Raw genomic sequence first — 72,089 nt, 5'->3', positions numbered from 1 at the left:
TTATTCATTTTATAAATGGGAACTCTCACTAAAATTTTTATAGATTGGTTTGCGAGGCACAAATGGAAAATATGTCAATCAATAAAAAAGTGGCAGACGAGTTCACGTATGATTCACAATATTTTCATGTCCAACAGAAACAGAAAAGGAGAATAATATAAAAAGATTACTAAGAGAGTAAGAATATTTTATATTATTATTATACCCTTCTTCTCAAGAGAAATAACTCGTCACTAATACTTCAATTCTTCCAATTCTTCATCCATTCCCGTCTTTTGCCATAAGCTTTTCTCGAGTTTTCTTACTTGTTCGTACATTTACCTGCGTTTTCTAAGAATTAACCACCACTTCTACGCACAAAATACTTGAATGAATAATAACCATGCAAATGATGCAAATTTTCACTCAAGCATGAATTGATTAATCATGTTGCAAACAATTTCAAAAACAGGAAAAGATAGTGAGGCTAGGGTGCTACATATATTATAAATACTAAACTATTATCGTTTTTAATGACAGTTACATTTCAAAGGACATTCCACTACACGTATTTTGGCAATTATAAATATTGTGGCCAGTTAAATTTAAAGTCTCACAATGGCTCTTCAAATTGTTATCAGTCTGTGTGAAACAAGATGCTGACGTTGCTATATAGTCGTCAACAAAGTTATCGGCACCAATGAGAAGCGTGCTCTGTTAGACGGTGGCGAGGAATTTGAGATCGCTTGGACAGTTGACTTTCAAAACCCATTTCATGTATCAAGGGGTTTTAAGTTAAACGGACCCTTCTAAACAACACAAATATTTTCAACCAGCTCAAATCTTGGAGGACCCCTGGGATAAAATATTTTAAGCCATAATGTTGGGCTTCTAAAGTTAACCCAACTGGTTGCCCCTTGCCCCTCTATCGTAATAATATTACTTCCTTCATTACAAAGGAGCCCTTAACGTATTTCCATTCCAAAGTGTGCCATGCTACCCTCGGATCCTTTACTCTCCTCATCATTTTCCACCCGTTATCTCCGCTTTGCCCAGTCCCTACTCTCTACTCCCACTCCTTTATCCTCTTCCCCATTCTTCTCTCTTTATCTTTCTCTTCCTCTCTCTCATTCCGTTCCTTCTTCCCAGGACTCATTACATTTCGTCCTTCCTGCGTTCTGTCTTTGGCCACTTTGTTACCCTCGTTTTTCCTTGCCAGCATATCCCTCCTCGTCGCCAAGCTCCCCGTCGGGGTCTCTCCCACCCAATATTCTCACAAATGTTATGCGCAAAACCCTGAGCAGCCTCAAAAAAACACAGCGAAAAAGCACTTGCGATCAATGCCTCAGTAATATATGATTTCTTATTACTTTGATCTCACCCTTTTGATTTACCTCTTTTGATATAAATATCATTCGCTCATGAAAAAGAAATCACTGCGGTCCTGAGAAAGCTAATACCTAACACGTTTACTTTATTTACAACACATTGGTTGCCTTTATTGGTTATTTCATGAATGAAAGAAGAATATTGAGAGTAAAACGAATCCTTTCAAGTTTTACGGACCAGTGAAAAATTGTAATAGGAGATAAATGCTGCATTTTTCTTGGACCCTCAGATTCCTGTCGGTCTTCAAAAAAATTCTAGATTTTACTTTAATTAACCCTATCGTTTAATTATCAACATGCACATGTGCCTACATGTATTAATAGTTAGACAATTTAGACTAAGAACAAAGAAATAACCCATTGTTATATTTTTATGCATCAATAAACTGAGCATATCGTTCAGGAAGAATGGCTCAGTTAATTCAACAGTTTTAGGATCTGAAGGGAAATAAATTAAATGACAAAATTGTTATGCTTTAATGTATAATAACTGCATTTACAATTTATCTAAGTACTGAATTACATTCTGAGAGCGTGTGGAAAAGGGTGTTTAGGCGAGATTACTTGAACAACTTCATCGGATGCTGTTCAAACACAAGTGACATGTTCCAAATGCAAATCGAATGAAATAATAACTTCATTTATTTATTCTCATAGCAAGATAACTATATAAGAGAGATAAGAATTGTCATCAGTCTGTTTTGTTAGCAGCAGGAAAATTAAAGATTTTATGTAAACAACTGACTCGAAAAATTAAGTAAACAATGTTTTCATAGACAAGAACAATTGGAACAAGACTTGGTTTTGTCTACTATTAAATCATATTAAAACACAACATATGAAAATTATTGCTCTTACTTCTTGGCAAAATATTGCGAAAAGTTAATGAACTGATTAATTAATTATATGTATTAAATAAAATATCTCCTGGATAGTATTTACATCATCAAAATCATCACGTTTAAGTCTAGAAGGCGTAAATTATATACAAGGATCTCATTTAGTATTAGGTTCTTTTGAATCATGAACATCAGTCCAAGACAATTTGATGATTTAAACTCTCTAGCATTCTCCTTTCACTCTTCCTCACTCCTTCCCTTCTATTCTTAGCCCTCGCACCAAACCCTCCTCGTCCTCATTCCTCACCGCTTACTCATTCTTTCCTACCCTTTTTCTGCCTCTCGTCACAATATCTACAATCCTATCCCTGACGAACTCCCTTGCCCGCAAAACCCCCTCCTCTTTTCTGCTTATTGCCTCGGGCAACTCCACAGCACCTCATCCATCCTCCCAACCCAAACTTCCACCCCCAACACCATCATTTCTCCCTCTTGCTTCTTGCTCAACCTTCCTGCCCCCCCACCTCTGTCTTTCTCGCCTTTCCAGGCCGTCGCCCCGGGCAATGCCGTCCCCATGGATACAACGTCCCACGGTTAGCGCGGGATGGGTTCCCTCGCATTGATAAATTCCCGCCCATCTCTTACTTTCTCTCAACCCTCCTCCCTCATTCCCTCAACCTCCCTCCCCTCACTCCCAACCCCGGTATTTCCTCCCTCTACTCACACTATAACTCTTTCTCTCTGTCGCTGTCACACTCCTCTCCCTCCACAGACAACCCTTGAACGTTCCGTCCGCCTCTAGGGCCCGACCTTCTTCTCCCTGCATCCACACACTGCCTTCGCCTCTCTTTCTCTTCTCCTTCAGCCTTCTTTCAATTTTCTTTCCTGTATTTATCGCCTGCCCTCTGATTTCCCCTTTTTCTCTGCTCACTGGATAAGATTCGTTATATTTATCTAGAGCGTGTAAATTTAACCCGCTTCTCTCCTTTTCAATCAAATATCCGAGTTACAAATACATGTACGTGCATGTAATATTATCATTCGATTTTGCCCTTTTTAGGCAGGCGGATATCCCTTCAGCGTGTCCGTTAAAATATTTTTATGGCTTTTTATTACTTTGGTGGGACGATATGTTTTACGTGCATATTTTTTTTTACTTCACCGTCTTTGCTTGTTGTCACGTTCATTGATGTCCCATCTTAGATCAAAAAGCTCAAGCCAGCAGCGCAAAAATCCAAGGAGTGAAATAGCATTGTCCTAATTTCATTTTAGTACCACCGCTGGAGAGTCTTCTTCCATCAAACTCTGTCCCTCTTTACCCTTCCATTATCCTATATCCCGTCACTCCAATCCCCTTATCGTTGCGAGCCCGACCCAGAGCGCTTGTGGGACGGCGACGATGACATGGGAGATCGCTGGTACTAACGGAGTTTCTCGCGAAGAAACCACGCAGATTCCGAGGCGAGGATACTCGGGGTAGGCAGAAAAAGAAGCCGGGTGAAAAGAGACGGATGTAGAGTCGGAAATGAAGGAGGACTGACGTGGATCCAATCGAATTTACCCCATTCGCCCGCCAAGACGTTGTTCTTATTCTACTCCGTTAGTCAAATCGGGACCTTGCTGAATTTTTCTCCTCCAACGAAATGACGTTTTGTCCTCAAACTTTATTTTCTTTCAAATTGCGCCTCCTTTATAACCCTGGGCGCTTTAGTATTGGGCGCATGTGTCTTCCTATTCCTCACTATCTCTAGTGTGCTCAGAACATATCCCTCGATTACTTTTACTTTCGATTTACCGACCAAGTGAAGAGTCGAATACGAGATATAAGCCACCTATTGGTGGAATATAGGTATCATAACTTCAAGGAAGTACTTAAATATTCATAGAAAATGGATACCGCCACAGGAAATCATAGCGTTGGACAGCATTTGCGGAAAATGAGTATTCCACTTAACTCAAAAGACTTGAATTCCTTAAAACTTAAAAAGGTAAAGTTTTCCTGTGATCCGGATTGCACTGACCACATACAATTACCGAAAAAGGTATCAAACGTAAAGAAATATTGATGGAAAAATGGTGCGTGGTTAAATTGGAAACAGCAAGACTTCAAATTTGTCAAGACTATACTCATTTAGGCATTGCTTAAATTTTTTAATGAACACATGATTTAGGATTCCGAGCCGTTAATTTACCCTCTACGTTCCCAACCTACCCGTCACGTTCTTAACTTCAGTGCCCTCCAGTCCGTTGCCTTTGTCATTACTTACGCTTTCCGTGTTCCCTGTCAGTTACCAACTCTCCGCCGAAGGTGTTCGTTCCATCTCCGCGCGCACCAACGGACGCACATACCCCACTCGCTGGTGCATGGCCAAAACAAACGACAACCGGCGAAGTCCCTATAGGATAGGTTGAGCAAATGCCGAGGCCATTTGCTTAACGGCAGCCACTCGATAATAAAATATCTATCTCTCTCACTCTCCCATCCCGTTCCCTTCTCTTATTCACGCAGTGCCGCGCCCCCCAACCCGACCCCAAAGCTCACTCTCCCCCATCATAGGTGATCATCCCCGACGCCTCTTTTCGTCACGCCACCCCCACCCCTCCCTCTCCCTCCCAGTTGACGTGCCCTCTCGGCCTCGTCCCCTCTCATCCGGGTAGTAATCTTCTTTGAGGCTCACGTTTTCACACTCCGACGAGCAAACAACGGGAAGCGCACAAACACACGCGCCGCACATCCGCGACCCAACCTGGTTGCATGCACAAACAAACATAAAACGCACGGCAAAGTCCCCGTTGGACAGAGGCGCAAATACCTAGGGGTCATTTGCTTAGCGGCGGCCGGTTATCTGGTAATATAAGATCTCTTTGCCACCGCTCTGCTTGATCAAGTTCCGCACCCTCTGTCCCTGCATCAGTATTTTCCTCCCGGGCCTGTAATATCTCCATCACTGATATATTATGCAGTCGCGCACAGCCATACTTTTCGAGCCCTCTACGCCTTTAAGAGTCCCCGGAATTATCTCTCAGTAGGAATTTTTAAAGCTATGCTGATGCAACTTCTTTGTCAAGATTTATTGAGTTTTCTCCTCCAGCCATCGATACAGGTTCCACTTCATACTCCATTTCCTAACATTGTCCGTTGGTCTGAAAGTCGCCGGAATACCCTAAGCCACTTCTTTGCCTACGTGAGCGTAACTCCTCTTGAGAGTAATCGTAAAACTATGCCGGTACTTGTTGTTCCCTTTCACTTCTCCCTTAACGCTATCTCTACTCTTTAAGGCAGCGAGGAAGTTTTACGTTCAAACTTCTCCAAGGAATATGCGATACCGCATTTTGAGTTGCTACTTAAAATATCAAGTGCGGGACTACGATAAAAGAGAAAAACCGCTCACGTTCATGAGAAACTTTCATATGGTTTCAGGCCCTCTAATGGGATTGCCAAGAGGTAAAATTAACCGTTTTACAGTACTAGAACTAAAGACATAAAGGAATGGTGATACAAATAAAATGAATACATATGAAAGTTTAATGAAAGACGGTTTATGAGATTATTCAAAGAAATTATATAAGAACCAAATTAAGCAAATTATCTTCACTCTTAGGCAATTATAATTAAATTGACTAGAAATAACTTGAAAAACGTTTTTCAAGCTGCATGAAAAAGAAGTCCATGAATGGATCATCAGTCCAAAAAAGAAATTTATTTACTTGGGTATAGATACTACTTTGGGTAATTTATATTAATGGTGCCTAAGGAAATGATATTTCTGTTCTCTTTGTTGAAGAACTGAAAATTGTAATAGGAATATCTTCAGGTACCATATTAACGATTTCTGAAGCATTAGTTACAACTTGTACAAAATAAGTGATTATTTTAAATACTGATAACCAAAGTCGGCAGTCTGATAAGGGGCTGTTGTCGATCCCATTTACGTCATAAAGCTCTCAAATAATCACAGTCATATGGAAAGACTAGAATGAGAGCTATCATTTGAATTATGAAAAGAAAACTAAACATGCTTACAAAACAAATAACGCAAATGTAGCGAGAGAATTTGTAACCTTAATATATATTAGAAAGGTACGAAAGCAATGGAAAATTAAGTTAAATATACTAATTATCTAAACTAATTTGCAATCCTTTTACTAAAGCATATTTCCGTTATAAAGATAAGAATAGGGATACGATGAATGAAAATGTCACCAATTTTTCATAATAGCTGATGTTCCACTTTACTATAGGTTACGCCCTTGCATCGACTTCTCACATGACAGGGAGATGCAAATCGATAGTATGGACATGAAATATAAGTTTTATACTTATTACCTTAAATATATACCGAGATACATTAGAGTAAAAGTAATTTCAATGAGTAAGTAAAATCGGCCGATTATCTCTCGATGTACTAGGTATTTATGATTTTCGTGGCTCATTTACGTATGTAAATATGAAAATTCATGTCATATTATTGACTTATCCTGTAACTTTACTCAATTATTGCGACTCGGCCTGAGATCACTCGGAGGAATACACGGAAGTGTTTTTTTTTCGACTGCCCGTCGCCTCGGTTTAAGCGACAATATGGTTTCGAGAACGACAAGCGATGATGGGGATACCGTTTGGGACCTCGATATTCTTTCGATCGATCTGGACACACCGCGCAAATGTAAATATTTGGAAAGCGCATTGCATGACGGGAGGCCAGGAAGGCGTCACTCCTCACATCGTCAGCAGTAAAATATCAACACTATAACCTTGGACCAATATTTGGCCATTTTTCCAACCTCGCAAATATACATTATGTTATTCAGTTTGGAGGCCAATTCGTTAAAGATTTCGTATGTAAGGTGGTAACTCCAAAAACCAATTTATTGACAAAATTGGTAAATTTGAATTGACAATTTCTCTGGAAACGTCCACAAATGATGTAAAAGAAGCAATTTATTTGACTTATGGGGTCTTATGAATCTGCTGGCGCTTGCTCGAAGTAAATAACATTAGGCATCGACCACTTTCAGGAGAATATCCAATTTTTGTTTAACAGGTCTAAGGGACTATGTGCATTTAAGTAGTTTTAATAGAAAGAATCCATAAAAATATTGAAATAGAGCTGGCTCATCAGGTGTAATTTATGATATTTTCTTAATTTCAAAGGTTAAAACACTACTTCTCAAAGTTTAATACTTGAGGCAACTGTCTTTATTGGAAGATTTGGTAATTTTCCATCGACTGTATCTGAGGTACAACGTATTTCACCGACTTGCGGCATCATCAGGTACGAGTAAATCAGATGCCTAATGATGACGAAAGTCGGGGTAGCTCATTTTAGCTTTAATAAAGTCTTTGAAAAAGTACAAAATCTTTTGAAATGGAAACTGACTACTCACTCAGGAAAGAAAATTCACTTTTTGGCCCTAATTGTTTTTTATTTATTTAGCGATCGTATTAATTTAAGAATATGTAGACAAAAGAGTACTTGCTTAAATATTTGGCTTAATTAATTACACAATCAATTTTACGCTCGAGATCTATATTTTATATTTTATTTCATGCTCTTATTGCACGTGATGGATGAGTGTGCACAAAACACTTAAGGCCTGAAGGCTGTTATCTCGTACTATTTTATCTATCTCAGACTGATTGGAAAAATATAAACATGCATTCTGGCTGGCTATTGGATTTAAGCGTGAGAAATAAATTATTTTTTCTATCGCAGTGGACTGGCTAATTGTAACTCCTTGGAGGTATGCGATGAGCACATCAAAAGAGACAAGATTTAGTATACACTTAGGGATACCATAGAGGTTAATCTGTTGAGCTCGATCACCAAGAAGATCTAAAATCTTCTTGCCTCTCATTGATTCACATAGGAATACTATATATCCTGGTAGTGAGAATTGCTGCCAAAGAATTATGCAGTAATTTGACATTAAACACAAAGAGAATGCATGCGTCGTCATCAGATATTACAACAGAACTAAAAACAGGTCTTTCGGAACCGGGATTGGCCTTGCAAACATTTTGTTGTTCGATTTGCAGAAATGGCAAGTGGGGGGGGTTGAATTGGAAACTCTCTACAAAGCCGCAACTCGCAAACAAAAAAGATTAAAAGCACTGGAATAGCCGCGGACAACAAAGCCGTCCACACTATTGTTTCCTTTGAATCGGGAACGTTTTCACTCCCATAGAGCGCTTAACGGATGTATGTATGTATTTCAAACTTTTATTTCTACAAATGCAAGCCCGCTGGGCGAGGAGGACGAGGAGGTGGCAAAGCGGTTGACAGCTGAGTAGGCCGACAAGGAACCGAGCGAGAGGAGAGTGGGTTTAGAGAGCTTAACCGCGCGGTAAAGACTTTTATTTGACTGCAAGAGAGAGGAAGGTTAGGGAGAGGATTTTGTCAACGGCAACGGGGAGGAGAAGAAATATGAATGACGCACTGGGTCTGGGATTCACGTTTGGGAGTGGTGTAAGTGGATCAGTTCAGAGAGGTCACATTAGGTTGGGAATGAAAAGTGGGAGGTCATAATGGATTTAACAGTCAGTGGGAGGGGAGTTTGATATTGGGTCAGTGAAGCGGGATGGTCGTGGGAAGGGGAGGAAAAATGGTGACGGCTTGAAACAGTGTCAAATCGAAGACTGCAGTATGTGTGAACACGGTGAAAAAAGTACGACCCAGGGGATTCTGGGGTCAGATGGAGGGCGGAGCTATTTTTTTGGAGGGGAAGAGGGTACTTGGTGGTGAGGGGGTCTGGACCGAGGAGAAAAGAACGGTGACATTGTTTGTGAAAGAGGTTTTTGTGAGACATAGGGACATAGGTGAACTGCTGAATTTTTTATCCGTCAAGCCCATGTAAAACAGTGTAACGAGATTACTACTTCTGTTAATGGCGGAAAAGGGGTCAACCTTTCAACCATCCGACATGAGGTTTATATTTTTCAGTCTCTCCTAAATACTATCGGAGTGCTCGTTAGTTGTTTGAAATGCCGCCGATAGAAGCAACTAGCATGAATAAACGATAGTGTTCGATTGAACTACTTTGATGAAGTATTTTGGAAGTGGTCTGAGTGGTTTCAAGCCGTCCAAATAGGACGTTCCACGGTAAAATATTTCTTTTTAAAGGAAGCCGCCAGATATCTAACCTTGATGTAAAAGCATTTAAAATACCTCAGACGGAAAAAATTTTAACTGTATAAATTTTGTACCTATACCAACTCTAACAACGTATCCTGAAAGGTGAATTGATTATAAAAATTTTTCTACACAGTAAGTATCGTTCGTAATGAAGGTGTCGAAAAAACCACATTCATGATGGATTGAATCTGAAAAATACAAAACGCACATTAACACTTTCATGAATTATGTATGAAACTACGCATACGTTTGTGGAATTATAATAAATTGATTGAGTGGAAATATATTAATTGTATGAATTTCACGCCGGTTACATGGCTCACACGACTTAACAAGGGAAGAACTCTTCCTGGGAATATTATTTTAAGTAAGTATCAACCGTAACGGCGTGCAGAAATAGTGTATCTGCCAATTTAAAATGTATTAAACGAAATTAAACTAATATTAAAACTGGTAAAGAGATCAAGAGTCAAGCAGTACAACTCCAAATTTATACTACTTTCGCCTAAAATTTAGATCACGCTCAAAATGACTTACATAGAACATTTCTTCTTAATGCATGGCTAGAAGTGTCCATGCAGCAAAAAACGGAGGTAATGCATCATTCTTGCTCAATATTCACAAAATGCAACCCTAGTTTTACTCGCACCCTTGCAAAACTTCTGGCGCTTGAATGCCTATACTCGCCAGCTCTTCGCTTCCGCTCCCTCCAAACCCTCATCCCGACCGACACCCAACCGGGAAGAGGAAGGAGTTTGAGGGGGGGAAAATCAACATGTTCATCCTCTGCTTGTTGCACAAATCACCCTTCCAAGGAGTACTCTTAGGGAAGGATGAATCGGTGGAGAGAAGGGGTGTATGCCCTCCCGAAAGTAAGGAAGAGAAGAACTCCGCAAACTCTCTCGTGGCGTGCCCGGTGAAGTAGATAGAGTTTGGCACGGAGTGGAAAATTTAAAAGACGGGAGGAGGGAGTTCACGGTAGGAGAAGGGAGGGAAGGAGGAGATTAGGGAACCGAGGGATGGTGCTGCGGGTATCCATCGAGGGAGGATCGTTTCCGGAAGAGTATGTACGTATTCGAGGATTCGCCTTGAGGCCTCGACTTGCAGAGTGGAAAGGGCTGTTTCGAAGGGAAAATTCTGGCCGTGAGAGGCAAAGGAAGGGAGGCAAAAGTGTGTATGAGTTAGATATAGAGAGGGGTGGACCTTGGTGGTTCTGAAGGAGGGAGAAATGCGGGATCAAAGATGGATACGATTAAGGGGAATAGATGTAAAGCTCAGTGAAGTAAGGAGGTTGATCGGGTAAAACAAATGAGAGCAGAGGAAATGGGAGGCAGGACGTTGGGAGAGGAGAGCGATTGGCAATGTAAGTTATAAGCTCAAGTTTGAAGTGCGCTGTGAGACTGAGGGACGGGATTACAACCTAAGAGGTCAATGAGCTAAATGGTCTGTGGAATTTTCAATTTTCTGATCATCGACTCCTCGCTTTGATGGTGACGCTATTTTGTTATTGTACAGCCTTAATTCGCAGTAACGCGGCATGCAAAATGTAACATCATTTAAATGAGGTCACTACTTTACATTATGTAAATATCTGTAGACAACCGTATAAAAGAGTAATTGCATTTTATATTCTGATCAATTATATAATACATAAATGACTTACCTAGGTGAATAAGATCATTAAATTGGCAGCTAATTGCGATTTCAGAAATTTTATGTTGAAATGTGACCAAAAATTAAAAAAACCTTTTTAATCCTTAAGCTGGCCCAGTATTTTTTATCATTAATTTAGTTTTCATTATTATTCACATTATTTTTTATGATCCGTTGATAATCGTGTTTAGATAGGTTATCACGTATATAGTTCCAATTCCAAATGTACTACCAAATATGCTAACCATTCTTCTTTCTGGGATATCCAATTGTGTAGTCCGATTCAAAGCGTTTATTTGACTTCCTCGGTATTTGAGTTCACAAAACTCTTCCTCATTTCGTGGGTCCATATAATTTAGCAAATCCATTCGCTTGGCTTCTCACGATCGAAATATAACCGATCCGCGAGCATCCAGACTTTCACATTTGCGCCCAACTAAATACCGCCTTGGCCGGTTCATCGGCCTCACTACTCTTCCCACAGCTGGATTATTGGTTTCCGCGCCACCAAGTTCTCGCGTTTACGGTGTGGCCCTTGCGTTTATCCCATAATACGCAGGGTGGAGAATGGCGAGGAAGAAACGATGGTAAGAAGGAAGAGGAGAAAGAGGCGAGTAAGCACAGGGTGGAGGATTTCGTAGTTTAGGTGGAACGAAGGAGGTGAAAGGTGTAGCCCGAGACCGGGTTTACACATTGGGGTGAGAAGGGAGAGGGAGAGAGAGATTTTGTGTGTGTGTGTGTATGTGTGTGTGAGCGTGTGTTGCTCGGTGAGAGGCGAGAGCCGCAGGGACGGCCGGTAAGGTTCGAGAGGGATGGTTAGAAGAACGGAGAGAAGACTCCCCCATGGTTAAAAGGGAAGAAGAAGAGAGGCGGTTTGCTTTCTTGGCCCCTCTGAGTGTGTTTGGGTATTTGCATGATTACAGCCTCCATCCCATTGCCCGCCGAAGAGAGGTTTGGAAGGGAAAGAGAAAGATAGAGCGAGACGATGGGATGGAAGGGAGCGTGGAAGAAATGAAATTGAGTTTGTGGTTTTCGGAACGAGTGGGAAGAAAGGGGGGTTCGGTTGGGGATGAGGAAAGGGGAGAAACGGAGGTAGTGTGAGAGAGAGAGAGAGAGAGTGAGAGGGAGAATAAAAGAGTATGTTACTGAAAAGAAGTGTTCTATCGAGTTCGGCGTTTTGGCGATGGGTTCCCACTATCCAGATTTTTGTTTGTGTTTCTCCTCTCTTTTATATTTATCTCATCTCCCCCCTCTTTCTCCCTGCACTTCAAAATAAACCCCCTTCATCTCGCCCGTTTCAATTTCCCCATCTTCCTGATCCGTCTAAACTCCGAGCTGGAGCGAGAAGGAAGTACCTGATTAGCAAACATTTTAATTGAGTCTTCAGTTTGCAGAAACTTTGGCTATACGGGTTCCTCAGGCGTCAAACAAGACACCTTATAACGTTAAAAAATAACTACCAAACTAAATTCAAGACTAAATGTAATTTATTTACACCATTAAGAAACAGCATAAAACCCTTTCTGAGGACAAAAAGTATGAAATAAGTTAGAAATAAATGTTTCATTCATAACAATATTTTTTTTACTATCATATTTTCGCAAGCAAAAAGAAATAGTTTAAATATGATTTAAGCTTGCCAGAAAAAATCTTAAGAGCGTTATTATGCATAAAATATTTTATAACAATAAACCGAAATTATAAGTACACATTATTATATCCACCGTATGAATGGTAAAATAGTCAATGAAATTCATTTGAATGAAGAATTAAAACTTTCATTTCAGAATTTAAAGTTTAGTTCAAAGTTAAAGAGGTTAAAACAAAAATCAAATTCTAAATGACGATTTTACTTTGGCTCATTAAACGGCTAGGTTAGCATGTTTACACAATCAAGATGGTGCAAGTCTGAAACAAGATTTCCCCAAATCAAGGAGATTTTCACGATTTAATGGGTGAAACGACTAGGAATATCAAGAAACGTCTTTTTAGCCCAATTTAACATTAATTTTAAAACAGTTACCTGGAAAAGACAGTCTCATTTCCCATTTGAAGTTGAAGAAGGCTATAGAAACACTCGGCCTGGACTGAAAATAACGAAGTCACTGAGAATTAAATTATAACGGCTCTCAAGAAATCTCTACTGAAAACGGAGACACCAGAAACTAAACTTCTTTATTCCTCACGGAAAATCAAAACACCAGGTGACTGGAAGCGTAAACTAAAACGTTGGGAGGACTTATTCACTCAAGAGAAAGGCATTAGAGTGACTAGGGCAAAGGAGTTCAATTATGCGCTGAAGGAAGGAAAAGAATGCTGGTACGGCAGATTCTCGACGGACCCATGCTGCTATACCAAAGTATTGCAACATTTTAAAGATGAAACCAAAAAATCTTTCTGAGGAGGTAGAGGAAGAATCGGAAAAGGAACCATGGTATTCTTATGAGGAAATTAAACCCTAGGAATATATATTACGCATAAAAAGAAAATTGATTAAATCTGTGAAATAAGTTAATGCTTCAGATTGAACCATTCACACATTCATGTTCAATGACTACTGAATAACTAAACTTAAATTTTGTGAAAATGAAATAAAGCATGTTTCAATCTCTTGAGTTTTTATTTATTAAATTGTATAGCATCAATACTTTTCATTTTATTAGACCGCCCTGTCAAAATACACACATCCCAGCGGAATCGCGAAAGAACTATCAATTTCCGCCCAAATTCACTTGGAGACCAGTAATAATATCGGTTTGAAATGACGCCATAATTAAATTTTAGGGCACGCCGCGAGCCGCTTCCTGAAGACAGACGAGCGGAAGATGCGCCTGGATACACTCCTGTAGTGGAGTACAAACTGGGGAGGACCAGGGGAGTAGATTATTGGAGGTTGCCCGTCGTAATGAAAGGGCGTGGGGGAAATGGGATGAGGAGATGAGACGACGTGCGAAGATTCGCCGTGGCTAACAGGCGGGTGGGCCTGTTGCTCGGGTCGAGGAAGTCCCTGTGGGGTGCGGAGATGCCCCGGGGTATCATCGAACGCGACTTCACGTTGTGGAACCAAGCCTGTGTGTAATGTGCAGGAGTCATACCTCCTTTTGCTACCCCGAAACTTATATATCCTTTCATCTCGTGTCCCATATAATACTACGAGGGTTGGAATGAAAATGGAGGCCTTTGTTTTGAGCATACTGAACAGTCCTGCGCCACACCCCTTTCAATTCACTCCCACCAAGATTGCCCCTAGTCGACTCCCCTCCACCCTTCCCTTACCAAGCCATACTCCCGTCATTCTCGCAACCCCGATGAGTACGACTGAAATAACTCGTGTACATTACGATGCTCGTTGTAGGAGTAAAATTTGCGGGAATATTTTTCGACGCGCTAAGCTCATCACCGTTCCAACCTCAAGCTCGAAACCGGTGCGTTTCCCAGCTTTCCGTCACCGACCACTCCCATTTCCTGCACCGACGTTTTCCTGTGGCGAGTCTTTTGCGAAGGATTTTCCCCAAAAAACCTCCCTCGTTTCTCCCCCACAGCTGCGTCCCAGGTCCATTCCCTTTTCGGTCCTTCCACTACTTCCGCTCTTTTCCTCCCGCATTCTCACCCTGAATCGCTCCTTTGTGTGACTCGTCTGTGCCCTTTTAGATTCCCACCTCGTTCCATCCGTCATCATTCTTACCCCGTCCATCCTTTTCTACTGCTATTTCTACATTACATTCCCATTCAATTTTCTTTCTTAGTTCCGTCTCTTTTCTACCTGTTTTCCTTTCCCTCCATGCGACCATTCATTCTTATCTCAAAGCCTCTTTGCCACTACCTTCTTTACTGGTCTTTCCCTCGCTAACGTTCCTCTCCACTGACAAAAACTTTACTCTCCGACCCATGCACGTGAATCTCAGTTGTACGACCCTTTACTCTTTCCCAATTTCATGCTAAATCCTGTCTCATTCTTACTTTGCCTAAGTATCTTACTCTAGCTTGCAAATTGTGATCAAACTCTCAGCGCATACAGAGAAATACAGAATAAAGACATTCTCACGCTCTCTATCGAAGGTTAACCTTGCAAAAGATAATGTACATATGCATGCAGCTTATGGTATCTCCTTTGTAAACCATTTATTCTACTACAGCCGTCCCCACATCCCATTACTCTTCTACTTTAATATTGCTCCCCATTCCGATATTACCCTTTTTATAATAGAAATTTTGCAACAACGAGGATAATTTTTGCAACGAAAACAGTGAATTTCATGCCAAAAAATAAAAACAACCATTTTTTTCTCAAAATACAGTGTAATAAAATTATAATAATTCTGACTTAAATGGCAAAACCATAAGAATAGAACGCTCCCGGTCCTTTTTCCAAAAAGAAAACTAGTAAAATGCACTCAAATATATTTTCCTCTAACCCATAAAACGACTAAAATTTTGAACTAACTCATTGTAATACCTATTCCTTTAAATTTAAGTGTGTATTTAATGATCAGAGACTTCAAACATTCTTCTGTCAAGAAATTATTTCCAAACAGTTTTCCTACCATTTTTGCCTCATTGATGATTGACATCAAACCACAAAACGTCCGTCGACGGTTAACTCTCTATCTTGTGATTCCTTTTAAGTTTTCTTTTGAATTACAATTATTCAAATCTGCTCCTTTATTTCCTCGCTAAATTAGGCAAAACTTCTTCTATGTAGCTAAAATAAACATAAATGCGAAAGGTCTGGCATCCCATAAAACCGGGAGGACATCAACTAAAACTAATATGCATTTTAAATGATTTCTTTCCTCTCGTCCAGTGTTCATAGGGGGTGCCGAAACACCACCTGCGACACTCCCGTGAGAAGGATTGCGGGATATTGCGCATAGGGATGCAGATGAATGCCTGCCGTCCCCTTCACCGCCCATTTCTACTTCGACGGTCTTCTGAGTCTCACCCCCGTCCTTCCACTTCCAAGCTCTCCAGTACACAGAGCCCTCCCTTCACCCGTCGCTACCTCTCTTAAGGCTACTCTCCCACTACCCTAACATCCCTCACCCTTCCTACCTGTTCTTGAATTTCCTCCTTGAATCTCTCTACACACCGGTCCCCCTCCTTCTCGTCTCATCCATTCCCCTCGGCCCTTTTCGTCTCACACTCTCCCCTCTCTATATAGGTAAGTCCATCCCCGCACGACCAGGCCCTTAGCAGCCTTACTCGGGAAACAACTCATCACGTAAACTTGATAGTGAGCCCAAACTTCCGAAACAACGTCCATCCACTTGATACTGAATTCTTGTGTTTATATATGTGTATTTTTTTCCGTTTTTCTTCGCATGGATGTAGGCTTAACGTCGACTTCTCCCAAAATACTTCTTGTCCCGACAACCTCAACATGAATCTGAGACAATAGGCTCAACTCCTCAGAGGAACGCATACAAACCGCCACTAATTACGGTCGGGTTCCCTTCGGCCGAGGGAGTGAAGGGACCTTTAGGGATCTATTTCTATTCGTGGTGCAAAATCTGAAACGAAAGTCAAGAACTAGTGACACGGTCTGGAATTGCAAAGAATTTTATCCAAAACGAGATGCTTGCTACGCCTCAGTTACCCAGTAGAAATTCATATCTAGTTTCGCGCCCAAGTAAAAGTTGGCCGTTTCAAATATTTCAACCACATTTTTTTCATAATAGATCATAGAGCACGATGCAGCTATGGATACCATAGGGTACCTTGGAAAATATTTAGCTTATTAAAAATATAGCAATTTTAATGATCTATCGTACAGACAAAAACAGCCAATTTCTCAAAAATGTTTGTATTCATAATAACAACTATTTCTTAATAAAAGTCGAGGCAAAATCAAGTCTTATCAACCCTCATTTTTGACGTGGACGGTGAATGTTCACAAATGTGAGAGTAGGGAGTCAGTCACTCATCATACCCGCTTACCATTTCTTAACTAAAGCAATGAACTGTTAGATTGTAGTACTTCTTGGTAAGTACACCAGCTGGTGATCGAATTAAGTTAACCATTGTACCTGAAGTTTAAATTTTTATATCCTCTCCTTATAGAAATCAGAAAATTATATTACATGAAACATTCCCGTTGTTATTCATGCATTTATTTATTTAACGACTTAATTTGGACGAGATTGAGACTGCATAATTCCTTCCTCCACCTTACCCATGTGCATTACATTAAATACATTCACATTATTATGATGATTAAAATATACTCTTAATCCAGTTCCACTGGAAATAACAGAGGACCAATTTACATAAGACTGGATAGATCTACTGAATTTTTTAGACCTTGCTCTAAAATATTACATCTGTTCTACCAAGTATTTCAGAAAGTTTAACTGTCGATGGTGCTGTAGTAATATGCTAAACTAAAGTAACCTAAGTCAGTTGTATATAAATTATTCCAGAAAAGAACTTAAACTATGCTGGTAAATTATTTTTAGAATATTTTGAAAGTAACGGCGTTGATTAATCGTATACCACACCTATAAAAGATATTTAAATGTAGCATTAACAGAGCCCTATACCTATTTTATAATGCTTGGTTTTTACAACGCCATCTACTTGAGACGTGTACACTAAATATGCTATACATTTTGATCATTCCAAACGGTGACGCAGTAACTGTTTTTATAATCAAGGAGAATGGGCATTTTGTAATGGCCATATATATTTCACTTTGTACGTCCTAAGATTATTTAAAAAGAATTGACATTTTTCAAATAGAATTTATAATACTCAGAAATCAAGAATAAAACTGTACGACGACACAAAAAACAATTTTAGTTGTGTATAAATGAATTTGATCTTAATATGTTTTCATATATACAGGAAGACATCCTTAACAACCACCTCTTCACCTAGGGGCTATATTACGCCAATAATTCCTTAGGTGCACAAATTCTTTTCATATGGCCTTAGTAGCAAATGAGCGTTCCGGTCATGACCTTGAGATTCATCGGCGGTTTCTCCATGTTCATCCACGGGAGGTACCAATATACCTACGTTTGTCTGGTTGTTACCGAAATATTAATCGCTACATTTAAATGTGAATGTTGGGTGCTCTAGGAAGGAAATAAGAGCTTACTTAAGTGCATGACACAGGAAGAAGAATGGATGACAAGAAAATAGAATGGATGATAAGAGAATTTATGATAGGTCTCCTATGTAGTAGTAGACACTCTTGAGCCGTAACACGTGAAACAGTTTTAATATCAAAGTAATAAACAAAAAACATTGTGAAATAAACTTGATTTAAAATTTTCCATTGAACCACAACATTAATCCATAGTTAATTTTCTCGTATATCTTATCTCATACATCAAAGAGAAAAAATATGATTAAACTTTGAACGCAATGCATGCAAACTGATGAGAAGTAATACATATGACTAGGAAATAAGCCTTATGGTGTTGTGCATCGTGCAACCATGCAAAATTATTATTCTCTAAGTAACTCATCTCCTTTTAATTCAGAAGTTTAGACAGAACTGGATATGGGATAATATACCTTTATAATCCATTAAGAGAGAGGCATATAGGAAAGGAGGACGTAGTTATCAAAATAAAAACGTTTTGGTAGATCACTAAAAGAAATTTTTCAATATTGCGGCTGGTAGGAGAATGAGATGAAATTTTATTGGTTTCTTTGCCTAATTACCAAAGGAATTTTTATTCTTAGATTTTACTCAACCCTTTCTGTTATTGCTGTCTCTGCTAACCCTTATGATAGAGCATTTTTTCCTTAACCTCGTTTATGTCTGAATGCTTCTGAATGACCTCGTCATAAATACATACGACTGTCTTTCTATCTTTCATACTCCTCCTGGCGGAAGGATCTTTTCACACTAACATCAATTTGAACCCCTTTCGCCAAAGCATGAGATATTTAATTTTTATAAAGATCATATCATAAATCATTTATTATTTAAAATGATAAGATAACACCAAGTATAATGCTTAACACGGAGTGACACAGAAAAAGTAAACCATTCAATATTCTAACCTGTAATATGAAAATAGAAGCTGAAAATTTTCAAAACTACCAACAAAAATGCCCTGGTTTAATTTTAACAAATATATCAATAATAATGAGGCCATTTAAAAGTCAGAATGCATTTAATAAAAATGATAAAAAATAACTGGTACTTAAAAACATCGAACGAAATGATATTTATAAGTGGGGTAAATGTGTTTGTCCTGCATACTCCTTTTTTCGACTAAAAAAGAGTGAGCTAGGCTATTTACGAGTATAGTCTTAAAAGCACAGAGGTAAGTAGCATAGGAATATTTTTTATTTCGATTATTACAAATATCAAACCAAAATGTCAAATATTTTGCTATTAACATGAGAGCAAACTCTCATTAGATGCGAAAATAAAACTCAAATAACCCTCTGGTTTGTTGCATATAAAATAATATAATATTCTGTCTTGACAGATCCAAACATACTGCCGGCAGCGATATTGAATAAAACTTAATATAAGCACTTCCTTCATGCTGAGAGAGTGCTTGATAATCATATCATTAATTATTTTATTTTAGAAAAACGATTATAAAAATATCCATACCATTGTTTTTTTACACTTTTAGACTGAATGGGGGGCTACTAAAAAGTTTTATAATTGTTTAAATAATATTTTGGTCATTTTTAAATTAATTTTTTAACTGTCTCTAGTAATTAAAAAAAGAAACCAATATTACAATATTGATATTTCTCAAATCGAGATTATATGATAGGCATATATTCTTTTGTGGACTCGATTACATAACTAATATATCTTTAACATAATGGTTTTATATTTTTAAGCCAAACTGAGAACTGAGGAACAGTTTGTCGTTATATCAATCTCGTTGTCTCAATAATCATCAAAAGAAAAATATTTAATTCCATAACAAATATATTTAATGTGTAGGCACACATGTTGTGTTCCGACAGAGGTTTGGGCTGTTTAAGAACCGTAACAAGAAAGAGATGCGAATGGAGGGGGAGAAGGAAAGAGCATTAGGTGCGGAGAGCGCAAAGTTCTCCTGTCCGCATTGACAAGCATTACGCTCTCACGGACTCCGTCTCGGGTAACCCGTGCATGAAATGCAATATTAGGAGTTTCGAGGCGGGTGAATCCGCAGGGCTTCCCAGGAATAATGGCGTAGAAACTAGTTTAAAATGTCGCATTCGCTTCCTTCTTTTTTTCCCAAAGAATGAACGTATTTGTATGGGAAAGATACCACGAATCACTTTTCTGATAAACTAATAGAGTTGCTAAATAGTCCCGAAAAGGTAAACTACTCCGTGTTGGTATTAAAAATGAGGGAAAACTTTTATTTTCCCTGAGAGCAAGGTCACCTCCGTCTAGTGGCGCAACCCTCTCTTTGCGACGACCTACAAGAATGCACAAGCGAAAAAATCTTAGGGTAAAATATGGAGATGTCAGTAAGCTATAAGCAACTTTCATCTCTAGAATTAGAATGATTGAAAGATTTTATTTTACAGTTAAACATTTTGGCAACTTTTTTGAAAAGGAACTTATTCATTTGAAGGTATTCATAGAGAAATAAAGTTTCAGTAAATCAGGAGAGAAGGTGAATAATTAAAACAAAATCGCAACTACGAGTGATGCTCTGATATTGAATTGTCAAAAAATAATAGAATTTCATGATCATAATATCTAATATTTTTATATTTGAAATATCTTTCCACATATGCTAAGCTATTACGTATATAGTATTATACAATTTTCATCACGGAAAATGAAAAGATTATTTTCCGTTTCCCTCCTTTTTTCAGTAAAAGTCGCGTATCAATAATCAACGGAGCTTAAACTATAAGCCATATTCAGGCTGTCCTGGCATAAAACAGGACGCGTTATAATAAAATTGATTTTTCTAAAACGATTTTCATACAACTTTAGAATTTAAGTTTTCCAATGAGGGATCTTACCTGAAATGTGTACTCATTATAAAACAGCAAACTAGAGAGTAGTATATGTGATAATAAAATTAAAATTGGAAAAAGTGCGCATGCTGATAAAACATACTGTGAAATAATATTTTAATTCTCGAAATATTCTTGTTGAAAAAAAATACTCCGTTCCAAAGGCCACCGCATTATGTAATTGCAACTTCACTTTATCAGTTTAAGATACATCAATTGAGTTTACGTCAAAAATAAATTGTAATAAGGGGTTTGCCTTGTGTTCTTAATTCTTGACATTGAATTATATGATTGGCTTGAAAAGGATTTATAAAATTTTAATGAAATTCTTCACAAAGATAAGAATCAAAATATTATGGACATCTCTAGCTATACAAGAGGCCTTGAATGCCTCCGCTAATAGATTCATATTTAAAACTAAGTACATAGTGATGAAAAACATTAAAATATAATCCTTTTAAATAAAAGCAGAAGTATATTGCTCATTTTGGTTATAAAATGAAAAATCATCAAATTTTACCGAGACAAATTATTTCTAGAAGCTATACTACAGTTGCCTAGTGGCTTTTATAAGGATTTATGAAAACGTCGACTGAAAAGTCTGCTGAAAATATTACATTCTATTACACTATAAAATATTTTCACTATCCAAGATTACGGTTTTTTGTCACCGGCCAAAATATTTGCTCATTTGATCCATAATACTTTTGGAGACATTTACTCTATTACTGACTTAATCTAATTTTCAAATCGTCTCACACTAAAGATTAGCATGCATTAGAGGCGGTTATTGACAGCAGTTCTCACTGAAGCCTTGATTAGTACGACGAACATGAGCACCGTACTTCCCATTATCCATGCTACGTTAGAGAAAGATAGAAGCTGTCTACCAGCCATTTTTGCCTGTCTTCGATGCAAGGTTTACATCAAATCTCCTTGTTTCTATGGCCTTTGGGTTACTGTACACGAACCCTTGAGTTTCGGTTGGCGCACCGACCTAACAAAGTTCATTACACGGTGGTACAGACAGAACGTTCGTTGTTAAAATCTGGCAACATTTTACTCATTTTATTTCAGCAAAAGACCAAACAAGAAATAAATAAATAACTCTATTAATCGGGGCTCATAATTTATTTCATTTGAGGAAAACATAAATATAGCCGACAAATTGGATATGTAAAAAGGTGACGATGTAGGCTGAAAAGGTCAACTTGTAAAACCTGAAATGTTATAAGCTTTGAGAAAAACTGCAAAAGTATATATCAGTGGTGTAGTATGGCTAACATTCATCAACTCATTTCTTTTCCATTCAATCTTTTTACCTCGTGTACCATTGAGCCTTAAAGTTGGTTGGTTCCATTTCTGCTCAACAAAACTCGAACCTATACTTAAAGTTGCGTGAAAATGAATAAAAATAAATTTTTGAAAACTGAGCAGTATGGGAAAGACTGGAAAGACGTGTGTTGACACGTGCGTTTACACCATTTTTCATTTACCATAAAAAGGTAACCGTCCACGAAACGATAAATGCCTGTATTCTCTCAAAAGTGTGCATCTCCTCAAACTTATTTTCATCTACGCTCATTAATGAAATATGCATGACAAAAAAATGTAATGCTGTATTTGAGTGACAAACTACGATTCATTATTTCCAAAGGATTTTTGGATATAGACCAATGCCAACTTGAAGCTCATTGATAAGATACGTTGCACGAATACAGATTGGAAATGGTCATATTCAGTATTGTCCTAGGACACCAAATGACCTATGAAATTACGAACCACTATTTAATATGTAAACATATATGTTGTAAACACACACACACACATATACATATATATATATATATATATATATATATATACATATATACATATATACATTAATATATATATATATATATATATATATATATATATACATATATATACATATATATATAATATAAAGGGACATACATATACTTATATATATATATATATATATGTCGTCTTATTAGGGCGATATGTACAACAATTATGTTTACATATTACACAGTGGTACGTAATTTCATAGGTCATTTGGTGTCCGTTTTAACTTATGATGATAATATCCTACGTCAACCTTTTCTACCTTCTTCAGATTCCTCTAAATAATCTTCCCTACTCCTCCACCATGCGTAATACGTCTTTGTTGGTTTCCTTTTCAGCTTATTTTACCTTTTCCACATCAACATTTGAAAACTTTCCAATTTTCGTCCATCGTCGTGGTTAAATGACCATTTTCCCAGTCGTAAAAAACCACGCTCAACATAAAAATTTCGCTAATCTAAAAAAATATAAGGTATGGCGAAAATTTATTCGTAATGCATTACATGAGCCATTAAAAATAAAAAAGGGGCTTATTTTTTCTAAACTATTACCTTGAAAATAATACTTTGTAAATAATTATTGAATATAACCCAGGTAATTGAAAAGTCTTAAAACGCTGAATTACCTGGAAACTTTAATGTCTGATGAAAAAGAAAAAGGTTCTCATGATGTATTTACCTGACATCAAACCGAATAGCTATGATCGTCTGAATCATTAAATCCAAGCCTGACTGTCAATGGCCGCGGGCTCATTGAGAAGATACTTTCTCAAATGTTCGGTGGTGTGAATTGGCTGGGATCGAACACGGCGAGCGAGTGGGTAGAGGAAAATTATTTGCCAAACATTGTGTTTACGATTTCGTAGAATATGAAAACACCCAGAACCTTGGTATCAACGCCGTTGGTGGTGGGAATAGGGAGGCAAAAGGTGAGTTCAATGCCTAAGGGAGTACGAAGAATGAAAATCAAGACCGATGGGTGTTATTTACTATCGGCAGGGAAGAGAAATCGTCGCCTTTTGTCAGGGCAAACCGTGAGATCACTGAGATTGGGAGGAGGTCTCTGCGAATGGATGGCAGCGTGAGCTAACGACTAATGAGACCATGAAGGGTGGGAAATAGTAGGAAGGGGCACGAGGAAATGTTATGGAGGTGCGGGAGAAGAAAGGAAAGGAGTGACGCCGCGGAGGACAAGGGGTGAGTGGACCGCCGCCACTGATATGCTTCCTCCCTTACGCTTGCAGCTGCATCAGCTTTCAAGCACAGAAACAAAGATGATCAAAAGCATCCCTTTGCAATCACACCAACAGACGATAGCTTACGCACTCGGGTATCCACTCAGAACAGGAGAAGAGGTTCGGGGGAAGAACAAAGGCATTTGAAATTGCCCATGATGCGTGTTACCAGTTCATAAACTGATCCTCCAGGCTCTTAAATCAGTGCTCTCGGTGACGGAAAAAAAGTTTATAACTGACCGGATTTTTTCTGGTTGGAAGAGAATATGCAGCGTAAGCCACATTGAGTGAATGGAGTGGGAACGGGATAGGAAAATAACTAGAAAAAATGAGAAAAATATAAAAATGAGACTAAAAGATGGCATAACCTCAATTTAAATGCTACCATCCTAAGAATCAAGTAGAATAATTCATGCAGGTAAGATTCCAGTGAGATTAAAGCCGAACTGCTTATCTTACATAGACGGTGCTCCGTAGCGCCGGGCGTAAGCACTCCCTAACTAGCTAAATACCGCATATATATATAATTATATATATATATATATATATATATATATATATATATATATATATATATATATATATATATATATATATATATGTATGCATAATATATATGTATATATACATATATATATGTATGCATAATATATATGTATATATGCATATATATATGTATGCATAATAAGAAAGATAGCTCATACATATAGATTATGTATATGATACTGTTTGGCTGAAAATTGTTCAATGACTTCTGGCCATAATTTTAAGCAAAGAAAATTTTTCATCTGAGTATATCGTGAATATTAAAGAGAAAACTTTTATCTTTATCTACGGAGACATTGCCTCTGCCAACATTGACGTTAAATATGATATATATATATATATATATATATATATATATATATATATATATATATATATATATATATATATAATGTATAACACTTAGCACTAGTGGACACAGACAAAAACACAGAAACACACAAAAAAAGAGACTCACTATTTTTCGAATTTTCGGTGGTCGTTGCCACCTTTATCAAGGAAGAGAGGGACAGAACTGAACAGTACTGTACGTTTCCGCGCCGTACATAGCTACGCTCCATATCAAAGTTTTTACGAGTATTTTCTTAACATCCTTACTCAACGTCCCCATCATCAACTCCCTCCTCCTTGTGAAAGCCTCTTTGCCTAGCACAATTCTTCTCCTTACGACCCTACTACTTTGACCGTGTTGGTCCAAAACACTACCGAGATACGTAAACTGTTCTACCTGCTCTAGTTTTTGCCCTCCTATTTTAATGTTAAGCTTGGCCTTTTTCTTTCTAGAAAATCGCATAACCTTTGTTTTGTTAATATTGATTCTCATCCCATACCTGTCGCACTGAATTTCCAATTCATTCAGCAATGCTTGCAGCCCCTTGGCTGACTGACAAACTAAAGCTTGGTCATCAGCAAACCTAACTGATTTTACGAATTCCCCGCCCACTTTCATTCCTACCTCGAGTTCTTCCCATGCCTCTTTGATCATTTCCTCTGCATACAGGTTGAACAGCAACGGTGATAATGGGCAACCCTGCCTTACACCCCTTCCTTACACTGTCCATCCTGACTCTCCGTTTCCCACCCGCACCTGAGCAGTCTGAGACATGTAGAAGTTGCGGATTAGCCTCCTTTCCCTCCAATCTATACCTATTTTCTGCAAAATACTCATTAGTTTTTCCCAATTCACTCTATCAAACGCTTTTTCGAAATCTACGGAACAGGCAAATACCTCCTGGTTGTGTTCTATATTCCTCTCGATTAATAATCTCATTACTGCAATGGCATCACGCGTACCTCTCCCCTTCCTAAACCCAAACTGATCATCCCCTAAGTAATCATTTGCCCTACTCTCTATCCTTTTGTTAATGATCATAAGAACAACTTTAGCTGCGTGGGATATCAAACTAATTGTCCTATAGTCCTAACATGATGTAGCCTTTACCTTTTTCGGAATAGGAACTAAAACTGATCTCACAAAGTCTTCCGGCCAGATTCCCTCCTCATAAATACTACGGATCAGCCCATATAGCCTCTTCCTCCCACATTTTCCTAAGCATTTTAAAAGTTCCACGGGAATGTTATCTACCCCCTCGGCCTTATTTAGTTTCATCTCCCTTAATGCCCTTTCTATCTCATTGTCTAGTATGCCTGGACCTAAGCTGTCTTCCTCTACGTCATTTTCTTTTTCAATGTCTAACTTTGTTGGTCTGAGTTCCTTACCATACAGTTCTTCTATATACTCCTTCCATCTCTCTTGGATCTTCCCTACGTCAACTATTACCTTACCCGCCTTATCTCTAACTGTTAGCATATCTCTTCCTTTCTTACTTCCCGATAACGATTTAACTTTGCTGTACAGCGCACCGATTTCACCCTTCCTCTGCAGACTTTCCATATCCTCGCACTGCGTGTTCCACCATGCTTCCTTTGCTTTATTTGAAGCATGGTGGAAGACGCAGTGCGAGGATATGGAAAGTCTGCAGAGGTAAAAAATCAAATCCATCAAAAAAATATGATGGACATTATTATATAATAACTAATAAATATTCTCGTCTTTTTTACGGGACGGGTAGCGGTAATTGTTTTGGTATGAGTAGAGCAACATAGACAATTGAGTATTTTGTAATAGCATAATTAGGAAAACATTTTGGTAGAAATTTAATGGTTACTATCCAATTTGCCGTGAAGATTGAGTATCATTTATGAGATTGCATCCAATTGTACTCCATCCGTTCGCATGAAACCAGAAATCTGATTAACTACATTCGGCCCTGATTATATGAATGAGCTCATCGAAAGCTGAACAGCAGCAGCTTTTATCAAAGGGAAATATCATGAGTTCATCACTCTTTGAGCCAGGGACTAATATGAATGATTAGAGTTAACTTTTAGGGAATCTACCACTCTCCTTACGATTTATATTATAAATACTCATATTCTTCGTATTTTTATTTAATTGAACTTGACTAGACTTGACTTATTTGTCGCACTACGCCGTTGAACCATACATTTATTTTTAATTTGGGAACCAGCCATCATGGCACACTGGTCTGGAATAAGGATTACACTTCCAATTCAAGCAATCTGGGAGCAAATTCAAACCTTTAACAAATTTTAATTGCCAATTTTGAACTAGCATCTTAAAAGAGACTGATATTGTCTCATTGGATTTAAGAGTTAGTTTGTTAACAGCCCCAAACACCTCTCTTTCAAATGCTTATACATTACCAACAGAAGAGCTGAAAAAATCATAATCTAACCGTCGCAAAACTTATCCACCGTTGATAACAGAGAGTAACAAGCCCTCATGATGCCGTCACGTAACATCCTATACAATTCCCTCGGCTGACGGACGTGGTGTAGACAAGGACGGAAATTCGTTTCATGTGTACTGAGGTGAATCTTTGTTAGGGAAGGGAAGGTCCAAGAGGCGAGGAAATACGTATCTACAGGGGAGCACACAGCGGTTCGTGTAATAACAGGAGACTTGTATGCTTTAAGGCGGCTAGAGCAAATGGGGGATGAATATTGCTGGAGGAGATTTCCACAGTGATGATACAGTTGAGAAATTGGAGGGGTTGGTGTACGTGAACCGGAGGTGATGAGGGATGTAACGGTTGAGTGTGACGTGGCCGACTGCGTGGGGGGTGGACGCTCGTGAGGTTTTGAAAGGTCACCAACGCTGCTGTGCGCACACCCTAAATGTGGAAAGATGATGATTCATAAATATTATCCAGCCACGATAAAGCAGTAGCCATCTCGATTTTCCATATCTTCCAAATATAAAAAAAAATGATATTCATAATATACCCACACAATACGGGCGTATTCAACAGGGGAAAGCAATAAATAGGTGATAATTACATTTTGTTTGCCTACAAATATTACAATTGAAATTTCCAACTGGTATTTAAGATTAATTCTCTCATGGGTAACCTCTTTTGATTTTAATATGCGTTCATTCATGTTTTATTAAAATAGGACATGCTATTAAACACTTGGTTTGTTCTGAAAGTAATTTATTTGAATTTCCCGCGCCATTCCTATTGGTCAGAGTGGGATTGAATCATTTGGAGTTGGTGGGGAGGACGCTAAATTTGGCCAAAAAACCTGTTTCAGTGCTCTGTGGAAGCGGCAGGACGTTCGTTATTTTAAATATCTGCGCGCCGACCGTGTCACGCAAAAATTTAATCAACAATCGAACAGCGTTACGCGATTAAGTTTCGTGCTAAACTGAAAAAAACCTTCAGGAGACTAACAAACTGATTTGTGAGGATTAAGGGACTCTTCTCTGTCCTACTTACAAGTTTCCAGGTGTTTAATGACCTTTAAGGAGGGCCGGGAAGAGGTTCTCGACGAGCAACACTCTGGGTGGCCGTCAACCAGCAAAATCGGCAGCAATGTGGCTTTTGTTCAATAATTGTTGGACTCCGATCTTCAAGTATCAAGGTAGTTGCCAATGAACTTCACTTGTCTTCTACTTTTGTGTTTCACATTTTTACTAAATATTTAGCGATAAGGAAAGTGCCCAAGCTCATGTCCAAGGTGTCGTCAGACGACCAAAAGACCAACCGAGAAGAAATTTCAAGTGAACTTTAGCAATGTATTGATAATTTACCTGATTATTTGGACAACGTCATCACTGGTGATGAAACCTGGGTTTTTTAATTCGGGTCAGAAACAAAAGGCCAAAGCTCTGAGCGGCACACTGACCAGCCCCCTAACCCAAAAAGACAAGAATGAGTTAATGAAAAGTGGAAAAAAACAATGTTAATCGTCTTTTTCGACAGTAAAGGAGTGGTCCATAAGCCGTTTGTCCCTCAAGGAAAGACATTTAACGCAGCCTACTTAGTGAATGTGCTGGAAAGACCCCGAAAAAGGGTCATAAGGACGAGAAAAGACATCTCCGCTGGCTGGAAACTCTATTACGACAACGCGCCTTGACACAACGGACTACGAGTCCGCGAGCTCCTGTCTGTAGTCCTGCCGTCACCAGATTTTTTTTTCGTTCACTCGGACTTGAGCAGCTCTGAAAGGATCCCATTTTACGTCCATAGACTGATCAATTCAGCTGTGACGATCACCTTGCCGCATCAGGCGTCTCCGAAGACGCCTTCCTGGCGCGTACCGGTCATGGCAGAGTCGCTGGACAAAATGCGTAGAGGCCCAAAGATGGTGCTTTGAAAAATTTTAAGTGTTTGTGCAAATCTGTTAAATATAATACTTTTAAAAAATAACCGCATTACTTTCAGAGCGCAGCCTGTACAATATTTATTAGAAGAATAATTTCAGTTAAAGCGTTCGAACGAAAAATCCTAGGTTCGCGGGTCTCTTTTGCATCGTTGTTAAGTTATAGTAAAATTAGTTGTTTGAAATTGAGCTCTCTGCCTCCAATGAAGTTGGATTTTATCCAACTATTTCACAGTTTATGAATCAAATCATAATTTAATACAGAAAAAAATTCTCTAATTCACGCCTGAAAAGGCGTGAATTTAAAATATAAAGCGCTATCATTTGGATTTAAGCATTAAAATGTCGGCTTTGGGTTTCTCCCCGTTCCCCAAGAGAAACTGCAGACGAATGAATGAATTTGTTTACAGATGTCAAAATATTTAAGTCTAAAATGATGCATTTGGTTTTACACGAGTGTATGAGTGTTCATGTCTAAACATATGGCATACTGCATATCGCAAACCTAATATTATACACAACCAACATCCTCTAGATGAATAATCTAGATGAATAATGGCGCGTTAACTATCGCGTCAACCACTTCTTAATTACACCATATTCAAGTACTTTGGTTTTCCGAGCGTTTTATCGTTCAGTCTCAATAATTGTAAATCTCTCTGGAATCAAAAGTAGCATCAAAGCATAATCGAAGGTAGCATCAAATTGTGATCTCGGTAAATGACGAATATCTGGATCGACTGTTTCGAATTCTTCTTTATGGAAGTTCATCTTCATCAAATGGAGAAGACAATGTATTTTTCCACTATTCTTAAAGAACTGTGGAAAAATACATTGTGTTCTTCATTAATTGATTATCTGGCTTCTGAAGACTTTTGCTTCACCTTGGCTCGACGTCATCTACGGAAGAATAACTACCAATATTACTCTCTTCTACTGCCACTAAAAATCTTAGTAAACCCTCCTTCCTTTCTACTATCTCCGAGGACTTCCATCTTCGCTTTCACCTTGAAAATTATAATTTAATTCTCTAATTGCTCTTTTTGAACAATTGGAGGTTTGCACGAGTACTTTAAAAACCAAAAACGTTTTATATCCATAATTTATCGGCTTTAATATCTTTATGATATCATTTTCAGCAAAAGAAAGTTTTGCTAGATCCTTAATTTCACTAGGTAAAACATAGTTTACAAGAGTAGTTAAGAAATGAATATTGAGATCGTTGAAAATTTTAGTCAGTGTAGTCGTATAAACAGTGACATAAATATTCCCTCGGTATTTTGAACCTGTTCATTCCTCGTTAAATTTTATGTATTTTCTCATATTTCTTGGGCTTAGGAGCATGTTTCTATTCTGGGTACCGGGCGGAAGTCATTACCTTGAATCCTTCATACTTTTCCATTTTGTAAATTTTCTGCGTCAACAACTTACTTGGGACAATCTTAATTTTAAATTTCATTAGTGTTAGTAATGGAGAAAGGATATATTCCCACGCAGAATTTTTCAAGAGGTTTACTCCCCCAGTTGGCGTAAACATTTTGAGCATTGTGCTTAACATGCACAATGCGACACAGTAGTTGACTCATCAAATTAAAATTTAGGAAAATGTGGACCTATTGAATGCCGCTTTATTTCTTTTATGTAATTCCACTTCTCTGTATGAACTGATTGAAATCTTCAAATATCAGAACGTCTTTTTCTAGAATAAATAAAGTTACAAACTCCCCAAAACATTCGAATATAAAAAAATTGTCCATAAAGCTATTAAAAATAAGTGGGACCAAGAAGATCTCCATGGGAGGATCAAAGAAAATACTCTCGGAAAGCCGAGAAAAATGAAATTTTTATATAAATGGGATGAAAAACTTTCAGAAATATTTTACAGAAAAAGTAATATCGGACGTTGAGCACACTGATAATATGTTTTGTGAAGAAAGTTAAATAAAAAGTTATGGAGGATTTACCTTTTTTACGGGCCGATATAATATCAAAGGCTCAAAGAGACAAGTATTTATTCAACAAGTCTTCAACATGTAATCCTGCTCCATTCAGATTATTATTTCCACATTAAATCTCATTTTATAGGGTATTATATCTCTTTTCTTCGATATTCTCTCTTATTCATCATGGGAATTCCCTAGATACGTGAAATTTTAACGTGGGTGACTTAGAAGGAAAATAATGGTGGAAAGTAAACGTATGTGATATATATATATATATATATATATATATATATATATATATATATATATATATGAATGTAGAAGAATTAAATGGTTTGAAAAAGGAAGGAATAAAAACAGGCGGTAGAGGAAATCATGGAGGATGGTAAAGAGCTAAGTACTATCGAAGAAAAATGGGAATGTATCAAGAAAGAGTTGTCTAAAGCCGCAAAAGACACTATTGGAATTGTTAACGCTAAAAGGACTAGGAAGCCATGGATCATAGATGAGATGATTACAAAGATGGATGAGCGGCGAAAATGGAAGAATGTAAATACAGAATTAGGCAAAATGAAGTACAAAGAATTAAACAATAAATTGAGGCGGGCAACTAATAAAGCAAAAGAAGAATGGTGGAAGACGCAGTGCGAGGATATGGAAAGTCTGCAGAGGAAGGGAGAAATAGGTGCGCTGTACAGCAAAGTTAAAACTTTATCGGGAAGTAAGAATAGCAGATCAACGATAGCAGTTAGAGATAAGGCGGGTAAGGTAATAGTTGACGCAGGGAAGATCCAAGAGAGATGGATGGAATATATAGATGAACTTTAAAGTAAAGAGCTTAGACCAACAAAGTTAGACAGGGAAAAGGAACGTGACGTAGAGGAAGATAGCTTAGGTCCAGGCATACTAGACAATGAGATAGAAAGGGCATTAAGGGAGATGAAACTAAATAAGGCCGTGGGGGTGGATAACATTCCCGTGGAACTGTTAAATAGCTTAGGAAAATGTGGGAGGAAGAGGCTATTTGGGCTGATCCGCAGTATTTACGAGGAAGGAATCTGGCCGGAAGACTTTGTGAGATCAGTTTTAGTTCCTATTCCGAAAAAGGTAAAGGCTACATCATGTTAGGACTACAGGACGATAAGTTTGATATCCCACGTAGCTAAAGTTGTTCTTATGATCATTAACAAAAGGATAGAGAGTAGGGCAAATGATTACTTAGGGGATGATCAGTTTGGGTTTAGGAAGGGGAGAGGTACGCGTGATGCAATTGCAGTAATGAGATTATTAATCGAGAGGAATATAGAACACAACCAGGAGGTATTTGCCTGTTCCGTAGATTTCGAAAAAGCGTTTGATAGAGTGAATTGGGAAAAACTAATGAGTATTTTGCAGAAAATAGGAATAGATTGGAGGGAAAGGAGGCTAATCCGCAACTTCTACATGTCTCAGACTGCTCAGGTGTGGCTTGGAAACGGGGAATCCGGATGGGCAGTATTAGGAAGAGGTGTAAGGCAGGGTTGCCCATTATCACCGTTGCTGTTCAACCTGTATGCAGAGGAAATGATTAAAGAGGCATGGGAAGAACTGGAGGTGGGAATGAAGGTGGGCGGGGAATTCGTAAAATTAGTTAGGTTCGCTGATGACCAAGCTTTAGTTAGTCAGTCAGCCAAGGGGCTGCAAACATTGCTTAGTGAATTGGAAATTCAGTTTGACAGGTATGGGATGAGAATCAATATTAATAAAATAAAGGTTATGCGATTTTCTAGAAAGAAAAGGGCTAAGCTATACATTAAAATAGAGGGCAAAAACTAGAGCAGGTAGACCAGTTTACGTATCTCGGAAGTATTTTGGACCAACACGGTCAAAGTAGTGGGGACATGGGGAGAAGAATTGTGCTAGGCAAAGAGGCTTTCACAAGGAGGAGGGAGTTGATGACGGGGACGTTGAGTAAGGATGTTAAGAAAATACTCGTAAAAACTTTGATATGGAGCGTAGCTATGTACGGCGCGGAAACGTGGTCTTTGAAGCAAGAGGATAGACGTAGATTGGAGGCTTTTGAAATGTGGTTATGGAGAAGAATAAATAAGAAGGTGAAATGGACAGAGAAGAAAACAAACGAGGAAGTACTTGGTATGGTGGGCGAAGAGAGGGGTTTGTTGGGAGAAATCCTTTGGAGGCAGGAAAAGTGGCTGAAGTGGGTATTGACCGGCAGTGGGATGTTGAAGACTGTAATTGAGGGGAGAATGTTAGGCAAGCGAGGAAAGGGAAGGAAATGGATAGGGATGTTGGACGGGATGAAGGGAGGAAGAAAGTACTCGGAGCTGAAGAGGGACCTGCTGTAATGTAGGATGTTGTGTTTTAATAGCGGTCAAAAATTATTTAATTAGTAATTATGTCCATCTAAAAACCTACCTTAACTGGTAGATTACTTAATAATTATATATATATATATATATATGTGTATATATATATATATATATATATGTATATATATATATATATATAATATATATATATATATATATATATATATATATATATATATATATATATATATATATATATATATATATATATATATATATATATATATATATATATATATATATATATACATATAAATTTCTTCGAAATGGTACGCTCTTATGCGACGCGCAAATATATAAAAACACATGTTGATTTTTTTAAATGTTTATGTTTAAAAAATCTACATCTGTGTCTATATATATATATGTATATATATATATATATATAATTTATGTATATATACATGTATATATATATATATATATTTATATTTATAACATAAGTAAAAGCATACCTATAGCATTCATAAAGATGAAGACTTACTACAAGAATGAGCATAATAGGGAGCCTGTTTATATTAATTCATTAATAAAACTATTACATCTAATACTTTTTCCATAGGTAGTAGAGTAATTATAGCTGCGAAGATATGTTTTAATTATGTACGAGGGTCATCCGGAAAGTAGTACCCGTTCGTGCCGCATGAAGTGCTGACGACGCGAGTAGCCGCTGGACGAGGTCAGATAGCTTCAGTGGCTTGTCTGCCTTCTCTGAGCCAAGTTGCGTGACGCTAGCATTGCCTGTGTTGTTTCTGTGATTGTTTACAATGTTTAAAAAAATTGAGAACGCCGCCAGTTGTGAAGTGAGGGCAGTGATTAAATTCCTCAATGCAAGAAACGTTCGCCCATGTGATATTCATCGCCAATTAAAGGAGGTGTATGGAGACAATGTAATGGACGAGTCGTCTGTTCGGCGGTGGTGTCGCAACTTCAACATGGGGAGGGGGAACACACACGACGATGAGCGTTCGGAGAGACCGTCTGTCATTACAGACCAACTGGTGAGCTCAGTTGACGAATTCATGAGGAACGATCGGCGCGTCACAATTGATGACATCTGTGAGCATTTTCCCAATGTTTCTCGAACAATTGTTCATGAAATTGTTAAACACCATCTGCATTATGCAAAAATTTGTGCAAGATGGGTCCCTCGCGTATCTCAATGAGCTGGCGGCGAAGGACTATGCAGCAGGAATACAGAAACTTGTCACACGTTATGACAAATGCCTTAATTTGCTTGGAGATTATGTTGAGAAGTAGTTTAAAGTATCCTCTTTCAAATAAAATTTTTTATGTTTGTTAATATTTACTTTTGTGTCTTTATTTCACGAACGGGTACTACTTTCCGGATGCCCCTCGTATTAATGGATGTAAGGTTAAGAAAAAAATTATATGACTTCTCAATGACTCTATTAACCCTCTACAATATACAAACCAACTCGGATGCTGGGAAAACCAGTATGTGTACTATTTGGAATGGGGACTCCTACATGCTCCGGTACTTGAAGCTTGACACACTGCCAACCCTACTTTCTGATTTCTCTCCGAGGATTATTTAACCCATACTTCCTTCATCCCAGGCCTATATGAATTACAGATAAAATAATATAAAGGTCATAGGTATTACCTATAGCCAAGAAATTATCGTCTACAGAAATATTTGCTATTTATCTGAAAGAAAAGTATTAGGGCTATTTAAAATGGAAAGTAAGTGTTCGGATAGTTTTATATCGCTGAATATATAATCTTGGTTTGAATACATAGTCTTAGTTTTACACAAAATGTTTTTAAAATTCCAAGTTTATTCATTCATTGGCCATATTTTTCACAAAGTAGTGCCTCAAACCGTCATATTCAATTTTATATCAGTGTTAATTAGATTGAAATTTACTCGTGAAATATTTTCATGCTGAAATAAATGAAAAAATATTGCATTGAATCCACAAAGACGTAGTTTGGAACTTAGGTGATCATAAGAAAAGATAATTGCAGGTAAATGCTTGTCTAATTATCGACTGAAGACCATGCGTATTTTCACACACGTTGAAATAATAAGTATTTATTTTATCATGTCATCTGTCTTCTGAAATTTTAAAAACATTTTAAAAATATCCATGGCCCTTTGAGCACTTGCCTGTAATGAAACTTATCATTTCATCATGCTTATCACTCAAATCTGGGTTAATTTTCAGTGGACGTAGTGAATTCACACCAAACATCAACCCTTTCCGTGAATAACAGAAGGTTTTGCGGAACGGACTCATGAAAAGGATCAGCATGGGTGAAACCAGGATTGCACCCGAGAGGTTAGGGACAGGGAGATTGTCGGGGAGGGCAAGTGGAAACAGCGGGAAATGAACATGAAGAATCGGAGAATTGGATTACGTGGGAAAGGAAACTCAACGAATTAAAGAGCCGTGGAAGGAGGGATGAAAGGGAAATGAAGACGGGAGACGAAATGGCATCGTTCACAGGGTGTGGACCGCTCTCTCGCGGGAAGACTTCTGAGAGACCCCGCAGGGAAGACGGACGGGGGGTGAGAGAAACGGAGAGGAGGGCAATGGGTTGTTTTGGGGAGAATTTGGCACGGGGTGGAAAAGGTCAGAGAAAGAGAGAGAGAAGGTAGCAGGGGGTATGTGAGACGGGGAGAGGGGACGAGAGTGTGCGCAAGGCGTGAAGAGAGGAAAAGGCAGTGACGAGTATGGAACAAAACAGTGCTGCGGTGGCTCGGAGTAAATTAGTGCGTGCCAGTGTGAAGCTGAAAGGCGCGAACGGCGGGCGGGAATGGAAAGGTGCCCAGGGAGGCAAGTCGGGATTGCGCGGTGGAAGGAGAAGGTAAGCGGGGATTGAGGGGGAAAAGTCGGGGCGCGGTGGGGGCAAAGGGAGAGGGGTGAATGCGAAACCCTCGGGCAATACACGGTGGGACGCAAAGGGAGTTGCGTGCGGGAAAAGGGAAGAGGATCGGGAGGGGGGAGGGGGGTAGGGAAAAAATAAAAAAAACGAGACGAGCGCAAAAGGAAACGTGGGAAGCGTAGCGGGGATTTCGACGGCGTCGAGTGCGTGAATAATTTAATCACTCCCGCTCTTTCTCTTTCTACACCCATTCCACTACTCCACCCATCGCTCTCGCCTTCTCCTCTCATCCCCTTCGCTACCCACATACCAGCAGGAATCCACACCTCTTTTCTTCACTTTTCTGTCCTCTACACCCCGAACCAACCCCGCGAAGTCCTATCAACGTTGCGGATGGAGTTCTCGGCGATCTCCAGCAATTTTACCCCTCCATCCTCTCAGGTTTATGTCTCCCCCTGTACCCTGTCTATTTTCTGAACTCTCTGGAGATCTCTGCCTTGATTAATGCACGTCTGTTACACCCTCACTCGTTGACTCATGGAAAATCCAGGCTCCATTTACGCTCCTATCCTAACCAAGTATCATACCTGAAGAAGCCTTACCTATCGTGAAATAAGATTCGTGAGCCTTAAAGTTGTTCTTATCACATTTCCAGATAACTTATCCTCGAATAATATTTTACTTGGGATTTTAATCTATTTATTTAGCTATTCACAGGTCATACCTCCTATTCAATGCCGGCCGGCCCGAATCCTTCGAATTTCTTTTGAGGATTCTATTTAACTACTGCCCTACTTTGCACTGGTCGTAGCCTGATCTTATTTGGCTTAATTAAGAGAGATAGGAAGTATATGCTCTCTTCGTATATTCGGGGAGATATGAAATATTTATAACTATTTTGCAAAGACGACTGCAAGCGCAGCGGAAGTATACGCAATGGAATGCCCTTATACTGATTTACAGGATCAGGGATGCAAGAAAAGGTCACAGTAAAACGATAGAAACTAGTGGAATTGTGAAGGAAGTTATATTTAGAGCAGGACGTATTCAAATATGATCATGCATGCAAATAATATGTGATATGTTTCGGCTATACTCATGAAGGCGGTTAATTATGCGGAATTTATTCAGCGTGGTAGGTTTTCATTCTAATCGATAATAATTCCAAGTCAGGAATTATGAGAGGGTAGGACAGCATTAAATCACCAATAACAAAGAATTTCTTAATACTTCCCCCATATAAATTTCGTTTCATATTTTCAGATAAAATCATGATTTAGATTAAAGTCTTCGTTCTTCAACATGCATACTAGCGAAATAGCTAGCTTTTTTTTGGCTCTATTTTTTCAAGCAAATTCTCCTGCAACCTGAAATTCCTCTTTCTTATATACTCACGAAATGTGCTTGTCTCTCTTTCCAGTAGCATTTTCCGTTGATATTTTCATTTTTTTGCTATCATAAAAAATTCATTACGTAGCAAATATGTCTAGTTCGTAGTTCAACTGTTCATTCTCTCTCTGATGTGAGTAATATATTCAACTTCTACCGCTCTATTTAATTTCTCGTTTATCCTCTTTAGCATTCACATTCAGCACCAAGGATTGATGTGTCCCATTCTTTCACTACATTCTTATCCATTAGACCATGTCTTTGTTCTACACTTTTTATTTCCAATCGTAGGTGCTTTCTAGTGCATGGCTTCCGTCGAGCATTTTCCATTTCAGCTTATGTCTTCCAAGGTTAGGGAGATATTTCACCTGGTCTCATTCTTCCCTGGAAGCAAGTCTTTTGTCTTCCCCCGGTTTCTCTCTTACCAGTTCTATACACTTAATTTTCTGTCCAAGGTATACCCTTCAAGTATTGCATCCATTCGGAGTAAGCTATTTGTTTTCTCGATATTTTACTACAACTGCTATGGCTTTTGTGAAACAGAGCGTATTAATGTCGTCCCCATCATAATCAATTTCTATAAAAAAATTCCTCTTGCTTCATGACTCCTTCTTTCAAGATAATGGTGAGCATTTGGTTACATATTATATTCCAGCACAATGATTGAGTACATACTGTGGCTATTACACATAAACTTCTTTTGTGAAATCTGTTCACACCTCATCGACATTTTCGGGTGCCCCTTCCTTTTTTAAAGTACGTTTTAGTAAAGGAGTAAAAATTTAATAATGAGAGCCTTATGCTCTTCTGAGAGGATTATGCTGACTGGTTAGTTACTTCTTGCTGAACTTATTTCAGCTACTACTTCATCCACTTTCTCATCGGCTCAGAACGAAGGCTACCATTCGCTCCATGCGGGTCTCATCAAGACAATGGCACGTTGCCCATTCGCTGAACACTAGTTTAATAAACACAAAAAAATTCTTGCAGAGTATATTCGTGGATCAGAATAAGAAAAAAAGATATTATATCCTGCCGCACTATTGAAATGACTGCTATACCTGTTCAATAGAAAGAAATTCAGGGTTAATGGCAGCAGGCGAGACGGGATTGCTCCGATGATTTATTACTCTAAGCCCGCAGATGGTTTATATTACCATATAAAAACATAAGCCGTGGAATAAGTAATAGCAAAACCTCAGACCAACCCCCCAGGTCGCGGAACCTAAGACTTAAATAAGAGCCTGCTTGTTGGTTAACTTAATTTATGAATGTTGCCCAGAGAAATCTATTCACTGATCATTCATTCGTGTTTAGGAAGCACATACAAACAAAGTATTTCAAAACGATCTTCATGATTCCTTGGTTGTAACATTGTGCACTTTGAAATTAAAACTATGAGTATTAAAATGATATCATAAATACGTATATGTATTCATTAGTCACATGCATTTCCATCATTGAGCAAGAGCCAATGGACTATGGACTACGAGGGTCATCCGGAAAGTAGTACCCGTTCGTGCCGCATGAAGTGCTGACGACGCGAGTAGCCGCTGGACGAGGTCAGATAGCTTCAGTGGCTTGTCTGCCTTCTCTGAGCCAAGTTGCGTGACGCTAGCATTGCCTGTGTTGTTTCTGTGATTGTTTACAATGTTTAAAAAAATTGAGAACGCCGCCAGTTGTGAAGTGAGGGCAGTGATTAAATTCCTCAATGCAAGAAACGTTCGCCCATGTGATATTCATCGCCAATTAAAGGAGGTGTATGGAGACAATGTAATGGACGAGTCGTCTGTTCGGCGGTGGTGTCGCAACTTCAACATGGGGAGGGGGAACACACACGACGATGAGCGTTCGGGGAGACCGTCTGTCATTACAGACCAACTGGTGAGCTCAGTTGACGAATTCATGAGGAACGATCGGCGCGTCACAATTGATGACATCTGTGAGCATTTTCCCAATGTTTCTCGAACAATTGTTCATGAAATTGTTAAACACCATCTGCATTATGCAAAAATTTGTGCAAGATGGGTCCCTCGCGTATCTCAATGAGCTGGCGGCGAAGGACTATGCAGCAGGAATACAGAAACTTGTCACACGTTATGACAAATGCCTTAATTTGCTTGGAGATTATGTTGAGAAGTAGTTTAAAGTATCCTCTTTCAAATAAAATTTTTTATGTTTGTTAATATTTACTTTTGTGTCTTTATTTCACGAACGGGTACTACTTTCCGGATGACCCTCGTATTTTTTCTTGATGAAAAGGATCAGGCTCAACACCATTATGAGGAGCGCACCAGGATTCTATATCTCTTGCGTCCATATATAATATGCATGATTAGTCTAGGTCTATAAAAGACCTTCAGACGATCTCTTTCCGGCATTAAACTAACAGGGTAAAAAAAACACCTTTAAATTAGGAGAATTGCGTTAGTTTTGTGATTACAAGAGGAAACAAAAAGTGGTATGGCTTTATTAAAAGACCGTAATAAAGATGACTAACAAACTCATTTTCTTGTGACTACGTTGCTAAGATAACTAAATCATCTTATCTTAACTTTCCTCCTTTAAAACGCATGGGTTCTCTAAGAATTGTTTTCCTTATTTAAACGTAAACATGCGCGTTTTCGGTCTGCAATGTGGGGTTAAAAATAAGATTTGGAATGAAAAAAGCGCTTTTTTCAGAATTGACTAACCAATCATTTTAGACAGTATACTTGGTATTTTCCAGTGCCAGTTGTCAATTTAAATTAAACAACACTTCCTTTAGACATGACGGCGAACGTACGGGACGACAAATATTTTATTAGCTACAATACAGGCCTGTATGACGTTTCAGGCTTAAATTTTTTAAATAATTCCATTATGAATAACGACAATGTAAAACTTTGTAATTCCACAGAGGAAATAATACCCACACAGGATATAACAATAAGAAATAAATTTAATGTGACCTAGGTTTCACTGCTACATTATCAAACTTGATGATGCTGCATCGCCCTGAAACCTAGGTCATATTAAAGTGTATATTCTGAGTGGTCTTACAAAGTTTAATTCAGACGTTATTCAGTTATATTTTCCTTTTTGTATAATTTTTCATAAAGAGGGTCATCTTATAAGTTTCAATACTTTCCGCAACGGTAACTTAAACGGCGTTTTGAAATCATGTGTCCTTTGATCCACATTTCGGACTAAAATCCCTTTTCCCTTCGTTTCTTTATCCCTCTTCATTCCATTACGATATCCAATCTCCGGCACCATCTTCCTCTCCCTATTTTTCCTCTCACTTTTTTCTCTTTTCATCTCTCGAAAGCTCCTCCTCTAATAATTTTCCTCTCTACTCGCCTTCCCAACCCAATCCTATTTCACTTGATTCCGTTACCCTCTAAAAACAGGTCCCCACCTGCTTTTCAACTTCCTCCTTCGAACCCGTATTTGTGTCTCATGTCTCCCTCCATTTGCCTAAATCTCACCGCCGTAACTGATGCTTCAGTAACATTCTTCTTTTACATAGCCTCGGGAGGAATTATTTTCAATGTCACAATTATATGATGTGATGAAAAAGAAGACAGAAAAAGTTGTAATGCATGCTTCGCATTCTTTGATTCCAAACTTAAAAGTAATTTAGGCCATTTCAAAAATGCTCTCTTGCATCTCACTATTATTACCACATCTTATCAGCTTCGGACTATTAAAAAACTTCAATTAGGATTTTAATCAAATCTAACATTGGTTTGGAATTGTGAGTGAATGATGCTGCAAGGTTATAAATTATGATTGTAGGTAGGTGCATTATTGTATTAAGCATCTAAAAAGGCTAAGGTTACATCTACATCTACTGAATACCCCGCAAGCCGCCGCAAGGGCGTGTGGCGGGGGGTAATTTTATGCTTAAAATTATCTTTTTGTTGAAAATCAAATGATCGTAAAACTTACCAAAATCCTCCTTTCCTACTGTTGAAATAATTTTTTAAGCAGACTACTTCGACTCACTCCCCCTTTACTAAATTTTCTCCCCATTCGAAATGAATTTCGAATCAATCACGGCGTGAACGAACGCGAAAAATCAATATTGAAGTTACTAAGCTTCCAAACAACCGCATTATTATCTCAAATGTTATAATTGTATGCTAGCCAAGTTATACTCTCTCTAAAACGAATCTATGGAACCATTAAACCATTTCCTAAACTCTTTAATAATATCTACAAGGACAATTATTCCAGAGGTATCCATTGTATTTTTTTCATAGGAGGGTTACTATTTCAAGCCATACTTGCAAAACAATTTTTAACTATCAATTTTAGCCTAAATATTTTGGATCTGTAGATAGCTTTCCAACTATGTGGCTGCTTCAGATAAATGGCTTTAGTTTATTTTGCAACATAAATCATTAATGAATTAAGTAATGAATCACAAATTTATTTTTGAGCCGAACATCAGCGAGAGACTGCAAACTACGAAAGCAAACACTGTTTGCTATTAATTAAATTGCAGGTGACACTGCTCCGTTCTGCTTTACGATAGCCCACAATTTGTCCCACACAAAAAGCATGCCACAAAATGTGTAATAATTTGGACTCAACACTGGACAAAATTGTACGGTTTTGTGTGTCATAAAGCGTTAGGGTCATCACATACCCCCACCCTTATGAATGACCACCGGTGTCTGCCTAATTCACCATTGTTTTATCCGGCTGTCTTGATAACGTCGTCCGAGTCAAAATTAGGTCACACATGGATTCCATGCGAGAGAGTTCCGAAGCATAGCCAGGCGGCTTATCTGGGTCGGTCGGCTTGCACGTAATCACCCTGGGGCCACTTCCCTTCCTTAATTGCCCCAAAATAAATTTGATTTGCGCAAGACAATTTTATCTCCGCCCATATAATGTCTAGAGCCCGACCCACCCCCTCATTGCCCCCTCCTCACCACACCCCCCGGGAAGTTCTATCCCTCCCCACCTACCGACTTCCAAACCCCGACTCCCCAGCCCTCCCTCCCCATCCCGCCTCCCTAGCTCGAGTCACTCCGAGGGCACGGCGTAACAGCACCGCGCAACTTCACCTCAAAGGGGAGCCCCGGCGAAAGAAAACAAAAGAGTGGCGCCATAAATGCTCTCGCAGATTTCTTTATGGGGACCGGCATAGGCGGCAGGAACGAGTTTCCTTTTGCCTTCTCCCCAGGGTGAGAAATGACGGGGTGCGAATACCACGCAACGCGCGGGAGAGCCAAGGCGGGGGTGGAAGGAAGGAGCGGGTCCTCTCCTCCTCTCCCTCCCTCTGAAGGGACGGATAAATCAAGGAACACTGAAAGGTCTCCTGACCTCATCGGCTGAGTGTTTTCCATTCCCATTGTTACCCCCAAAACAAGTTCATTTGCATCCAAGGCCTCGGAAAATGCCTTCGGCATGGAATCCAACGCCATTATGGAGATACCCTACACTATAATGCCTAAACACCCCCTCACCACGTCGCCACCTCCTCTTCGCCAATTCAACCAGGTGAATCCGTCCGTTTGCCCCCCCAATGACGCTACCGCACAACACGCACGCGTCTTCACAAGCACCCTTCCTCCCCTTACCACCTTCCCTCCACCTCTCGATTCCTCTCTCCACCATTCACTTTCCATCGTCATACGCTTTCGTGTGGCAGGAATTCAAACACTTGTCATCAATGTCACGTCTGTCATTCGTTGTCAAAATATATATGCATCCCTATCATTTCCTGGCTGCCCTGTCAAATGACAAGATTTACATTTTTTATTTTAGATATAATGATTTTGCATGCATGGACGGTACCAAAACCGTCCCCCACCCGCCACGCATTCTTACGGTGGCTTGCAGGGTATCATGTAGACGTAGATTTACAGTAGGTTGTGCCGCGATTTATTATTGACGTCGCACTGATTACCAAATAAAGGAGTAACCACTTGAAAATGAATGCAAAGAGAATATCTAATGCATCTCTGCAATCTAGTTTCAGGGAAAGTCCTGTTGATCTGTTTCTTTATGAACTAAATTTTAGTATTTACCCAATAATATTTCTGAAGTAACAAAGATTCAACTAATGAAATAAGGAAGGTAAAATATTATAAAATAATGCAATTTCTAGCCTAGTTGCCACACTAAAGAAGTTTATTTAAAAAAAAACGTGTGACACACTGAATACGCGCTCAACAGTAGGACCATTACTGAGACGTTGCATACAAAAGTTAGGGGTGGGGGGAATGAAATGAAGATAAAACGCGAATTCACCTTTAATCCAATCCTTTAGTTTCTTTAGATCCTTCTTCAACCGTTTACAGGAGTTTACCAGATTTTCGAAGATTTTTAACTCCAAATCTCCAGTAAAAAGTCACTAATGAATGGGAAGCAACTCTCGCTTGACCATTTTATGAAGATGGCCACTTCGTGCCTTCCCCCCTTAGTGAGTGCCTAAAAGGTACGTTATAGGACTAAGCCATACATCCCCTTATTAATTAGTCCGGATATATATGTGGTATTTTAAAATCCGTAACACGAGCATTCCACACTCAACCGTTTCCGTCCCTCCCCTCCCTCGACTCCATCCCTCGACCCGGAACACTAACATCCTTACCCTCCCCCGCGTCCCATCCTCACCCCACCCAACGACATGACCTCACCCTTCCCGGGCCGAACCCTCAGGCGGTGGGTGCTCTACCTCCTTTCACGACCTCCTCCTCCACCCACGCCCCTTCGTTTCCTCCTCCAACCCGCAACTCTTCCGTTCTGTCGTACTAATGGCGAGAGAGCACGGAAGAGCAAGAGGGAGAGACTTCACTAAGCCCTCATTAGCTTCCAAAACAAGGCCTCCCCTGAACGCACTACTCTCCTTTCTTGCCTCGTGTGCGACTCATGATTTACCGCCGCGGGGGGTGTGGGCGCACTGAGAGAGAGAGAGAGAAAGAGAGAGAGATAAGGTGCTGAGGTGAGACGTAGGAATACGGGGAAGAGAGAGAAGTAAGCAGGGGGTAGGGTAACCTTCCATGACTTGGGAGGAACAGGTCAAAGGCGACGGTGCGTCTCTCATCTGTCGAAAAATGAGGATTTAAGGACATCAGACATAGGAAGCGAGCGGGTTCGGGAAACGGTTATATTTCGGGACAAACTACCAGTTGTTTTTCTTTTATCTATCTCTCTCTCAACAGTGATAAGCAAATAAACAAAATTTGAATTCTTAAGAAAAAGAATTTCGATGACAAAAATCTCTCAAAATTACCCGGGGACGGATCTAAAAATCAAGAAAGCCTAAACAAACTAATTAGCATTTTGTTAACTATAAAATCCGTATTGGAAGTGGTCAACTGACCGATATATCTATAGATTTTTGTTGAATGCAGGACAAACCATTGTTACGCTATACTCCCTGCGTGCTGCATCAGTAAACGCACTTTAATTAAGCATTTTGTACTTTCTACTTCATACAAATTGTTGAGTTAAGATGTGCAAGTCCGAAGGAGGAAAAAAACCACCTCGATTACCAAACATTCTTTTCAACTAAGTTTGCATCCTTTAAACGGCTATCAGAACCTCTTCGATCTATTATTTTTTCTTTCTTTGAATTCTTTTTAACGGTTTTATCTATTCTCCAACTATTTCTAACATTTATTTTACTTGAATAATTACAAAACCTAAAATTGGCAGTTTTATTAGGGTAGTTGGCTTTGGACTAGCATAAAAATAAATGTTATCTGTTTATTTGTTACTATTTATGTAATACAATTCCTTGCGTCATAAATAGTCTGCACTTTGGGACGTATAGAGATCTTAGTGAATTCCAAGGGAAGCGGCCAAGGTTCAAAAATGTGTTATTTTGAAAATTTTCTAAAAAACCCACCCCCATAGATATTAATGAAGTTTATAAAACCTTTCTCTCTCTCAGAAAAATAAATACTTGGTTGTTCCACATTTATTTTTATTAAAACACGACCCGGGTTTCGACTTACAAAATCATCATCAGGTGACTTGGTAAGTCAAACACCGGGTCGTGTTTTAATAAAAATATATGTGGGATAACCAAGTATGTATTTTTCTGAAATGAATCGCTTCCACAAAGTGACGCCTGAAACCATTCTATTTCTCTCTATTTCCTATAAATACCTAAGACCTCCCTTCCTTGTTTTTAAACTATTCTAATTCTCAATTACTAAATTTTGATTTACTTCAATTGTGCTTAGGAGTTAGGTGGAAGAAAAGACAATGTAGTATCAATCTCGCCTCGAAAAAGACGTTAAATGGAATATCCCTCAATAGTTTCCCAACCATATTTACACCTAAAGCTCAAAAAGCTTCCTAGCCATAAGTCATCTCAGGTCAAATTCCTCTTCCATCCAAAACGCTTCTCTATATTGAAGTACTCCGCATTATTTTATTTTGGGTTAATTTCAATTGATGCTGAAAAGTTCAAATTCGTATAATGTCGCAAGTGTGCGACATAGTATTCCTTCCCTGGCTCCACCGAATCTCCCAATTGACCAAAGACACAATGTATCTACATCTACATAATACGCCACGAGCCACCGCAAGGGCGTGCGGCGGGTGTGTTAGGTCACCACCCGTATAAAGGAACAATACCACATGCAAAATCAGCGAGAAAGGTGAAGCTTCTACGATTGTCAACATATTAAATCCTATAAAAGCGGAATCGAGTGCAGAATCTACGAATAAGTCCAAGGAGAGGTCCCAAACATAGAAAAGGGAATTTAAAAGGGAAAAAAATGAAAAGGGTTAGAAAAATTAAAAGGGTTAGAAAAGGGAATTTTAATTCCAGGGCAACTTTGAGAGCATTAAAGTTAGAAAATACAAACTGGGATATTGTGATAGGAAATATGCGTATTAATACATAAGTAGATGATTTAGGAATGAGTGAGGCGGGATATAAGAAAAGCTTTAATTATCGGATTGATAGTTTTAAAAAAATATGCATGGAAACAGAGACTGCTTGTGATAGGTGGCAATAGTATTTAATCAAATGGTTGGAAGAAGCGCAGCAAACGTATATCAGGGGAATGATAAAATGTTATTTCTAAAATTATAAGATCAACAAAAAATTATATTTTACTCATTACCTTAAAAATATTATTCAACTAAAACATTCAAATGCACGTGATTAATCAGATATGCGACGCACTCAAAATCAAGCATGAGGAGGATGATATAGACAGGGAGTATGATCAATTAGAGGAAGTATTGGAAAGTATTCCTGTAAAGACACTTGTGAAAGAGAGAGGGGTTTGAACGCGACGGCAGAAAACGGTGAAAAAGGGAGTGAGGCAAATAAATACGGTTTAGAAACAAGGAATGGCCGCGTGGAGAGAGTAGTAGAGCTCTATCTGCGTAAAGAAAAGTTTAACCAAAACGGAGACTTGGTTTACGAACAATAATAGACGGAAGTAATCGTAAAATGCCTGGAGACTCAGGGATACACCAGTTTGACCTTATTATAGTCAAGCACAGATTTAGAAATAGCGTGCTTTCTTTTACATTGTTTCCCGGCAGCGGATTCAGGTACCAGTTTTGCACTAATGAAGTTTAATTTCATGAAATATATAATACAAAAAGATAAAGCAGGGAAAATGGACAAAAAAATTGAATGCAAAATAATTAATCAGCGTGAAAAGATTACCGTGAGGCAGTGGAAGCACTTATGAGTGAAAGCAGGAAAGGGAATACATTAAGAATATTAAAGAAATATCAAAAGAAGGTTACCGAAAGTCGCAAACAAAACCATATGCAGAGTCATGATGAAAAAGAAAAAGAGACTCTAACGAGGGGATTAGGAGGATGGAGAAGAGAATTGAAGACTCTAAACAAGAAACTAGGCTGAAGGAAGCACAAAAAGATAATGAATACATTGAGGCGGGAAACTAATAGAGTGACAGTAAGTAAAATATCAGCAAATTGATAGAATTTATAAGGCTGGAATTTGGGTGAAACATTTCGTCAGATCAGTGTCAGTTCCCATTCTCATAAAAGAGAAGACAGCTATACGTGAGTAAAGTACAACAATAAGCTTGATTTCACTCGCAGAAAAAGGAGTGATCTAAGTGAGTGTTAAGGTGATCTATGATAAGGAGGAGAGATGGAGAAGAAGGCTCATGATTATTTAGGGAATGATGAGCCCGTGTCAAGGAATGGGAGATGCATGCCTGATACCATAGTAGTTATGAGGTAAATAATAGAGAGGAACATGAAGAGTACAATCAGGATATATTTTTTTATTTCATAGATTTCGAGAAGGCGTTTGATAAATTGAATAGAATAGAATAAATTAACTCATTACAGACGCTAGGCGTAGATTAGAGGGATATAAAACATATATGCATATCTTAGACTGCTCACATGAGATTGAGACTGGCTTATGCATATCTTAGACTGCTCACATGAGATTGGCGTAAAGTGTATCAGTTCATTCATTGAATTCAGTGTTCACATGGTCTAACAAAATCTCGCACCTTATTAAAAAAGGCTAATAACGCAAATTAAAACCAGTTATAGCCAGTATGGATAATTTTGTCCGGGGGTAGCCGCTAATATTAACGAATATGCATAGTCAAGAAACCAAACCAAGGCGTGGGAAATATTACCGCGGAAGCAGCTATATCACGATAATGACGACAAAAATGAAGAAGAATGACTGCAGTATATAACTCCTGCATAATAAGACCATCTGCAGGGAAGTACTTAATTATGAGAATAAAATCTAAGGATGGTGGTCTAAAAGAGGGGCGGGGTTCATTTAGTGATTTTCTATGACTGAATAAAGAAACCGACATTAATTGCGGCCTTTTAAATACATCACAATCATTCAAGGAAAAATTATTTCCTTTTCATCAATTTTTCTGTGTTTATCTTTAATTATTATTTTAAAATGAAAATATTTTAAATACCGGAGAAAAAAAACATCCAATTAAGATATCATATACAACCCATTCAATCAATATATCTATATTAAAAGATTTTTTACTTTTCCACATAATTTAGTACAAGAAGCAACACGTTTCTCAGACTTGTGGCATAATCAGGTACATTTTTTATTTTTAAATAGGAAAGAAAAAAAACAAGTAAAATGATCAATATTTGAATGGAGAGATAGAGAGGATGGCTCATGATTATTTAAGGGAAAATCAAAGTAAAAAGAATAAAAATTATATCTCATGATGCTGGAGGTCAGTGAGACGTGTTGTTACCTCATAATAAAGTCTGTAGATAACAACAAAATCTTTTAATATAGATATCAAACACTTGCACGAAGTAGAGCCTGAAACCGTAGAATATAGTCATTCAACCAAACGTCACCAATAAAAAACTAATTAAAGTTGTAGAGTCACGCTAGTCGGTAGAAATGACTATTTGGACGCCTTATATGCTCATGATATAGTATTTCTCGTGTAACTCAAGAATCCATGTCAACTGCTAGCCTCACCATCGTACGTGTGTCACTACTTGATGAGAGTTCGTCGGCGCTCAGTACACGTCTATCAAGTTTTTAAAACTATAACTCGGACTTGTTTTGAAGAGAAAATGACAGGAGAATGATTGGTATACGTATTAATTTGTTTTATTTTTAATTACATCACTTCAAAGATCCTCACGTAACAAAATATCAGGTAACGTTAAATGGAGAAAAGATAATTTTGATTAGTGTTGAAAACTGAAACATAATTTTTTTCTGACAAGAAAAACGTGATATGCTCATTCTATAATATGGCATCATCAACCAATAATAATTACAGAGATAAGTACCTCCACATCACCTCTAAAAACGACAGATATTTCATACTAGACATAAGACGCGAGGTGCATATTAGACGCTAGTTGAGAAACGTATCACCATAATCGCTAAGTGCCACAGCTCTTTTGGAGACCGAATTTCATAGGTCTCCATGCTACTTCATCCTGAGGCAGCTTCTGGGTGGTACATTAATACCTTAAGTTGACTCATCAATATGCAAAACGTTGCATTGCAGCAGTAAAATAAAAGTTGGCAAGTAGAGACGGTTTCCAAGCCAAGTAGTGGCAAAAGCTAGAAATAATGCAACTAAAACTACTTATAATGCAGTTAAAATACTCGATAAAATTGATATCATTGGAGAATGTTCGCATTGTAAAATAATCTTCTGTCGTATTTTTAGGATAATTAAAAAAGACCGAATTCGAAAGTAAATGAATGCACTTCTTTCAAAGAGAACAATAATAACCTTTCAGGACAGTCATACGCGAAGGGTCTCTTGAATAAGCAACAAATTTAGTATTGATATACCCGGATGAAATAATTTCATATATTTTCATTCTACACCATGAGCACTTATTTCATCAGAACTCAATTTATTATTTTAATTGATAACTTGAAAGGGGCAATGCTTATTTTAAACCATAATCTTTCAAATATAACATGGTATAGTCAATGTTGTACCTTGCTAAATTTGGACGTTGAGGTATTCACTATGGATATACCGTATCATTATATAGCTCATTTTCTATCACAGTGATATTTATGAGCAAGTATTTTATACTTCTGTGAACAAATACTACATTTCTATGAAGACCTCAACCATAAATGTGAATATTTTAAACACAATTTCTTTAGAATAGCTTCATGCAGAGGTCTGTCGTAAAAGTAGAACGAATTGAATATTCATTTGGAATGTAAAAAATCTTTAGAATTATTTGGAAAAACATCGAAGTATATTGAAAAGAGAAATCTCTTTTCTAAATTCCCCTTTTTTAAAGGAAAATTTCACACTAACATTCCTATCATGTAGTAAAGCTAATAGGATATTCTGAAGGATTCGCGCAAATCATTGGAATAATATGATGATATTATGTGCTTTTTAATGGGAGGGAACTATGAAGAAAATCAAGATTTTGAAAACAAACTCAAATTACTATTTCATCTTCATTAATTATGTGCCCCTTTGTTCCCTTCCTAAACAGTAGCAAAAAATTGAATGAACAATTTGAAGATAATATCATAAATTCCTCTTTCACACTAAGAAAGACCAAATTGAGTCATAAAAATAAGCAATCCATTCTCACTTCCTGGACAAACCGCTCGAATAATGAACTCCAACTTTTCAACTAATCAGTATTGCACGAAATGTATAGCATATAAAATTTTCCAAATTCTAGAGCATGTGCTAAAGATAATAAAAAATATATAATTAAGACAGGGGTGTTGACCGGCAGTGGGATGTTGAAGACTGTGACAGAGGGGAGAATGTTGGGCAAAAGAGGAAAGGGAAGGAACAGGATAGGGATGTTGGACGGGATGAAGGGAGGAAGAAAGTACTCAGAGCTGAAGAGGGACCTGATATAGAGTAGGATGATGGATTTTGTGTTTTGTTAGGAGTAATAAAATGTTGGTTTGGTAGTTGTGTCCATCCAAAAACCTACCTTAACCGGTAGATTACCTTAAAAAAAATTAAGACAGAACATGGCCAAACTTCTGGTAATTAAATGAATCTCCGTATTCAATGGTCTTATTTCCCATATTAAAAAAATAAATTTTTTCCTTCTATAATTCATGTGCATAGCTCTCCAGTCTGTGTCTACGCATATAGCTCTCCAGTCTAATGTCTAAAAAGAAATCAGAAGCTGATATTGACGAAAACCTGATATTAACTTTTTACTTCTAAAGCAGATTATGGTAGGTAAAATTTGGTCTGCGATGTCCGTGTTTGAGCTGTTGTTACATAATATCGTAGCATTTTACGGCATTTGATTTCATTGAATTTCTCTTAAATGCCACCTTAATAATTCATGGAAAGCAAATGGCGGCCTAAAATCATAGAAATGCTCCACATTCTTGGTTTACAGGATAAAACCATTTTCATGGAGATTATATCTTCATCGGATGTGAAACTGGGCAGTATCGGAAACAAGAAATATGTATGGAAAGAATGGTAGGCATGGTGCTACTGGGCACAAATATATAATCAATACTAAATGAGACTAGCAATTATTAAAAAAACAATCACGCGCAAAAAAATTGAACTTATCATGATCGAAAGTTCTACAGACTATTCATATAATTAGGGGCACTTTATCAAGCCGTTAAGCAAAGATTAAAGTATAATCAAAACTAAAATCTAATGAAATTCAAAATGGCCACGTAAACCAATTTGACATATCAAAAACAGTATCATGCATGGCATGGATGGAGTAATGGGATTCATTTCAGATAAGTAGCAAATACAATGAACGAATAGCTGATATGAGAATCAGAGGGTGTTGGCTGACAACGATTCATCGGTTACACTGACTGAATCTAAAGGCTTCCAAATAAATATTTCGATATGTCTGGTGTTTCACAGAAATACTCCTATACGTTATCTCTACACAGCAAATTTAAAATAAATGTTATTATTAATGTATCATATTAATAAAAAACAGGGAATTTCATTTCCTCAATAAAAAATATTTCCACTCAGCGGTACAATATATGTAAATTTAAAGAAAACAATTCGCTATTCTGTGCAGCGCAAACCACTACTTAATATAGAATTTTGTTTGTGTAAATGGTATCACAAATAACTACGCACTATTATCTGTACAATAAATACTACGTAAATGCAATGTTTTTACTGGGCCGTAGGAACAAAAATAGACCACATGACGGTGGTCTACAGGCTGCGTTCTCAAAGTAATGCTATCAAATTTCCTGCCCCACTCCTATTGATCAAAGTGGAATGAAACTACTTGAAGTTGGTGGAAGGGCCGCTAAGCTTTGCCGCAAAACTGGACACTCCGAGCTTTGGCAGCGGCATGATGACAGTTATTGTAAACCTCTGCGCGCCGACCGTATCACGAAAGATATGGAATCGAAGATCGAGCAACGTTACGCGATTACTAAGTTTTCTGCTAAACTAAAAACTCTCTTCAGGAGACTAACAAAATGACTCGCAAGACTTAATGAGTAGGACTCTGCTCTGTCCTACTCAAGTTTCGAGGGGGTAAGGGGTTTAAGGAGGACCGGGAAGAGGTTGACGACGAACAACACTCTGGGCGGCTGTCAACCAGCGAAACGGACAGCAATGTGGATCGCGTTAGACAATTCTTGGACTCTGACCGTCAAGTATCAAGATGGTTGCCCATGGCGTGAACTTGCCGTTTACTGTTGTGTTTGGCTTTGTTACTGAAGATTTAGCGATGAGGAAAGTGTGCGCCAACCTCATGTCCAAGGTGTCGTCAGACGACCAAAATACCAACCGAGAAGAAATTTCAAGTGAACTTTTGCAAGTTATTGCAAATGAACCTTATTATTTTGGCAACGTCATCACTGGTGATGATATCTGGTTTTTTTTTCGGGACCCGGGACCCATAAACAAAACGCCAAAGCTCTGAGTGGCACACCGATCAGTCCCCTAAGCTTAAACAGACAAGAATGAGATAATCAAAAGTGAAAATAATGCTCATTGTCTCTTTCGACTGTAAAAGAGTGATCCATAACGAGTTTGTACCCTCAATTACAGACTGTTAACGCTGCCTACTACGTGAAAGTGCTGGTAAGACTTCGAAAAAAGGGTCATGAGGACGAGAAAAGACATCTCCGCTACCTGGCAACTCAATAACGACAACGCCCCTTGCTACAACGGGCTACGAGTCCGCGAGTTCTCCGAAGACGCCTCCCAGGGTCATGCTAGAGTCGCTGGAAATAATGTGTAGAGGCCCAAAGACAGTACTTTGAAGAATGTTAAGTGTTTGAGCAAATATTTTCAATAAATTACTTTTAAAAAATAATTCCAAAACTTTCGGAACGCTCCCTGTATGCCTTTTCATTCTGATATCATCACATCTAAACAATTTCAGATTAGTATTAGTGAGAGAAAGATGGCACCCACATAAACGGGAATTTTTAAATTAAAATTCCAGGCAAAAGTGATTCATCAATGAAAGGTGGACCTTCGAAGAAATTTTTCATCTAAGAATATTATTTTCACGCGTGTTTCAACATGGACGGATTGAAGATTTGATCAGGATAAGGGCTTGGGATCGAAGTATGGTGCTTTGATTTCACCTCATCACAGGATCGAAACCTGCCATCTGAGACAATTCTGGGAGATCACCGGCGAGATGTGAGGAAGGAAATGGGTTAGGGGTGTTGACGTAAGGGAACTCTGACTGGTTAACCAGAGAGCTAAGAGGGAATCCGTCGTCAAAGGAAGTGATTTACTCGTCTCCAGCACACTTGAAAAAGGGGGGGTTGAGGCCCCCACTCCCCCTTTGATCGTGCTCCCACAGCTCCCGGGCCCCTTGCCGCTGCCTTCTCCGCTTTGCCCAGAGTTTACGCTCGCAAACTTCTCGCCATTACGGCCGCAGCCAAGCCCGTGAGCGTGTTTCTTCGAGTGCGAACAGCCTGAGCGGAAAACGCATCTGCTGAACCGCCGTGCCTATTTTGCGAGATAGATGAGGCCCTGGCCTTACCACCGCTTCGATCGGATCCGAGCACGGATGGATCCTGAGTGAAATATGGAGGGAGATTTCTGAAAACAAAACATCCTAGGCTTCAAAACACATTTTTCATGCGAAGGACAGGGAAACACATCGTGCGAAATACCTGAATTTGTCCTGGCTGTATGTGGAAACTTAATGCACACGATGATTATATTTCATTGGACACACAAAAAAACATTATAAAATAATCTCTAACCATCTCCTATATTCTTCAAAGGTATAAACCAATGAAACATTCTACACAGAAATTCCAACTTTTAAGTAAATTGTTGCTCATTTATCAACCAAAGCTTGCCACACTGAAAGGGTAGATACGTGCGGTACACGTTCAATTCATTTCCCATTTAATGTTCGTGATTTTCAACGTTTTCGATGTTGAAAAAGGCTGTATTTGACTACTTGAACTGTGTCCATTCGAAACATTCATGCAACGTAGTGAATCATAAATAGGTCGTTATAGAAATAACTCAAATTCCATGATCAACTATTCATTAAAAACATTGACCTACCTAAAAATGAAGTTCAATGTCGTTTAGCTTGCATTTAAACATTAATGAAGTCATTCGATGCTGTCGAGTTAGTCCAAGTACCGTTAGTTAGAGCATCGTTTATTTTAATAATATTAATCATAATAAAGTAGCTACTGACTTCCCATATTGGGTTTAAAATTTGAATCGAGCACACACGGGAGATGCTACGAAACAGAGAATAAAACCCTCTCGAATAAGAGCAACATGAAGCGTCTGGCCACAGTTTTAATGCTCAGCGACAGGGTGGTTAGTAGCAGCTGCCAACGGATTTAAATTAAGCCCTAGCAAATTTAATCTCGTGTCAAGCTGTACAGACTTAATTGATATAATGACAGGAGAAATAAAATATGGTTTAATACTCTTCCAATGGTGAATTATGAACGTCATAATACGAATGAACACCCATATTCTGCCTGGGCTACTACAGTAATATTTTTCGGTTACAGAGTAGGAATAATTCTGATGTACTACTGAACAGTAATGCATGAAGGAATAAATATATTCTTGAATAAATACTCAAATTTTATCTGACTAATAAACTAAATGTGTACTACTCTGGACAGGTATAGGACTCTTTAATTATTAGGAAAACATTGCTAGAATGTCAAATATTTCCGATACAAATTCATCCAGTAAATGAAAACTCTTCTTTCCGGCTGTCAAAAGTTACCCCATTCCTAACGAGAAAAATGAGATAACCTCTATGAATATTCTCCCCTGCATATTTCACACCACTTACTTCCAACACCTGCACATGAAATGAATTTCATTTTTACACACCCTTTTTCATCATATTAGAGTTGTTAAAAGGTCAAATATTGCGAAAGAAAATTATAATATAATTTTTACCAATAGAAAATTCAAAACAAATTCTCTAACTAATTAACACTTAAGTATATAGAGTCCTTGTTTTCAAGACACTTTGAAAATTCATTACAGCTGAAAACGTTGAAAATAGTTAAACTTCACTACCCATTGAATAAGTAAAATTCGGTGCTTGCTTTTCCTGCTTTTAAAATGCGTAGCAATCTTTTATTATATAGATTTTCATTGCACGAGGTGATTTTGAAATGATAAATTAGTTGAGTTGATCCTTATGAGTGACAATATATCAACCAGACAACAACGGAGATTCAAATCTGTAGCCTTTGGATCAACCAGCAAGGAAAATACCAGAGACATAACAATTAAACCTTGAACATTCTCATTCTCATGGTGAAAGAGTGCCAGCGAAAGACTAAGAAATTAACATAATCATGACGAATTACCTACAGAAAACAAAAGAAGTCATGACACGTCTATTCGACAAAGATAATTTTATTAAAAAAAAATTCATTTGAGAAAATAGATTCAGACACAAGACTCTCTTTACATATATTAAAACGGCGCTTGTCTTGCTTAAATATATCATCATATTTAAAACATTCTCCATTTGACTGGATCATTTTTGCTGCGGTTTTAAAAATGGATACATCACATGTCATGGTAGAGCGATTGCAGGAAATTAGTGTAACCGCATTGTCACTTTCCAGGGGAAAAGTGGTATTTAGATGCCAACAAGATCTCTAAGCTTTAATTCAATTGCCTTATTTTTACCAAATACTATTATTAAATGAGGACATGACGTTCCATAATTTATGACTTTACTACAACTGAGTGACATTTCCGTCTAAAATCCCTTCAAATCCAATCATCTCTTCCGTTGAAAATAGTTAATAATATCCTTGTGTAATATATGCACTGTTATTTTAATAAACCGATGTTGTTTTAAGAATTGATACTAAAATATAACTGATCATGAGTAAGAAGTGAATTTTCATAAAACTGCAAATATAATAGACTCCTTATTAATGAACCAAATGGAAACAATTTAAAAGCAATCTATTAAAAAAAACGAAAATCATCTAATTTTTCTCGTTACCTTGCACAAAATTATCCTAAGATTGACCATGGGTTTAAAGATGACTCGCTTTGTTGGTGTAAGGCTCCATTGTCACAAAAATGCGTTTATGACCATGATTAGACTTCCTGGATGCAATAGTTACCACCATTTAATAAGTATTGGCCCTTCTACTGACATTGGGATTTGGGGGAGAATTCTTTTAAAGCGATTAAAAACCCTTATTTATTTGATGAGCACTGCTTATCATTGTACAGAAGCCCACGAGAACGGTAATTAGTGATAAAATAAAACAATAACATCAAATAAAAGTAGGAAGGCAGGAATAGCAGGAAAGTGAGATGTCAATGGGTGGCTGGCAAGGGGGAGAATCGGATCTCTAGAGCTGCTATTGAGAGGACCGACGAGGAAGAGAGAGGAGGGCAAAGATTTAGGCCGGAAGGGGGGACTCGAGTTGGCTAAATGTTGACATGGGCATCGACGTCTCCGTTCAATTAGGACGGCGGTGGGCGCCGGCCGTGAGGAGGATTAGCCGGGGGTTGGGCGAGGGGCCGCCGCGAGGTGGAGGGATCGGCGAAATGGAAGAGGAGGAAACGCCGTCCACGGATGCAGGGCGGGCTGGCTCGGGGAGAATGGTCGGCTCAAAAACCTCGACATGGGAAAGAGCTCATCCGGGGCTCCACGTTGTCTGCGTTGATTCGGGGGGAGGGACGCAAAGATCTCCCCCTCCCTCGTCCCTCCTTCTCCCTAACAAACCTTCCCTCCCACAATTCGTCCCACGTCACATATCCCCACCCCATTCGTCCCCCGTCATCCACTCTCGCCACCCTCCCCCAACTCATCCTGCTTTTAAACCCTCGGTGTGTCCGTCCCCTGCCATTTTTCCCTCTTCCAACCCCGGCATAACCCTATTACATCCCTCAAACCCTATTACACCCTCCTCGCTCCTTTCTCACAACCCCGACGTGAACCCTCAGGTCTTCGACGCCATCAAACCCCCATGGGAGCGTCCATAAATGACACACCGAAGTTTCGTTTCTTTTTTTTTCCAACCACCCACTTTCACCCTTCCGCGACCAAAGGTTGCCAAGAATTCCCCCATTCCCCTGGCTGTCATGGTCGCACTCCCAACCAAACGCTCCCTCCATGCTCCAGGGACGCCGTTCATTTGAGGGATGGACACTAATTAGCCCAATCACGTGCCTGGAGATCAATTTTGCCTCAGTACCATTTCGAATTATCTTATTTCGGCGAAAAATTGAATTGGAAATATAAGATGGAACCAAATGATGGTGCCATTACAGGAGAAGCGTCTTACTATTACTCTGAGGGTCTCTGATTCCCACACCGATAATCTGAAAACCCGAGGCTGAAAATCTTAACGCTGTGGGTTTTCTGGATACCAGGACTTCGTGGGAAACCACAGGCGACAACGTGAAAGGAACTGACCAAAACTAGTCCTCAGACAGAGGGTACGAACTTAACAAAATTTACGGTTAATGCCAGTTGATGTCACTAAGCAGGGTTAAACTGATGCTATGAGGAATTATATGGCTGATTTCATTGAATTATCACAACGTGCATAGAAGGGGTAGCTACTGATTCTATCACGAAATTGTAAAGCAATATTTATTTATCAAATAAAGCATTATAAACATCAGATTCACAATTTATTGCATTTAAATCATGGTGTTAATAAAGCAAACTCTTACAGACAGTTTTATCTTAATTTCAAGAAACGAATTTTCATCATTTCCTGAAAATTAAGTCTCAAAATCCTTCAGTACGAGTCCTATCCAAGGGTTATTTAAGGCTCCGCATCTATAATGCCATTTTATCCCAACTGCGTGCATCCTTTTTTCCCAATATTATCATCATCTTCAAAATTTAATGCAATTCTAAATATTTTTAAAGGGCTGTATGAAATATTTTTGTATAGATTTATGAAGAAAAAATGGATAACCTCATCTACGTCTATTCTCATATTTCAAGCAGAAAATGTAAACTACACATCTGTCTCCATTGTAAGAAAACTAAAAATAATGCCCCAGCTTAATTACTATCCCAATTTATTTTTGTTAAATATCTTCAAGCGTAAGGGAATGAGGAACTCAATTCAACGCAAAAAAATGGATTAAAACTTTGTCTGTAGCTATCATTATTAAATTCCCAATGCATATTTTGATGAACAATAAAATACCTATGAGCCTTGAATTTCGAACATTGTAGTTTGGAATGCCATTTTCAACATATTTCATATTGATTTAACTCAACGTGTCTTAAAATTTTCACCTTTGCATTAAAATTCCCACCTGCTAAATGACTCTAGAATTCAATGATTTTTTCAATCGCAAATTTTTGCTGGCGTCGGTTTTATCTTGGGTGAACTTAAATTAAGGAATCTTGAAAAACTGCGTTGTTTATCCAGGTCGGCTTGCATTGATAGCAAATACAAATAAACACGGTGGAGAATATAAGAATAATAAAAAATGAATCGATAAATTGGATAAAACTATAACGACGATACGGAAAGCATCTCTCTCTTTTATAGGTGGGCAGTCTGTTTTCCAATGTAGCCACATCTGTGGCAAATGACAATTGATGTCGGCCAAACCATGAAAATATTTATGTAACGAGTTATTGCCGGTTTAATGGCACTCGGAAACAACTGCCAACTTAAATTTGCCTAATTTTTCATGGACGATTCTCCTCTTTTGGCAGTTGGGGAATGGTTTACCACCTTTCCCTTAACCCCATAAGTAAATGTGAATATCCCAACAGCCTTTCATAATCACTGCTTTCTGTTTTCTGCGAACCTTTTGAGGATATAATTTTTTTTTTAAAATTCCACATGAAATTTCTCTTATATTTCAATGATTTCAAGTGCATTAAATACACATATAGTAATTTCATTCGCTTTTTTCATTTTAAATATTAATCAGAAGGCACTAGTGGGATTATAGGTGATTCTTAATTGGGCAAAAATTACTAAGGAAATAGTTCGGAGTGAAATATGCAGCAGCGAGGCACTACAGGTTAGGTTGATAAAAAAGTTTTTTCGAAATATAACACTAAATGATACTCCGCATCAATTTCTGGCTATCTCACCCGAGGATGCCTGAACATCCGCTACCAACACCCTTGCGGTAGCTCTCGGGGTAATGTGCATGTGTAGATATGTCTGTCTATCCTGTACCACCCACATCCCGTCCCCACGCCGTTCTTCCTCCTCCTACATCAATCCACATCCCGATCCTCCAGGCCCGACCCTCTCGCCTCTCCCCTTCCACACCACCTGCCGCACCACACCAACTCCCCGTTCCCTATTTTATTTCACATCCCACACCCACGTTGCCGATCGCTCGCGCAAACTACACCCACCCTCCCGCAACCGCCTTTAATCCACCCACTTTCACCCCGTTCCACCCGCTCGTAACCCCTCCACACGTTCCCCCGCCCTCCACCACCTCCTTTCTCCACCCCTCGACCCGTTTCGTGCCTTCAAAAGCCCCGAGACACCCCCCTCCCTCACCCCTTCCTCCAGACCCTCCCTCCCCCCGAGCCTTCGCACAAGTCACCGCCTCAATCCCTCCCTACCGCACCGTAGGGAGGGAACTTAAGATGTCGGACATAAATTGTTTAGGATCCTCCGCATCATCCGCAGGTCGCCCCACACCCCCGAACCCCCACTCACGCCAGCCGCCCCCTGCCACCGCCGCCGCCCTAACTCGAACCACCAGAGCCAACACAACAGCTCAAACCCCTTTCCCTTCCCTTCCACCGACTCACGACCCACAATTCCCCACCCTCAGTTCGGCACCTCCTCCCTCCCAAACATAACCACCCCCGCATTTCGCCTCCCGCTCCCCCGCCATCCAACCCACCCCTCCTTTTCGGATTTGGCTCCATTCCCCGAGAAACTTATGACGCGGCGAGGGATTTGCCGGAATGGAGGCTTAGCACGAGAGTTGCCAAGGGAACAGCCGTCGCACGCGGCGGGGGAGATGGGCGCGGGATGAGGAGGGGGTGGATTGTGTAGAGGGGAGGGGGATTGAGGAGTAAAGGTGATTAAAGGGATGGGGGAGGCGCGGGGAGGGGAATTGGTGGAGAGAGGTGAGAGGCGGAGCAAAAGGAGAGGAGGCGGATTTGTGGGGAGGGAGCCAGGAGGGGGGGGGAGAGGCTGGGGAGGGGGTCGTGTCAGGATTTTGGAGGATCCGCGAGGAGGAGGCGGTGGAGGAATTGAGACGTCCCGCTGGTGGGGGTAGATCGATGAAGAAGGGGCGGGGTAATGCGAAGGAAGGAGAATGTTGACATTGTAATCCACTGCCTCGGCCCTTTACCTCGCATGAATCCATTTATCCAGACGGCTGGGAAAATATTTTGTTAAAATTACCTTTGTTTACGGGATGGAGCTCACTTCAATTTTAAAGGAGTAGAGTTACCTCAGTGGGCATCTTCTTCGTCGCTTAACGCCCTCGTCCCCGGTTTGTATCTCGTAATTGATTCCGGGCCGGGGATGTGCTGCATTTCCTCAGTATGCCTTTTTAAGCTTTTATTTTGGCAAATCCATCCAATTTTCTCTAAACTCTATCGCTGCTTCACAGCATATTAAATCATAATTTGCGTTCTGAAGTACATTTAAAGAGGACTTGTCCCACTTAAAATATATATTTCCCGGTTACTTCACCTTCAAAGATCAGGTTAAACCACGTGAAATTGTTATGCTGAATAAAATCCATCATGCAAAACGAAAACAAAAAATCAGGCAATGATGAAAAAATTGGGTATCAATGGATAAATAAAAAGTTACGCTAGTTAATATTTTTTACATCTTCGCTGAGATCACGGATACAGATAATCGATGACGATACCTTGGTGGATTAATGCGGCGGAAACCTCAATAGGGAGCGTTTGTTGGAAATAATTTCTATTATTTTTGTCTTAGAGAGGGATTGACGGGAATGAGCAGGCCGTTACAATGAGGATAAAGCCTTTTTCAGCGCAAATAAAGAGATACTACCGTAAGTTGAGTTGATCTAGGGACGATATACCAGGAGGACGACTCCATGAATAGGCAACAATCAGAGGGGGAAAAGCCACCAGGAAATAAATAATAAATTTTGTTTAAATGAAAGTGGCATGCATCATTCTAAATTTACAAACGCTGTCACGTCATTTTTTAACGCAAAGGAAACTATGCCACGAATATTTTAATTTTTGTAGAAATTCAGCGATGAAAATGATACCTACAAAATATATAGTCGATTGAGTTTTAACACACGAGCTACTATAGAAATATGGATTTGCGAGGTTATGGTTATATGACTACCTACAACAGTTATCTAACCAAAGGGTGGTTTGATAAATGAGAGTAGGACAACACCCGTTACAAAGTCTACGGCATATGAAATTCACTCATCAGGGCAAGGGGACTATTTCCTTTCCCTGTGACACCTACGACTTCCCACGAAGCTTCGTCACCCGAAAAATCACTCCGCTTGGATGAAGTTTGCAGTGCTCAGAGGAGTTCCTGGGAATTGAACTTGAGTCTTCTGGTCAGAAACCATAACACTCTATCCACTAGACTACCACGTCACACGTAAGAAGAAACTCCCAGGATATTACTTTCACCACAGTTTTCTACAGTAGCATATATTTGCTGAATATTTTACTTCCAATCGGAAAATGCCCAAAACTTTGCAATTTTTCCTACAATAGCAGAAGATTACATAACATTATCAACACGTCAATGAGTGTGCAAACGAGTATATCATTAATTATTATTCATATTCATCCTGAAGGCTTCGCAGCAATATAAGGTCAGACCCAAAAGTGGGCCTGAGTCATTTAGCAAAAACATATTGCCAGAATTGATACATTCACTCAAAATACACCCTTGTGCGTCCACAAACCGCTACCAGCTGGTTTTACACGCCTTGTACACCTTTGGAAGGGTGCGCCCAGAATGCTGCTAAGCTTCCTCGTCACAGCCTGTTGTAACTCTGCCACCGAGCCGTGAAGATGTCCTTTCAGCACGGATTTGGGGTGGAGGAAGGAGAAGTCTGGTGGGCTAGCATCAGGGCTGAAGGGTGGCTGAGGTAGTGTGGAAGCTCTTGGCAGATCCACACACGAGTTTCCTTTTGTTCGTCCAAGAGCACTCGCGGCGCCACCTTCGCACGTACGTTTCTCATGCTCATATTTTTGGTCACAATTCGATGCACATCACGTTCAGAAATGCCAAGTTCCTAAGAAACCATGCGAACACTTATCCTGCGATCCCTGCATAATAAAGCCTTCACCCTTGCAATATTTTGGCCACCATCGGAGTTCGCGTCGCGTTACGAACTTTCGGCGTCTTCAACATCTTCTCTACTCTCCAGAAAAAGTTGATGCCACTCAAAAACACGCAATCTACCCATGGCGTTATCAGCATAAGCTGCCCTGAGCATCTCATCAGTCTCTTTCACGGGTTTTTCTGGTTTCACACAAACTTTGATGGAGTAGCACAGTTCCAATACCCGGTTCATGACGGAGCGTTACGAGGTCGCGTTAAAAGTGTTTTGCAAACGAACGATCCATCCTCCAGAGGGGCTGAGAACTAAATACCATCGACCTCCAGCCTTTTCTGAGATTCCTATTCTTTGAACCCAGCCAGAGAAACCGCCGCTCATCCGTCCGTCTATTCGGGAAAAAAATAATTCATGCTATTTTTGGAACAGACCTTGTTTAATAAAATCAGAAAATTTATATAGATATACCGCAGATCAGATCAGGTACCTAAAGAGTATTAAATGAAAACCAAAGTAGAGAAAACCACATTTTTAGTATGTGGACGAGAGTAGCTGAAGACAGATATTATGCCACAACGTTACAAGGAAGGGATTTAGAGCACGTGAAGCATTTCAATTAACACATGCAAGACGTTAAACATGCATCAAGTGCCCGAATGAACGGTTATAAACAGAGTTAGGCATCGAAAGTCACGGAAGAATCGATGAGATTTCCATTGAAAATTGAGACACATTATGTCTTGGCTTCGGGTGACGCGACGATGCACGCAGAAAATAATACAATAATTATGGTCGGAAATACACGATTCATCCATCTTTCCTGCTTCCTTAGGATTTCTCCCTACAAAGCTCTTTCCTCTTCCACCATACCTAGTACTCCCTCATTTGTTTTCCTTTCGGTCTATTTTACCTACATTGTTCTCCACACCCACATTTAAAAAGTCACTAATCTACTTCTATCTGGACGTACTGATCGGCAGTGGGATGTTGAAGACTGAAATAGAGGGGAGAATGTTTGGAAAGCGAGGAAAGAGCAGTGACCGGATAGGGATGTTGGACGGGATGAAGGCATGAAGAAAGTTCTCAGAGATGAAGAGGGACCTGATATGTAGAGTAGGTTGCTGAATTGTGTTTTCTTAGGGGTAACGAAATATTTATTTGGTAGTTGTGTCGATCCAAAACCTACCTTAACCGGTAGATTACCATATAATAATATAAATCTACTTCTATCGTCTTACTTCAGTGACACCGTTTCCGCGCCGTACATAACTACGCTTCATATCAAAGTTTTTACGAGATTTATCTTAAAATGTGTCCTCTACGTCCCTGTCATCAACTCCCTCCTACTTGTGAAAGCGTCTTTTGCCTAGCGCAATTTTCTCCCGACGACCCTCCTATTTTGACCATGTTGGTCCGAAACATATCTGAGATACATAACCTGTTCTACCTGCTCTATTTTTACGAAAGCATTAATATACGCCTACTTTTTACTTGGTATAGATTTATATCGATTAAGTTCAGGCCAATGAGTGTCCTAAGAGACTAAGAGTGGACATAATAGAGGAAGGATTCGAACAAACTGAATTTAAAATAAGAGATTAGGTGAAATGCAATGGGATGAAGGTGATAATGAAATGGATTTAATGCAATGTGGTAAAGGTGATAACCCTGTTTAGGTGACCATAATTACTTGAAAAAGTGTTAGAATAATTAGGGCTTATAATTTAGGCTTCAACTTCGGGAGAGAATAGGAGCAAGCCTGATAGAATAAGTCCAGAAGCGTGGGACAAGAAAAATCATCATTTAGAAGTTTAAGAAAACAGCCGAACTAATGTGATTGATAATAATTTAACAGGAATCAAAATTCAAATGCATGGAATACAAGAGAACCGCATGCATGCAGAGGTTCTGAAAAAACAAGTTTTTAATAAATTTCTAATATTTAAAGATAAATACGATGGAATAATTGAAACGAACGCGCAAGGGAGACAGAATGCTCATACTTGATAACACGCGTCATGTGCCAGCATTTTGAAGCCAGAAAATTGGTTGTTTATTTCGAAGATAAAAATATTTTCGCCATTTGAACATGTCATACCAACTACTATCTCATTCGATCGCTACGTACGCAGCGTTCACCCAATTACGATAAAACGACTTGAGTGGAGTCCCTAGAACAACTAGTTTCAAAAGCATAAAGAGCCAAATTAAACACACAAAGATATCATGACTATCTGTATACTAGCAACACTTAAGTTAACACGTGTTACTACAAAGTTAGTTAATAACTGCAGAGTTAATAACCATTGACAACTCTCGAATGAAACATTCTCAACTAAAGCATGGATTCTTTTTCGCACATAATTTCAGTGAATTGATAAAAAAATAATAATGGAGATTAACGGGAGAAGATAAAATTGGCATTGGGAAGGATCCAGTCTTCAATGAGGGGAAAAGTGGCGTGGGAAAAGTTCGTATTAAGAAAGGTGTGAGACGCAAGTAATGTGGGCTGCTCTAATCCAGAGATCTGGGAAGGAGGATAGGTTTAAGTGAGAGGGGGTGTGGATCCGGAGGGATTTCGGTGCGTTTAGGGGCGAAAATGATATCAGAGCGTGTGCGAGGGTGTATACGATATAAGTGGAGCATAATGGGAGCGTATAATGTGCTGTAAGACTCCGCCTATATCCGAGAGAATGGTATGGAGAAACGTGGAGCATAGGGGTGTATGGGATGTGCCGAAATGGGTGGAAGAGCAGGAGCATTCATCCTCCCCATGTTCCGAGAAAGAGGATTTCCCGAAGACCTCTCATCCTCTTTCCCCGCCGTTAGCTCATGAAGTGCTTCGTGCCATTGAAGGGGTTGGGAGAGAGGAACGTGGAGGGAAAGGCGGGGGATGAGGTTGGTTAGGGAAGATGGGGGGTGCCGTGGGAGCGGGTAAGGGCTGGCCGACGAACCGGGAGGGACACGGCTATGCTAGAAAGGCGATTAACGGGAAAGGCTCGGCCTGTAGACGTGTTGCGGACCTAGCTGGGTGCGTAGGACGAAGATGGGTGGGGGAATTCTTTGCCGTCGTCCGAACACAATCCCCTTCCCGCGGCGATGGTGAGCTATGGGCGGGCCAAGTTGACCATGGGGGCTAATGGGATGGTGCTGAATGGACGGGGAAAGTGGATGGGGAGGTGAGAATATATGTAAGGGCCGATGAGAAGGGAATTTGTACTGGAGAGAACTTCCGAGGGACCAGTGTACCTACCGGATAAACGCACAAATAACCTGTTATAGCTCGTTGGCAATGCGCTTACCGTTCACATTAATCCATTTGAAAAAATTGAATCCGTAAAATATCCGTTTAACAGAAATTTATAATGAACCATATAGTTTAGGGCTTCACTTTGTGGAGGCTTTTTATATTGCAGTGAAATGATGATTAACAATTGTGATTTCCACCATAGTGTTTTTATTCATACGACCCAGGTTTCAACACTTCGCGTCATTTACAGGTTTTGAAGAGTTGAACCCGGGCCGTAAGAATAAAATACTATAGTGGAAATCACAATTCTTAATTATCATTTCTCTTCACTATATAAAGTTTTAAAATAATAGGTGACGTGTACCATTATGAAATGTATAAATCTTTAGTAAAATGTGACTATTATGGACTAATTTAATTATATTTTTGTCTGGTTAAATTGGAATTTCACCAATTATGCATCAAATAATCAAGATTAACGTTTAAATTATCGCAGTTATTAAAAGAAAATTTAAGAGATCTGCTGATATGAACTAAGCAATGTGAATTTAAAGAATAACATAGTGAAATATATGTACTCGTAATCAGCAACTCTCCAATCAAATAATAATGTTTTGGCCCACAAACAATCATCCGGTCCTCTGCTCTGCTACTTGTCGTCCAGGAGCGAGAGAATGTAAATGGGTGGGGGGAGAAGGAGTATCCTGCGGGGGAGATGTGGAAGGGGAGTACGAGTAGGGCGCTTTCACCACCGCGTTCAGGATCGGACACGCATAAATCGGTGGCGGACTTAATCCATGGCATAAACATATTGAGTTGCACTCTCTTCGGTTGCTGTTCCTTCTACAGCTTGTGTATGTTAAGGGACATGAAATAATCCTCAACATATTTTTTATCCTTTTACACTTTACATGTAAATTTTATGATGAAGCACATTCATGTAACTGGATATTTCTTTTACGTGCGAAGCCTACATTGTACCTGAAAGGCATATTTTACTTTAGTTACTTTCAATAACTGATAATTCATTTAAAACAAAATAAAAATAAAAAAATGTTAGTTGAAACGACACAACAAAGAGATTTCAGATGATCACGGTGCAATGTTCAGTCGACAAAATATTAATATCAACTCTGAATTATGATCCACAGTTTCTTTTTAATTCTTAAAATCGCTCCACTATGAATAAAACTACATATATATTTAATAAAACTATGCTACCGTCAAATTTTTTAATAATGAACGATTTTACACGCATTCATCCTGATGGAAAATGGCAGAGATTTTTGGCTAATTGCTTCCACCTGAAGAAAGCATAATATCTTATCTTCTCTCATTAGAGTTAAAAATGAAGGATCTAACCTGTTTGGCAAAATTTTGCTGATATAAAGAAATTTGAAGTTAAATATCCAGGTCAATTGAATATAATGACGCCTAAAGAATATTATGCTCAGTTAATTCTTGTTGCTTGAATCAAGTTCACACTATATATCTCCCTTTTTACCCATATTTATCCTCTCTGACGTGGAACATTTTAGGGTCAAGTAAATTTTATATAATCCTTAGATAAAATTCTTTTAAAAAACATTTTCATAAATCGAAGATAAGTGAGACTAGGTTTTCATTTAACCTGTACATAATCGAAAAATTATAAATTCTAATCATGTACAAATTCTGTCGCAGAAAATGATGACAAAGATACTGGAAATTTCCAATAATAATTGAAAGAAAACGTATTCGATTCATTCGCAGAATTAGAATCGTGAATGCAGCAAACAATGGCTCTATTACGGTATTTCCATCAAAGCAAGAATATCTAAAGCTGAAAAAAATCGCCATTGAAATCGGAGCACCTTCAGTATCCACGGGCAGACCTGAATTATGGAAATTTACGACAGTCGTTCCATTCACCGCCATGGTTAAAAGGGATGTCCACAAAGATGCCACGCGTGGGCCTTATCAGCAATGCACCCCATCACCCGATTACAGAAGAAGCAATTTAATATGCCGCGCGGGATTTCTGGCACGTCAAACAGGTGCGGTGCAAAGATGTTGACTTCGTGATCGCGGAAAAATAAACATCTCTCGTAATGGGTGAAAAGCCCGAGCTGTACCCGCTATCCCCCCTCCCGTGCTAAGCTGCTTGCCAAGGATTAAAACACCAGAAATCCGGTCCTCTGCTGCCGTTCTAGTCGTCCAGGGGCGAGAGAATGTAAATCGGAGGGGAGAGAAGAAGGAGTATCCGGCGAGGGAGATTTGGAAGGGGGGTAGGCAGGGCGCTTTCGCCGCCGCGTTCCTGGACGGACCCGCATAAATCGGTGGTGGGCTTAATCTTTGGCATCAAAAGGCACCGTAGCCACATGGGAGTGGGCGGGTGTCACGCGAGCTAAAAGCTGAGGCGTGGTGCAGCACGCGCCTTATCCACATGTTTTCAAGCAGCGACCCGCATAACATCGCGTCCCGATTCCCCGCAATTCCCTCGGCACCTTCTCGCAACGGTGTGCGGTGGGAGAGCGGTGAGTCGGCTAAAGGAAATGGTTTTTCCACAAAGGCACTACGCGGTAAGCGATGGAATTGAAAACGGAAGCAATTTTATCCTACTCTAGTATCACATTCCCCGACAAACGGAAACGTTCCCCGTAGATTGCTGTGGAAAATTTCAATTAATAAATCGGGGGTAAGCGAGCATTACCTATCGCATAAGAAATAATGCTATTAAGAATGAATAATTTAAATCAAATACCTTTAGATGGAGGATCCCCGTATGTAAATTTGGCCAATATTTGTTGAGCTCATTCATAATGAAGGAGAATCATAAAAATCGTATTGAAAATAACTCGCAATGCTTGTGAAAAGTTATGCATCTTTAATGAGTTAATTTTCATATGAGTCAACAGCAGGAAACTTAGGATGACCAGATTTGTGAAACTCTTAAAAACCACGCACTGATATCCCGCAAGGAAAATTAAAGACACTTCATATTTGGAGGAGTTTCCTCCGTAAATTGGAATTCGATTATTACTCTGAATTAGTATCAGTTTATACAATCCTAACTACTACATAATTTTAAAATATTCAGAAAAAATTAAGTTAAGAGACTTAAAATCGACTGGTAATATATTAAATATTAATACTTATTTCAACAGAAAATTTAAGACCACATATTTATTATCTGCTTGAACGAATTCTGTATTAAACGGAACTATCACGAATCTTGACAGTCTGGTTATGTTAAATTAACACATAGAAATGGCTATTAACCCTTTTGTCTTCGTCTTAAGTGACTCTTAGATCTTCGCCATTTGGGCTGCGTATTAGATGACTGCGTTGGCATATATTCCTGACACTTGGCTTAAAATAAAATAATTTTAAATTAAGTATGACTATCCATTTCCCTTCACACAAATGTTTTGTCCAGGCGGAAAGGTATGGTTTAAAAAATATTAATCGCTAAAATTCTTAGAAGAATTATCTGCAAGTCAAATTTTCTTGACTTGCAGATGCTCTTCAAATTTACTTAAGAGATATAGTCTATAATTTAACTTTTGGTCTACTAATATTTTTCACCCCGATTTTTTTAAAGATAGTCTCAGTAGTAAGATTCTCACAGTTTCAGTTTAAACCTAGCTCCTCTTAGCTGCACTCCGTAGATTTAAAATACGGAGACAAATTCAAGTGGATCCTGTATACTGGAAATATATTACAGGGAAAATAAGCAAGTGAAAAATAAAATCACCCTTCTACTTCCTCATAATATACCTTAGTCCACTTACCTAATTTTTCCCTAGCGCTCCTGCTTAAAACCCATATACGTTCCCAAGGAGACGTCTTGAGTGAAGTAAAATCCACATCAAGTCATAAATACTACGTCTTAGTTTTCAATTTGTTTGATGATGCTAGCACCCGGGGTACTTGTAACCTAATCTTCATCCATCAGCTAGTGCAGACTATAATGTCACATTATTTCCTCCTCTTTTAAGAGAATATACATTTCGTGCATATGGTATGCAGCTTTATTATTGAGAAGGATTTTTATTTTCTAAGCGAAAAAAATTATCAAGTAGAATACTGAATGCTTCTTTTATATCATTTAACGATTTCCACTACTCCAAATCCGATACCACAAATCCATACCTACTAGTGATAAACTAACTCAAGACAGAAATAGTGGATGATACTTAAATAAAAAATATAATTACTTAAGGGAGAAAAAACTTCGTCGAAAATAGTATACCATAAGTATATTACACTGAGAAGGCTTCACCCTTTGATTTTACCCTTGTAAGCTGGCAGAGGCTGCTAAAGTAACATTCCCCTTCATTACTCGAATCAATGAGAAACCCTTTCGGGGACTTCCATTTCAACCCGTTTATCTCGACTTGGCCCTTATTACGGTGTTTTCATTAACTCTCTCTTTGCCTCACCCAAACTAAGAATCAGTCGAGACAGCCAAGGATGAGAGAATATCACAGAGCCTTGCCTATATCTCATGACGTGTGTTCCACCCCTGCCACCTACTTTCATTCCTTCTATTTTACCAGGATGTGGGATTCTCACACGGTATGCAATATTTTATTCCTGTGTGTAGCTGCATTATTATGAACGGAGTGCGAAGAAGGGTCCTGACGTTTGCTGCTGAGGTTCGAGGATCGGCCGGATTAAATTTCGGAATTGCGAAGCAGGTCAGACGGGTTGTGAGAAAATGTGAAGGCGGTGGATTGGGAGTTACTAGATGTAATAAAGGTTGAGAGAAGAAGGTGGGGATTGGAAGGGGCGTGAAACAGGTGGAGGATCCGGAGGGGTACATAGGGTCGAAGGAGTTATGGTAACGGGACGGGAAGCAAGGGTGTTATGCGAGGGGAAACGCACGATGTAAAGTGCGAATTAGAACGCCCTTATCTTGTAAATATGGCGGTTTTCATCGCACGTGGCAAACAAAATGAAATATTTCCTTCCACGTAAAATGGTCAGAGGTGAAATGAATATCTCCTCTATTCAACTGGATATATACATGTGCTATATGCATTGTTTACCATAATACTGTTTCATTAAGGTCTTACTCAGTGTGTTTACCTCGAATATTGACTAATGTCCATTAATTACAGAAATATCCATGGCAATCATAATGAGAATAGTTCCAATTGCGATTCAAGAGGGCAAGTATTATAAAATTCCAATCTTAACAAATGATGCTAGGGCTGAAGCTATTGAGTGCTTTGGACAATATTTGAAGCAAACTCTTCATATACAGGTGAAGTCATAATTAAATGAACAAATTATTTTCATTTCAAGAAGAAATGTAATTGCTGAAGATAAATATGAAATATGAGAAACTTACCTACTATTAAGTATGAAGAGTAAACGTTGACAAGAGACCAACTCACCTGAAATGAAGGAAAAAAAATCTATTAAATTTAAAATAGTAGGAAATATGGGGTTTGATGGATTTTTAATATATGTAAATAATGGTCAGCAAAGAATTATCAAAAATTATGGTATTACAAGCGGTTGCAAATAATAGCTAATGATAAATAATATAATAACCGGAGAGTATAAAGGTATGTTATCCATTAGTTCTTCTCTTCCAAAATTACCCAACGGACAATCATCATTCTACATGCACATACAATCGGAATTTCGTATAATAGCTACAGTCGTCCAAGTACGTCTCAGTTACGAATTTTTCTTGCTCCACTCGCAAATTCATGTATGTTATGAATACTATTCATGCACATTGCCTGGAATAGAGTGATGCTCTTAACTAGCTTAAATCCTGTGGTTAGGTCACACGTAAAATATCCGAAATTTAACAGAGTTGAGGGAAATAGAAAAAAT

This window comes from Hetaerina americana, unplaced genomic scaffold (assembly GCF_022747635.1).
Source record: "Hetaerina americana unplaced genomic scaffold, ioHetAmer1.1.p SCAF_2, whole genome shotgun sequence".
In the NCBI taxonomy this organism is placed as follows: domain Eukaryota; kingdom Metazoa; phylum Arthropoda; class Insecta; order Odonata; family Calopterygidae; genus Hetaerina; species Hetaerina americana.
Note: the sequence above shows the minus strand (reverse complement) of the source record.